The sequence below is a fragment of the Odocoileus virginianus genome, chromosome 11 (assembly GCF_023699985.2).
Source record: "Odocoileus virginianus isolate 20LAN1187 ecotype Illinois chromosome 11, Ovbor_1.2, whole genome shotgun sequence".
Lineage (NCBI taxonomy): Eukaryota > Metazoa > Chordata > Mammalia > Artiodactyla > Cervidae > Odocoileus > Odocoileus virginianus.
Genome location: NC_069684.1, coordinates 61291461 through 61363549, shown reverse-complemented (window position 1 = coordinate 61363549; position 72089 = coordinate 61291461).

Here is a 72089-nt window from a genome sequence, read left to right as displayed (position 1 = left end):
TTCTCTGAGTATGGAAAATCTGTGGGCACAATAACTAGGAATTAGTAAAGAGATAATACTGAGATAATAAAGCAGAATTCTGTCACCATTCTGGTAAATCAACCCACTGTTATTGATATTACTATACTTTATCTAACCATCAGTTTTAGATTTAGAACATTTCTCACCATCTCTTTTAACCCTCAAGATTCCAGGTAATTAAGAACCTCTTTCATGAGATGGATGTAAACTTAATGGAAAAAAAAAAATCAACTAATGGCAGAAGACCTAAAACCCAACCTATTTATCTTCAATAATAAGACACTCTTCACAGGGAAGACCATAGTGCCTGATGAATTTTTAACTTTACATGACTTACTTTCTTTCCTGCATGTTAAGCTATTCCTGCTGTTGGCCAGCAGATTTAGGTATCAGATGTTGATGCTTAAAATTCATCCACGTGTACAATGTTAGTTCATGTAATTCTTTAAAAAGTATACATTTATTGTTTCTGTTGCTATCATGCTGTGATGGACAATCTCTAAAACCGCTCACAATGACCCTGCCTCCTGCTATTCACGAACTTGTGTGATTGTCTCTTCATGATTGTGGACTGAAGCTGGCTTCTTTTTTTTTTGTTGTTGATCCATCGGCTGACTGTATTGACAAGATACTGATTGGTTACATGTTGAAGAAAACATACAATACAAAATACAGAAAAAGTTGGTTCCATTCCCTCCCACTACCCCCCCTTACCCACCCATCCCCAAATACTCATCATCGTGATTTGGTCAGAACAGGGCTCAGAGCAGCTTCTTACTTCTAATCAAGAGACTATGGAGAAAGTAATGAAATGTCACTCTTGAATTAAATTTTAAAAGACTACTGCTTTCCTTTTGCTTCCCCCACCTCTCAGCCTGTCTCTTTGTCTTTTTTGCCCTCTCTCTCTCCGCTTACTCTGGGGGAAGCAAACTGCCCTGTTGTGGGTAGCTTTATGGAGTTACACAAAGACAAGGGTGGCAAAGAGCTGAATCTTGTCAAAAAGCTAGAACTGACCTGAGGTCTCTCAACCATCACTTCAGTGAAACTGGAAACTTCCTGGGTCAAGTCTTTCGATGACCAGCCTGGTGTGAGCCCCCAAGACAGAGACACTCAGCTGTCACTGACCCACAGAAGCTGTGAGAAAATAAATGCATCTGGTGTTAAACCACTGACTTTTGAGGTAATTTCATACAGCAATAGATAACAAGTGTTCTGGCATTCTTCAGAAACAGTATATGAAAACCTGCACTCTTGAAACATCCCACCCTCGCCTTCTCCCAGAGTCCACAAGTCTGTTCTATACAACTGAGTCTCTTTTTCTGTTTTGCATATAGGGTTATCATTACCATCTTTCTAAAGTCCATATATATGTGTTAGTATACTGTAATGGTCTTTATCTTTCTGGCTTACTTCGCTCTGTATAATGGGCTCCAGTTTCATCCATCTCATTAGAACTGATTCAAATGAATTCTTTTTAATGGCTGAGTAATATATCTAGGGTGAAACAGATCACCAGCCCAGGTTGGGTACATGAGACAAGTGCTTGGGCCTGGTGCACTGGGAAGACCCAAAGGGATCGGGTGGAGAGGGAGGTGGGAGGGGGGACTGGGATGGGGAATACATGTAAATCCATGGCTAATTCATTTCAATGTATGACAAAAACTACTGTAATGATGTAAAGTAATTAGCCTCCAACTAATAAAAATAAATGGAAAAAAAAAAAAAAAAGAAAACCTGCAAAGTAGACCACCTGGTCATGAGAAAAAAAGTAAAACATAAAACAAATAAAAGCATCTGTGACAAAACCAAATTAAAAATGAATGCTAATTTGAAAATTATAAAGCAGGCATACGTAACAACAGTTTCAGATCACTTAACTATCATGGCGTTAAGTGAAGCAAGTGTTGAAGTCAACAGAGCTAGTAGGTCTCACTGAAGCCTGGTTATTATCTATCTTCCTAGTTCAACATCTATGAAATCTCAGAGAACTCCAAAGCAGAAATAGTTGTATTAAAAACATCTCAGTTAGAGGTGCTTCCCTGGTGACTCAAAGGTAAAGAATCCGCCTGCCAATGCACAAAACACAGGTTCGATCCCTGTAATCAGATCAGAGGAGATCCCATATGCTGCTGAGCAACTAAACCAATGCAGCAGAACCACTGAGCCTAGGCTCTAGAGCCTGGGGTCTGCAACAGCAAAGCCCATTTGCCGCAGCTACTGAAGCCTGGGTGTCCTAGAGCTCCACAACAGAAGCCGCCACAATGAGAAGCTGGTGCACCGCAACTTGAGAGTAGCTTCCACTCTCTACTACCAGAGAAAAGTTTATGCATCAACAAAGACCCAGCACAGCCAAAAGTAGAGAAACAAAATTATTTTAAAAAAATCTCAGGATTCAATTTATAATATGAAATTTCTTTTTAAAAAAAAGAGTATTTTCATTGACCAACTAAATTAAAAAATGTCATAAAAAAGGTAGAATCAGATATATCAGAATGTTTGCTCCAAACAGGGCAGTTTTTCATTAGCTATATCCAGTAATCTCCTTTTGCTTAATAAAACTCTCTTACAATAGGTTCTTAGAAGGAAATTAAAAAATAAAGAAACACAACCATTACACAATGTACAACATCTGTAATATGTTTCAAAATTACAGACATAGAGGGATAAACTTGAGTATTTTCTTCTATATGGAGCCTTTGAAGCCATCTTATTTGTCTTGGGTTTACCCATCACACTATCAACAGTTTGGAAGAAAAGTATGTTGATGGTCAAATATATTTGTTGAATATTTGGTGAATGAACTAACAAGCATACATACTCCCATGATTATATATTTGGCTCACCATTAAATTTTTTCAGACTTATTTTTGTTTTGTATTATGTTGATTTTTAGGTGACAGCAAAATAAAAGTTGATATGAGCAAACAAATATGTCTGGTTGGAAATAATATAATATCTAATCTTTAATTGTAAAGAAATTATTACTATGTCTATTTTTTATTTTTGCATTTGCCCTTTCTGAAACACCTTTCCAAGGACCTACTTGCAAGGCTTTCCACACAATATATGGTGAATGCTTGTAAACCAGTCCACTCTAAGATACTTCATCAAAAAGCTAATTGCATTTTTGCCACCATATTGCTGTTGCTAAACTGAGTCTCAAGAAAAAAAATGAGTGTAGCTTCTAGTGAAAGAAACGTTCTGTAATTATCTGATAAACATGAACAAAATAGATTTTCAATTCTATTTTTTCATCTCTAAATTATGTTTTAGTTCCTAATCTAATTTAGCATTCTATTTCAGTAGAAATTTTCAAGATAACATTTCAACTCTCTACTTCACTTAGTCTATCAAGTCCCAACCTCATCCGTGTAAAGAAGACCAGACCTATTCAAGCACATCAAAATTGGATAGGGCAGAATAATCTTTTTTTCTACATGACAGCACCACTCAGTAGGGACCTAGTAATTCTAGTCATGCAGTTCATCCTCTTGTAATATGAAGTTAAAACTCAAATTCAGACAATGCTTTGAAACAGCTAATCTAGGTGTAGTTGTAGAAACAGCTCCAAAATTAGCCTACCAAGAATATTGTGACCATATTTCTTATTCAAATTCTGTTATTCCTTTCTTCCATTTTATGGAATATAACTATTTCATTTGAGAAATACCTGAATGCAGATTTAATGTTTACACATGCACTGCCTTGAATGATATATTGACACCTCTTAAAGATACTTTTTCAGTGTTCTAAAAACTGCATATTTGAAACTGTGATTGAATATTATTCAACTATTTGAGTTTCTAATTGTGGCATATTTAGTTTGCATATTTTGCATTTGCTAATTTCTTTTTGGGGAATTTTCTCTACTCTATTGTGTACAATACTGGTAGGAAAATAACTGGTTTATGGGGTTCATTTTTCCTCCCTCCAGGATACACAGTACAGGCGAGCTGAACTGACCAATATTTGCTTGACTAAGCAGTCTGTCTCCTAGGACTTCATAACTTGTGAAAGTAACATAAGGACATAAATGAGAAATGTAGGTCATTCATCACAGTAGAATGAAATGACCAGATTGTGTCATTGCAAAGTTACCCATTCTGCTTCTTGTTTCTTACACATCAGGAAAGTCCTTTCTAATACTAAAATGAAAACTCCAAATTGTTAGTTCCTTGATAGATTGCTAATAATGATCACTTTCAAAAATAATAACTACTGAATTTAACCAAGAAACATAATTGATCTGGAATGTGGTAGTGATTAGTATATTTTATTACAATAAATTTCACGTTTTTCCTCAATGTGACATAAATTTGAATTGCGTGTCACATCTTGATAAGATGATGACACCTGCAAGAGGACCCCTAAAGTTTTGAGAATTTTAGTGACATAATTTTAAAATATATGATTAGGAGAAGAGTTAATATGATGGTGAATTAAGGGGAATGATTGTATATGATGTGAAAAAGGCTTAAAATAATATAGAGTAGAATAAATATTTAAAATGTAACTACTTGAAGTGAACTGAAAGTCAGTCGTGTCCAACTCTTTGCGATACCATGGACTGTTGTAGCTCACCAGGTTCCTCCACTCATGGGATTCTCCAGGCAAGAATACTGGAGTGGGTTGCCATTTCCTTCTCCAGGGGATCTTCCCAACCCAGGAATCAAACCCGGGTCTCCTGCATTGTAGGGAGATGCTTTATTGTCTGAGCTACCAGACATATATATACATATATATATATATATATATATATATATATATATTGACATATATATTACAAAATAGGCTTGATAATATAAGTACACATGAAAAATAAAGAGAAGGATGCTTGTAACTGGAATAACAAAAATACGAGGATAGGGAGCTCAAAAATTAGCTAAATGTATTAATATTTATAAAATAAACATTAATGAGGAATTTCCATCACCTTTCTTCTTTTTACTCATAATTTTTGCTCCTTGACTTTATTAGAAATGTGTATGTGTATAGTGTATATATACACAATTCATTTAAAATTATTTAAATGAAGATTTATGTCTTATTTACAATAAGTGAACAGAACTATTTACAACATATTTGCATTTGCTCGTATTCATGAGATATACTTTTCAAAAATCTTAATTTTGCAAAGCCTAGTTTTGTTTCAATCACATCTAATGTGGTTGTTCATGATAGTTTCCCTTTTTCACTCTACAGACAAAATACTTAAATAAGCTCTATTCACAATTTAAAATATGACTGCTGCTATACACATTATGGGTCAATTTTGTTTGGTATCTATATTTTAAAATGTGCTTAAACCTCAAATATTATTTCCTTATATGAGGTTCTACTCTATAGTTGTAAGCAATAAGAATAATTTAAAAGATTAATTACCTGAGAAAATTATTGTGTCAAATGATGTTTTCAACTCATTGTTCCAAATGCAAAGGATGTTAGACTGAGTTGTTTTTTTAACAAGCTTTAAGAATATTTGTTAAGGAGCAAGCTTTTAATAGCGTGATTTGCAAATCATTTGTATCTCTCATCACTCCATATGATTAGTCAATGCTGCAGAAAATGTGGTCTTGCTTCAATTTATTATTCAACTTAAAGTAATTATTTAGATTTATATCTAGAATGTTTTAAATGTCACAACCCCTTTCCTGCTTAAAAAGTTAATATAAAAACTAGAATTTCCCTAGCAGTGGGAAATATATGTTTTGCAAATAGGATTGAAATGGAGAATAGTGTTCAAACTGTTCCATTATATCAAAGTAGGCTTACTCAGCAGTAAACTTATTCCACAAAAATCGATTGTGTGATAGAAGCTGGTTATGAATTAGAAAAAAAAAGAAGGAAAACAAGTGTTTCTTCATACCAATAACTAATGGTTTATTTTAAAAACATTTCTAAGCAGTTTGAAGGATCAGAGTGGTGTAAAAACACACAAAAGAAACCACAGAACTGTCTTTGAGATCTGACAGACTCTATAGCACCCACACACAAAAAAAGTTTTTATGTTGTTCACCGTACCAAATAAATAAAAAGGAAACAATGTCTTTTTCACTGAAATAACTTTCTAGAGAATTAAGTATATCAAACACCAGTTATATTTGAACTAAAGAAAAGCATCATTTTTTATTCTGTGCTCCTCAATATATAGGTATCTATTTAGGCTTCTACAGATTAAGGTACATTTAAAAGTCTTTATTATTGTGGCTTATGTGCAGCTAAATATTTTTAAATACAATATGATCACATATGAAAGCTCTTTATATATTTTGCATATTAACTCATCAGAAATATAGCTTGCAAGTAAGTTTTTTCATTTCGTATGTTTTGTTTTCATTCTGTTGATGATTTCCTTTCTAGTATAGAAGAGTTTTAGCTTAATGTAGCTTCATCTGTGTACTTTTGCTTTTGATGATTTCATTGTTTTTTTGCTTTTGTGGTCTGTGCTTTTTTTGTGTCATATCCAAAAAAGTCACTGCCAAGATCCATTTCATGGAGCTTTTCCCCTATGTTTTCTAGGAGTTCTAGGGTTTCAGACCTTGTATTTAAGTGTTTAAATATTTTGAGTTGATTAGTATGCATAAAGTAAAGATGTAAAATAAGGGTCTAATTTCATTTTAGTTGTGGCTCAAGTTTTCCCAACACCATCTACTGTAGAGATTATCCTTTCCCTATTGTATATTATTGGTGCCTTCATTAAAAAATAGTTGATTCTAAGCGTATGAGTTCATTTTTAGCCTCTCTGTTTTGTTTCATTGATTTATATGTCTCTTTTTATGATGGTTCCATACTTTATTTTACTGTGGCCTTGTAACATAATTTGTTCCATAATTTGTGATAACTCTACCTTTATTCTTGCTCGATTACTTTAGATATTAAGGATCTTTTGTGATTCCACACAAATTTTAGAATAGTTTTTTATTTTCTAATTTTGTGAACATCCTGTCTGTAATTTTGATAGAAATTGTAGATGCAGATCACTTTGTATATATGAGTATTTCAACAATGTTAATTCCACACCTCATAGCATATATAGAACATAGTGTGGAATTTATAATAGAAGTAAGAATAAAACTAAAACCATCAAACTATTAGAAGAAAATTTAGGAAAAACATTTACAGTCTCAGGGTAAGCAAAGATTGTATAGAGAACACAAGAAATAGTTATCATAAAAAATAATAATTTGGACATCATTTTGAAAACAAACATCAGCTATTTCAAAGAAAATACAAACAAGCTAGCTGAAATATTTAGTGTAAATATGTGTATGTGTGTGTGTGTGTGTGTGTGTGTAATATATAATATATATTACTGACATATTTAGATATATACCTATTTCATATATGTGTGTGAGACAAAGCATCTGTCTATATAGATTATAAAACAATTCTTGTACCTCAGTAAAAAGCAGGCAAACAATCCAATGGAAAAAAAATGGTAAAAGGCTTAAATAAACCATTCATTAAAGAAGTTAACAAGCATGGCTAATAAACATTTGAAATGATTGTTAATGTCATTAGTCATCATGGAAATACAAATTAAATTCACAATGAGATGCCATTTTACACCAAATAGAATAGTTAATTTTTTAAAGACAACACAGAATACTGACAGTAGACAATTTCTGCAAATTCATTTAAGAGGTTATGGGATCTCATGATGGCAATCAGACAATAACAAAATAATTAAAATCATTGTCAATGTTGGGAACATCCTCACTGAACAAGGGAGGGAAAAGTTGTTGACCTAAAAATAACTATTGAGACAAGAGGCCTCCATAAAAGTAAACATGGGCTTCCCTGGTGACTGGTTGGTAAAGAATGCCACTGCCAATGCAGGAGACATGGGTTCAATCCCTGGTCCAGGAAGATCCCACGTGCCTCAGAGCAACTAAGCCCATTCACCGCAACTGCTGAGCCCATGTGCCTCAGTTACAGAGTCTGCACCCTAGAGCCTGTGCTCCATGTTCGAAGCCCTTGCAGTGAGAATCCCATGCACCACGACTATTAATAGAGAGTAGCCCTGTTGGCCGCAACTAGAGAAAAGCCTGTGCAGGAACGAAGCCCCAGTGCAGCCAAAAAATAAATAAAATACAATTTTTAAAAGTCAAAATAAAGGTAAAATCTTTATATCAGCACTGTATTCTTGTTGACAGAGCTGCATCCTGTGCCGCTGCTGCTGCTAAGTCGCTTCAGTCGTGTCCGACTCTGTGCGACCCCACAGACGGCAGCCCACCAGGCTCCCCCGTCCCTGGGATTCTCCAGGCAAGAACACTGGAGTGGGTTGCCATTTCCTTCTCCAATGCAGGAAAGTGCAAAGTGAAAGTGAAGTCCTGCATCCTGTAGAGGTATGGAATAAAAATTCCAGTAACAGCTATATTGCATACAAGAATTGAATACTTAACAAATGGGTGTCAGATGCTAGGAAGCAACAGTCCTCCTCTTAGTGTGGGATTTTATAAATAAGCAAGGAAGGAAGACTACAATGAATTGCATATTAGTTAGAGTTGGAGACATAGTGTGAACTCATGTTTATCTCGACACAGACACAAATGTTTACATAGAGAAATATTTATAGATCTGTGAGTAAACAAAGGGTTGGTACAAAGGCATATACTCCTGTGCTCTATTAGCTGAGAAGTTCTAGAAGCACTGCCATCCAAATGAGTACATTCAGCACCCAGATTCCAGTTTTCAATACCATTTTGCCAATAAAAAGAATCAAATCTCCTTGGAGAAATAGCAGATTCCAGGACTGGAGCAAAAAATACACAGGATTAATAGGAAGCAACATGTAGCATCAGAAAGCGGTGAAGTATTTAAAAAATGACACCAACAAAGACCTTGCAATAGTTTTCAGGACCGAACACAAGAGAACCCAATGGCAAAAGTTGGAATGATTTGAACAAAAAACAAATAAAGTGGCACTGATTCATATTCCAATTTTAAAATTACTATCTATGGATCCATACTGATACACACTTTTTTAAAATAAATACATGTCAGAGAACAGACAAATTGCACATTCAGTAGAATTCCAAATAATTTGGGTAGATTCTCTTTCCTCAAGAAATGGAGCATAACTCCCACTCTTTAAGTGCCAGCTGAACAGAGTTATTTCCTTCCAAAATTTACAGTATGGTAAAGGAAACATGGCAACTTTAAAAACCTGCTAAACACTGTCTCAGCCAGGTGATCAATATGAACATCAACAATGATAAATTAGGCTGCTAATAAGTACCTTGGATAAGATATGATGAGAAAACCATTTTACCTCTGTGAGCTTATTCCCCTCCAAACTCAATACCAGTGTAATCATGAAAAAATATTCTATAAATTCCAAATGAGGGGCATTAACAAGTAATTGATTAGTAATACTCAAAACTGTCCAGGTCATCAAAAATAAGGAACCTGTGAGAAATTGTCAGTCAGGAGATGCCCAAGGAAACATTTAACTTGGTGTAATGTGGTACCCTAAGATGGGATACTAAGAGGAAAAAAAAAAAAAGGTAAAAACTAATGGGAAATTTTTAGTAACAATATATAGTATTTTCTTCAATAAACCAGTAAAGAGGAAAAATACAGCCAAGAGGATAAACAACAAAAGTAAGGATTTCCAGGTGGCTCAGTGGTAAAGAATATACCTGCCAATGTAGGAGATCTATGTTCAATCCCTGGGTCAGGAAGATCCCCTGGAGTAGGAAATGGCAATGCACTCCAGTATTCTTGCCTGGGAACTTCTGTGGACAGAGAAGCCTGGTGGGCTACAGTCCATGGGGTCACAGAGTTGGACACCAACTTACTGAGCTAACAGCAGCGGCAGCATGACAAAGAGAAAGAGGCAATCAGTTTCCAGATATCCAGAGAAAAATCATTTTCTGGTGTCCTTGAGGGAAAATTACTTACTCTATTAAGCCATTTGCTTTCCTGTGGTTGTTGGAACTTTCATGTGATGGCTCCTCCTGGAGGTTTTCTAACCAATATACTTAACTATGGCAACTTATTAATTTTTATTGTTTGAAGAGGACTGATGTTCTTTCACTTGCTAGGAGTACATACAAAAATAAATATTGTTTAACTGTTAATAAAGAAAGTCCTATGAGCTATTTTACACTGAAGATCAAGAACAATCTATCTTTGATCAAGGATACATCATAGGCATGTAGGTAATGATAGTTTGAGAGTAAAGGTAACATGTACTATTAATAAGAATGATAGGGATGATTATACATCTTAATTTCTGACAATACTTTAGATAGATTAAAATGTACAACAGTGAAATCAGTTACAAGTACAGATAGCAGTTTTGAGAGAGGCAAGCTATGACTTCACCAGAGGTAAGAATGCAGCTCCATGACAGTTAAGGAAAGTCCTTTAAAACATGAGGTTGCAAGGCTGTTTGGTAGTTCAAGCTTGTTTATGTTTTAGTATTTCATACATTCCTCTTTACCATATTCTTGGGCATAAGCAATATGGTCAGGTTCCTGAGTAAGGGGCAATGCCTTATGTCATTTACCTAACTTTTCTGGAAAAAGAAATGCATTTCTTTAATGCTAAATAAGTAAATTTGAATGGTCCAGCCATTTTTATAGTTGTTTAAGGTACTGTGAGTGTTGTGACTTTTTAAATAGGCATTGTTTCTACTTATAGGGAAAATAAATGTGTATTCATTGATGCATTCTCATACTCCATAGTGAGAGACAGTAATATTGAATTCATTTAGAGATGCTCAAAGCTTCACTTAGGATGTAGTTTCCATCTATGTGCAACTTTTACAGCTTGTCCAGTATCATGTAGGTTACAGGTGAGTCATGAATTTCTATTTTAGAAACCCAGCAGTGTTCAATTCTGTTTGAAAAGGTTGCTTTATGAAATATGTTAGACTCACTTGAGTTTATTGGTTCCAATACACTGTCACCTAGCTTTGCCATATTATTTCCTCTTTGATCTGACACTTTAGTTTCCAACTATTTTTCAGACTTAGGAGCCAGAGAACATTCATAGAACATGGCCTAAATTTTCATGTACATTAAAAAATATGGATAGGAAGTTGGTAAAGCTATTTGAGTTTATTTGAAGGTGTTTTTGGTTTCTGTATTCCATGGGGTTGATTTCAAAATCTCAGTGGAGTCAAACATTTAGAAGCATTGTTGTTTCTGAGAAATTTCATGATAATTTCCTAAAAGTTATGTTAATATAAAGAAACCCTCTTATGATTCTTTTAGTGGTTGATCTTGACTTATTTTTAATTATTTGTTATCTGTTCTTAGACTCCTTCTTAACCTAACAGATAATGGCAAAGATAATACAAAAATTGCTTACATAGAAACTTTGAGTCCATTTCTAGACTGATCAGAAAAATAAACGTACAGAATTTCAGCAGACAGAATAGTCTCACCCAAAGATGTCCACATCTTAAACTCCAGAACCTACACATGTGTTACCTTTCAAATCAAAAGAAATTTTGCAAACATAATTAAAATAAGGACTTTGACACAGGAAGGTAACTGTGGATCATCTAGGTGGTTTTGGTAAAATCCACAAGGTTACTTGTAAGAGGGAGGCAAAAGGTTCACAAGCACAGAGAAGTCATGATGAAAACAAATGGAGTGATGCATGCTGAAGACTTAGGAAGTAATTATGGACCAAGGAATGCAAGTGAACCTAGTTGCTAGAAAAGGTAAAGAAAAGAATTCTCTTTGAGTCTCTGAAAGGAAACAGATCCTGCTGACAGCTTGACTGTAGCTCACTGAGACTGATTTTGTATTCCTCAGCTCCCAAACTGTATGATACTGAATGTGTGCAAATAAATCACTTCTAAACCACCAAGACTGGGGTCATTGTTACTGCAGCAACTGGAAACTAATACAAGAATTAGGTCTTCTGTTTTGATCTGCATGTTTCCCCAAGGGAAATGCAAATTTTGGTTTTAGGTTTGTGATAAGTATCACTGAGTTTCAGTAAATTTTTGAAACATGTTTGCATATATTTATTACTTTTCTTATTTAAATACTTTTCCTATTTGAGATAGCAATAAATTCAACTATCTGGTACAGATCTTGTCAATGTTCAGTTGCTAAGTCATGTCTGATTCTTTGTGACCCCCATGGACTGCAGCCTGCCAGACCCCTCTATTCTCTACTATCTTCCAGAATTTGCTCAAATTCATGTGCCCTGAGTCAGTGATGCCATCCAATCATCTCATCTTCTGCCACCCCATCCTTTTGCCTTTAATCTTTCCTAGCATCAGGGTCTTTTCCAATGAGTCACCTCTTTGCATTGGGTGCCCAAGTATTGGAGTTTCAGCTTCAGCATCGGTTCTTCCAATGAATATTCAAGGTTGATTTCCTTTAGGATGGACTGGTTTGATCTCCTTGAAGTCCAAGGGACTCTCAAGAGTCTTCTCCAGTACCACAATTCAAAAACATCACTTCTTTGGTACTCAGCCTTTGTTATGGTCCAACTCTCACACCTTCATATGACTACTGGAAAAACCATAGCTTTGACTGTATGTACCTTTGTCGGCAAAGTGATGTCTCTGCTCTTTAAAACACTATCTAGGTTTCCATAGCTTTCCTTCCAAGGAGCAAGCAAGTGTCTTTCAATTTCATGGCTGCAGTCACCATCTGCAGTGATTTTGGAGCCTAAGAAAATAAAATCTGTCACTGCTTCCACTTTTTCTCTTTTATTTGCTATGAAGTGATGGGACTGATCTTAGTTTTCATATGTTGAATTTCAAGCCAGCTTTTTCACTCTTTTCTTTCACCCTTATCAAGAGACTCTTTAGTTCCTCTTCACTTCCTGCCATTAGAGTGGTATCATCGGCTTATCTTAGGTTGTTGATATTTCTCCCAGCAATCTTCATTCCAGCTTGTGATTCATCCAGCCCAGCATCTCTTGTAGTCAAAAACAAAAAAAGACCTTAACACAATTCTGAATTCTGAAGCAAGAATTTCTTTTTTCTTTTTTTTTGCTTTTAGACAATCTTTAAATATAAGATTCAACTTTGTTTCAGATAACAGTTTAAATTCAGTTTCTACTGATCTTCATTTTGGACTAGTAATTCTAATCAATGTGCCAGGATGTGGTTTTTCTTTATTTTAAGGTAAACCTCAAGATGTATTTAGCTTAGTTGGCTTATTTTTCTTTTTTTAGGAGAAAAATCAAAAGAAATATAATCTTTGTAAGTAGATGTGTAGATTGGAAACTTAAATATGGAGAAAATACATAAAGCTGGAGAATTATGTGCAGTAGTCCTTCCACATCATTGTGTTCCACATTTGCAGATTCAATCAACAGTGGATTAAAAAAAAAAAGAGAGAGAGAGAGAGTTTTAAATTAAAACTTCCTGTAGGCTTGCTCAATAGGTTTTGGGGAAAAAAGAAAAAGGATATAGCAATAACTTCAGTGAGTGCATTATAAAGAGTAAAAGAAGATGCTCTTGTTCATGTACATTACTTTTTTTATGACTTTAAGAACAGAAATACTAAGTATGAAAGAAGCAGGATGTGTTTCCCTAGCTTTAATGTCAATTTCACTTAGATTAATATGTGAGAAAAATTGAGGCTGGAACCTTAGGGGGAAGAAGAAGTAACATTGAGGTGTTCAAAAGCATAGGAAGTGAAGATCAAAAAGTATTTTACTGGAGGCTCATATTTAATAAAATGTGAAAGAAAAATGCAGTAGAAAGGAACTGTAATAAAAGGGAATATATTCTTGCAAGCTTATCCTCAATAATATCTACTTTTTTAAGGTTCAGGTTAATGCAATTCAACCTGAAAAAGAATCTTTGTGGGTATCCCAGGTGCCATTTTAAAGCATTACAGAGATTTAAAAAAAAAAAAAAAAAATCAAGGCACTTTACAGACTGTCTCTGAAAGTTCTCTGCTGTGTTACCAGTTGAGGCTTTATTAGCTACCCCTGAGTCATTCCATCCCCTAGATTCCAGAAGGCTGTCTTGACTCAAGGCTGACTTAAGTCAGAAGGAATTAAGAAGACCTAGGTTCCTACCCTAGGTGAAATACTAAGTCATCCTTGCATATGTTCAAGATGTCTCATGTCTCTGTATCCTGATTTTGGTACTTGGTCTTGGGCTTTTTTTTGTTATTAGTCATTTAATTGTGTGAGAGAAACCTCATTTAAATTATTACTCTTAAAATTTACCCAGAAACACTTTCTAACCTTAACTGTGTTCCTGACTATCTCTTAGAATACACTGAATTCAGAACTAATGACACATGACTTAAGTCCTCCCATCTAGTAGACAAATGTCTATGCTGTTAAGTCTGAATCTATCTGTCTGGATGCCTTAGCACCGTCTATTGTGTTTTATCAAATAACACCCTACATGTCTGCACTGACACCCATGGTTCTCTTCCAGAACCTTCCTGATACTATCTATATAGAGGAAAAATCTCTCATCACACAGCCTTGAAAGCACGATTTATTCTTAGGCAAGAGGAGGCAAGAGGATATCTGTGCCTGCTTCAATTTTCTATTTCCCATGTCTGCTCCTTTCTTGTTCTGATTTGTAATTATGGCCAAACTCCCAAGGGCACTTCTTAGAGTTATTGACCCAAGGGGGCTAATTATGTTTCAAGTACATATGTTAAAGAGGTGAAAATACTATGATGGTGCCAAGAATGTGAATGATGAACAAAATGTTTAAAGTAATATATCAAGTATTACAAGAGAGATAAAATTTTTTATAGGCATTCAAAGGTAGAAGAATTTATGTCTAATTAAGGGAAGGTAGGATGACAAAAGTTCTGAGCTAGAAATTTTATAACCAGGTCATATAAAACTCTATGAAGTTGATTCTGTGGTTTTATTTGGGTTATATTATAGTCTGTGAAGCCAGAGTAGGTGATTCTAAATCCTCTCTCCTGTGTGATCTTTACCAAGTGACTTGATACCACTTTGCTTTATTATCTACAAAATAGAGTATTGATGAATCAAAGTAGTTACCATATTCATAAAAATTAAATACTACCTAAGTATTAGTAATTATGACTATCATCATCATATCACCAATTTTATCGCCATCATTTTATTAAACAAAACAGTAAAATAAGACTCCTAGAGACAGGAGGTTTTGTTTGTTTAAAAGATAAGTTGTGTTTAGAAAGAGATGCAGAAGATTAAACAAACGGTAGGATATAGTGTATTAAATTAATTTTTAGTAGAAATGATAAAGTTGATATTAAATTACTTGAGCCTCATTAATATATTAGTTTTTTAAAAAATCTATTTATTAGGAGTGAAGAGACACATATGTTTGAGGAGAATGCACACAGTTCAAGTGTCCAGCTGAATTTTGCTGTAATTAGGTTTGAAATTTCTTTAGAGGAGTCATCCTTTAAATATCGAGTTTTGTGGAAGAAGTCAAATGCTTTCAATTCATTAAGCTTTTACTCTAATTAAATTGTGATAAACATAATTAATAAATTTATCCTATGAGTGAACAAAGAGGTAAGAAGCATAAAATTTTAACAATTAAAGATTTAGAGAACTTTGAATATTATGATGAGAAAAAAGGAATTCATGTAAAAAATATCATTTATATTCTTGATCCATAAACTGTCATTTACAAAGCTTGCATCAACTTAAGCCACTATGGGACTCCAACAGTTGTCAGCTTTCTTTTGATGTCTCAGGTAATAACAGGTAAGTGACATTTTAGACTGTCTTAGTGACATATTATGGAGAAAGCAATGGCAACCCACTCCAGTACTCTTGCCTGGAAACTCCCATGGACAGAGGAGCCTGGTAGGCTGCAGTCTATGGGGTCGCTAAGAATTGGACATGACTGAGCAACTTCACTTTCACTTTTCACTTTCATGCCTTAGAGAAGGAAATGGCAATTCACTCAAGTGTTCTTGCCTGGAGAATCCCAGGGACGGGGGAGCCTGGTGGGCCTCCGTTTATGGGGTCACACAGAGTTGGACAAGACTGAAGCGACTTAGCAGCAATAGCAGCAGTGACATATTATAGTAAAAGTGTTAAGTATCCAATTCTGCCACAAAAAGTCATAGAGGCTGTTTCTTATCTGCTGTAAAGATTTTTGTGTCTATTTTCTCTTTTTTCCCAAATTTTACTTGAAGGCTTTATTGTGAGACAAATGCAACATATTCTGACTGCAGAATTAACCACCTTCTAGTCAGAAAGGTAACAAATCCTTCAGAGTCTTCAAGGAAGATCAAATCTAATGGACAGTCTGAAGATTATACCCTCCACTCACCCAAGTGCACAGGATGAAAATTATCTTTAATCAACAGCAAAATATGTATGGCGCTATTCAATCCAATGACAAATCATTTTTAGTGTGATTTATGATAAGTAAAAGTCCCTCTAGTCAAGATTTAGATAAGAATATTGCCTTATCAAACTCCAGGACAAGGGCTTCTGAATATGTTTTGATAGTTTGTAGTTAATTTGCTGCACAAAAGTTTGCACACCTATCATTGTAAGTATTGGGGTATTTTAACATCATTTCCAGACATTGTAGCATAGCTTCATGTGGAAAAAGATAGATAAAGAAGAAACTAGAACTAGAGTAAGAAGGAGAATATTATAATTATTTAGGTTAGAGATAGTAAGAGCTCCAAATCTGGGAGTGTTGGGCAAAGTACAGGTATAGAACTCACTTGTAGGTGAAGACTTACCTGGTGGGGGAAGTCTTCATCTCAGAGGATCCTGCTTTGTGGACCCGGCTGACTAGAAATAGGAGACAAAGCAAATTAATCAGCAAAGGCAATTTGGAAAATTATTGAGCTTGGCATGAATCTGATAAATGAGTCTAGCCCATGAAGCTCTCTGGTGTTACTTGCTTATAACATAACACACACCACAAAAATATTTTTATCAAAGTGTATCACTTTATTTTCTCACAGTATGGTAATAGTCCTAAAATATTTGGTCCATATTACTTGTTGATTTTGATCCAATTTCATTGTTGGTTCATTTATTTCTGGCTCCTATACGAGTGGTGAAAGGAAATGCTCTCTTCTTAGATCCAGGCATAGATGTCTTTCAAGTGGTCCATTCTCATTACTGTAGACTGATCCACATTGCCCTTGGTTAAACTTTTAATAATAAGGGCATAGGAATACTTTTGATAATTCAACTCAATCTCAAAGTGCACCTACTTTAAAATACTCAACCTCAGACATACTATTAAAAGAGCATATTCTATAAGAAAGGGTTATTTTTTTAGATACAGCTAGAACCTTCAGACAAAACAGCAAACCAAGGAAAGCTAAGTATTTATTGAATAATTACCATTTTTCAGGTATTCAGCTAGATATATTAATATCTCATTTAGTCATCACAACAGGAATTGATATCCATCTTAAAGATATGAAAGTAAAGTTAGGAGATAGGATATATATAGTTCAATCTTACATTTCTAAAAATCACTTTTTTTTTAAGTTTAGTTAATTCTGAGAAAGTAAGTACACCAGCTGAACTATGTTTATTTTAGAAAACAAAATATTCAGGTTAGTAATGTTATACGCAGTTTTCCCTAGTGGCTCAGTGATAAAGAACCCTCCTGCCAATGCAGGAGATAGGTGTAGATTCAAACCCTGGGTCAGGAAGACCATCTGGAGAAGGAAACAGCCACCCACTCCAGTATTCTTGCCTGGAGAATTCCATGGATAGAAGGAGCCCAGCAGGCTACAGTCCATGGGTTGGCAAAAGAGTCAGATATGACTCAGCAAGAAACAACAGGAACAATGTTATACATAAGGATGGAGAAACCAGAAGAGTATTGGCACCAAGTTGACTCAGAAATGAGCATAAACAGAATTTCCTAGATAAGTGACTTTTTATAATTTAATAAGAAAATATATATATATATATATATATACTTTTTCTATTCTAATAGAATTAATACAAGGTCTCAGACATGCAAAAAGATGAGACAAATATCATGTAGTAGATTTTATTATACATGTATGAATCCAATTTATGAAAAATGTCTATTAAATTTCAAGCTATACTGCAACATGTCTTTAAAGTATTCTTTTGCTGACAAATACATTAACTTTTATTATAGTTGAAAGCCATTTGGGGAATTTTGAAATAGTGAATGAATTTAAGGGAAAGTAAACTTTTAAGGAATGGAATTTCAAGTTTTCTATTTTCTTTAAAAATTTTAGCTTATTAAACATGATACATGGGAATGAAAGAATAGTAAAAGAGACCACAGAGTGGATTATATCTGTAATGTTAACATTTTCTTTGGGGGATTCAAGCTTTTTTTGTGTGTTAAGTCTGTAAAGTCTCTTTTGAGGACATGAAAAAGAGCACAATGCCAAACTCCTTTCTTAAAAACTACTTAGAAGATTGCCAGTGGTTATTTTCCTAATTTGGATTGTTTGGTTCATAAAATCTAGATCTATAGAGAACTGAAATATTGCAAAATTGACTTTTTAACATTATTGAGATTTAATTGATATAACATAAAATACATCCATTGTAAATAAATAATTCATCACAATCCAGTATTATTCTCATTATCTCTTAATGGTTCCCTATATCTTGCAGTATTTGAATCAAGACCTGTGCCCATAAACACTCCTGTCATCTCACTGAGATGGAAATTCCACTCAAGTCCTTAAGGTATGAGACAGCATTCCCTTTTGTTATTATTAGAAATACTATTATAGTCAAAGAGGCTTCTGCAATAAATTAAGCTAATTGCTACTCAATTAGCAACAGACAGGGTTATAAAATCTGAACCAGAAGCTAACAGAAGTAGAATATAGTAGTCCTATAATATCCCCAGGAGTTTTGGTTCCAAGTGTCCCAACTTCACCTCCCCAGATACCAAAATATTATACAAAGTAGTGTAGTATACACATATAATTTACACACAATGTCTTATATTCTTAACTTTAAATAATCTCTAGATTACTGATAATTCCTAATATAATGCAAATAATGTAAATACTATGTAAATAGTTGTAAACACGATTGCAAGCATATGTAAATAGTTGCCTGCTCACAGCAAATTTAAATTTTACTTTTTGGAACTCTCTGGAATTTTTAAAAAATATTTTCAAAAAATTCAACATCCATTTATGATAAAAACCCTCCAGAAAGCAGGCATAGAAGGAACATACCTCAACATAATAAAAGCTATATATGACAAACCTACAGCAAACATTATCTTCAATGGTGAAAAATTGAAAGCATTTCCCCTAAAGTCAGGAACAATACAAGGGTGCCCACTCTCACCACTACTATTCAACATAGTTTTGGAAGTTTTGGCCACAGCAATCAGAGCAGAAAAAGAAATAAAAGGAATCCAGATTGGAAAAGAAGAAGTAAAACTCTCACTGTTTGCAGATGACATGATCCTCTACATAGAAAACCCTAAAGACTCCACCAGAAAAAAAAAAAAAAAAAGACTCCACCAGAAAATTACTAGAGCTAATCAAGGAATATAGTAAAGTTTCAGGATATAAAATTAACACACAGAAATCCCTTGCATGTCTACACACTAACAGTGAGAAAACAGAAATAGAAATTAAGGAAACAATACCATTCACAATTGCAAAGAAAAGAATAAAATACTTAGGAATATATTTACCTAAAGAAACAAAAGACCTATATATATAAAACTATAAAACACTGGTGAAAGAAATCAAAGAGGACACAAATAGATGGAGAAATAGACCATGTTCGTGGATTGGAAGAATCAATATAGTGAAAGTGGGTATACTACCCAAATCAATCTATAGATTCAATGCAATCCTTATTAAGCTACCAACGGTATTTTTCACAGAACTAGAACAAATAATTTCACAATTTGTATGGAAATACAAAAAAAAAAAAAAATCTCAAATAGCCAAAGCAAACTTGAGAAAAAAAAAAATGGAACTGGAGGGATCAACCTGCCAGACTTCAGGCTCTACTACAAAGCCACAGTCATCAAGACAGTATGGTACTGGCACAAAGACAGAAATATAGATCAGTGGAACAAAATAGAAAGCCCAGAGATAAATCCATGCAAATATGGACACCTTAACTTTGACAAAGGAGGCAAGAATATGCAATGGAGAAAAGACAATCTCTTTAACAAGTGGTGCTGGGAAAACTGATCAACCACTTGTAAAAGTATGAAACTAGAACACTTTCTAACATCATACACAAAAATAAACTCAAAATGAATTAAAGATCTAAACGTAAGACCAGAAACTATAAAACTCCTAGAGGAAAATATAGGCAAAACACTCCCTGACATAAATCACAGCAGGATCCTCTATGAAACATCTCTCAGAATATTGGAAATAAAAGCAAAAATAAACAAATGTGACCTAATTAAACTTAAAAGCTTTTGTGCGACAAAGGAAACTATAAGCAAGGTGAAAAGACAGCCTTCAGAATGGGAGAAAATAATAGCAATGAAGCAAATGACAAAGAATTAATCTCAAAAATATACAAGCAAGTCCTGCAGCTCAATTCCAGAAAAATAAATGACCCAATCAAAAAAAATGCGCCAAAGAACTAAACAGACATCTCTCCAAAGAAGACATACAGATGGCTAACAAGCACATGAAAAGATGCTCAACATCACTCATTATCAGAGAAATGCAAATCAAAACAACAATGAGGTACCATATCAGGCCAGTCAGAATGGCTGCTATCCAAAAGTCTACAAATAATAAATGATGGCAAAGGCGTGGAGAAAAGGGAACCCTCTTACACTTAGTGGGAATGCAAACAAGTACAGTTACTATGGAGAACAGTGTGGAGATTCCTTAAAAAACTGGAAATAGAACTGCCATATGACCCAGGAATCCCACTACTGGGAATACACACCAAGGAAACCAGAAATGAAAGAGACATCTATGCCCCAATGTTCATCGCAGCACTGTTTATAATAGCCAGAACATGGAAGCAACCTAGACGTCCATCAGCAGATGAATGGATAAGAAAGCTGTGGTACATAAACACAATGGAATATTACTCAGCCATTAGAAAGAATATATCTGAATTAGTTCTAATGAGGTGTATAAAACTGGACCCTATTATACAGAGTGAAGTAAGCCAGGAAATAAAACACAGTACAGTATACTAAAGCTCTATATGGAATTTAGAAAGAGGGCAACGATAACCCTTTATGTGAGACAGCAAAAGAGACACAGATGTATAGAACAGTCTTTTGGACTCTGTGGGAGAGGGCAAGGGCGGGAAGCTTTGGGAGAATGGCATTGAAACATGCATATTGTCATATGTGAAACGAATAGCCAGTCCAGGTCTGATGCATGAGACAGGGTGCTTGGGACTGATGCACTAGGATGACCCAAGAGGATGGGATGGGGAGGGAGTTGGTAGGGGGGTTCAGGATGGGGAACACATATAAACCCATGGCAGATTCATGTCAATATATGGCAAAAACCACTACAACGTTGTAAAGTAATTAGCCTCCAATTAAAATAAATAAATGTATATTAAAAATAAATATTTCCAATCATCCATTGGTTGAATTAGCACATGCAGAACCCATGAATATGGATAGCCATCTGTAATATGAGCTATAAAATAGAAAATTTTAACCTGTTGCCACCCTTTATATCAATTAATATTTCAAATATACCATCTCCTACTTAAAATGAGTCCCCTGAAGTCACAGATAATTCCTTTTAAAAATAACTCCTTCTGTGTCATTTAGGTAACTTAAAATTTCAAAAGTTACACAATAACTCTCCTCTTTCTATTGCTAAAATTTTATACATAAGCACTTCATTCATTTTTCATGGATGAAGTTTGGGTTATTTATTTAGTACCTATATCTACAATGTACTCTGTATATTTACAGTTTCTTATTTTTATTTTCCCAAATGGCCCTTAATTCTGACATCTCAGTGATAAATGGAACATGATTTTTCACTTGGTCCAAAATCTATCCTGTCTTTTGTGAGTAAAATATTCAACATTTCTGAACATGTAGTGCTTGTTCCCCTAAAACAATAAGAAGGAGTTACTGCATTTCCTTTAAATGCATAGGCTTACTACAAATACTTTTGGAGTCAAAAGCAAGAAAGAAGGAAAAATATCTTTTTTACTATAACAGAAGTCTACCACCAAGAAGCTCATGTACATAAAATTTCCAGTGATTTCTTCAAAGCATATTGTAACTCTTAAGGCATAAATGTCTGTATGTAGGTCAGATATGCTGTACCATCCTTGTACAGCATGTTCTTTGTCTACGTGTTTCATCCAATTTAGACAATGCACAGTGAAATCTATTGCTGCATATATTTAAGATTGTACCTCCCTTGCTCATTATAGAGACAGTTCTACTACTGATGCGGAAAGAAACTCCCTTGCAGTAAGATTTCCACAACAGTTACCAGGGTGAAAATTGGTCAAATTTTACAATTGATCCTGTTCTACATTTTGCAAAGTTTGCATCTCCTGCTTTTCTCTCTTTAATTCTCTAATTCAGAATCATTCAACAGAGTTTCTTGCCATTGTGCTGCTTCTCAACTCTGTGCCTTCAGTTTCCCACAGCAAAGAAATGTGTCTTAAGCTTTCTGTTCCTGTATTAATATTCTGCATCCTCAGCTTTTGAGTTTCTCTGGTTATATTAACCTTTCATTATATCAAAGGTGGCTCACAGTTCCCACATACCCATGGTACTTAAAAAAAAAAAAAAAAAAACAACTCTACAGCAGAATTGGACTTTTTCAAGCAAAAAATGACAATCCCTCAGCTCTAAGGTTCTGGAGCAGAAAATGGCAGCCCACTCCAGTATTCTTGCCTAGAAAATTCTATGGACAGAGGAATCTGGCCGGCTACAGTCCGTGGGGTCTCAAGGAGTGGGACATGACTGAGTACTCACGCACATAGCTCTAATGTATGGAATGGCGGATGTGTCTGTGTGTATGAGGGTATGTGTGTGTTAGTCACTCAGTCGTGTCCTACGCTTTGTGACCTCACAGACTGTAGCTGCCAGGCTCCTCTGTCCCTGGGATTTCCCAGGCAAGAATACTGGAATGGGTTGTCCTTTGCTTCTTCAATTGGAATAGGGATGAAAATGGTTAATAAGCTGCCTGCAACACCCCTCATGTTCATTGTAGACAGTACATAAATACATACAAAGTCCCATACATTTAAAAATAAGAAATGTTGAAACTTGGGATTAAATTGTTGCACAGATTTTCCTACTGACTGAAATGAAGTATTTTCTTTTATCACATGCTTTACTCTAAATAAAGTTTGGCTAGCTTATCTACAATTTTAAATTTAGAAAATATGCTTCTCTAAATGAACAAGCTGTGTTTTCTCTCTGTTATTATATTCAAATATCCTTGGCAAAAACTCAGACTTTGCTGTAAGTATATTAGATAAAAGTTGGTTAAGAATGAACAAATCCCATCTAAAATATGAATCTAATTTTTTTATGAATCTAAATTATTAAATTTGTTCTATGATAGCCACAGCATTTCAAATCTGAGAGTATACATGACACAAGGAAACCTCTGTCTGTATTTTTTATGCAAAGACGAATGCTTCCCTAGACCTGATGGAAGTCCTCTGGTGAGTTAGTCTGTACACTAGGTGAACACCTTTGCTTGTTTCAGGCTGCATCATTTACAGAGGAAAAACTACTGGAAAGTCTAACTTCTTTTTTAAACTAAAGATGAGACAAAATTAAGTACATTAAAAAAGGAAAAGATTTGTTAAATTATGTTTATAAACCAAAGCAAGAAAAACAGAACAAAATACCTATAAGAAATTCTTAGAAATTTCCCCATCATATATTCACATTTGCATTCATCGGATGCAAACAGATGACTCATTGGAAAAGTCCCTGATGCTGGGAAAGATTGAAAGCAGAAGGAAAAGAGGGCATTAGAGGATGATGGCTGGATGGCATCACCGATAAGATGAGCTTCGGCAAATTCTGGGAGATGGTGACAGATAGGAAGACCTGGTGTGCTGCTGTCAATGGGGTTGCAAAGAGTTGGGCACAACGGGGAGACTGAAAAACAACAACAACATTTACATTAACTTAATCAATGTAATAAAAAGAAAGATAATTTGGAACTGCTTTTAAGTTTTGTCGATACTATTTCCTTAGCCTATTTCTTCAAAAAATGTCTCTTTAAGAATTCTCAGATTATATATGTCAAAGGAGAGTTACATAGTGGAGAGTTACTTTAGTGGAGAGTTACTTTAGTTCTGTGACTATGTGTAGAACTTTTTTATTTTTTTCCAGTTCATCATTATGCATGGTATAAATAAATATATTTTCAAGATTTTTTCTAAGTAAAAAGAACATTTTTTTCACATGGAATTTTACCTATAAATCCAATATATGAATATGACAACTTAAATAGTATTTTTGCCATTCACTATTTTATAACATTTGCTTATTTACAACGTTATCAGAGAGAATGGGGAAGACTTTCTGTCTGATAAATGTAACATTTAAAGCTCTGCCAAATAACTCAAAATCGAAAACTATTAATTCATATGGTGTTTAAACACTGTTTGATTCTTTAACATTGACCTTCTTAGAGATTGTAATGAAATCTGACCTTTTCCAGTCCTGTGGCCACTGCTGAGTTTTCCAAATTTGCTCGCATATTGAGTGCAGCACTTTAGTAGCATCATCTTTTAGGTTTTGAAATAGCTCAGCTGGGATTCCATCACCCCCACCAGCTTTGTTTGTAGTAATGCTTCCTAAGGCCCACTTGACTTCACACTCAGAATATCTGACTCTAGGTGAGTGACCACACTATCATGGTTATCTGGGTTAGTAAGACCTTTTTGTATAGTTCTTTTGTGTATTCTTACCTCCTCATCTTAATCTCTTAAAAATATAAACTATATTTTTCAAATGTTCAAATAACAAAGATTAAATGAATCAGCTACATATCCATACTTAACATATCACAACATTTTAAATATTATATACAAAAAGAAAAGAAAAGCTTAAAATTTATCTTCAACCATTCTCATGTATAATCTGAGCTAAATTATACACCTATTTAGCTCTCTGTCATTACGCCAAAGAAATACACTGACAATATCCAGACTACCTAGCAGACAATTTTCATGACAAACTGATTCATTGACATGTGGTAATGAAATATTATGGTATGTTTTATTTTTTCACAAATAATTTTTGTGTTTTAATTATTTTGTTGTCTACAAATACTCAAGTATTATCTTAAAATAGAGAAATATACAAATGATTTGTGAATAAGATTTCCTTTCTATCTAAAATGCTATGATTCTCAAAAATATATTGTATATGATATACAAAACCTTGAGCCATAAAAGATTATAATCATATCAGTATTTGGGCAAAGATGGCACATATTGTCCTTTGGAACTCTGAGATTTCATGATACTTTACACCACAGATATTCTTATTTAGTGAATATCATTGAATCTCTTTTAACCTGAAAACTTCATGGCCGTTGACAAACCACATTAATTTTGTTTTTCCATGAAAACAAAATCCAGGGCTCTACATTGTGTTTAAATACACATTTTCTTTATTTATATTCCATACTTCTCTGGTAGTGGTTTAGTTGCTAAGTCATGCCCGACTCTTGCGACCCCATGGACTGTATCCTGCCAGGCTCCTCTGTCAGTGGGATTCTCCAGGCAAGAACACTGGAGTGGGTTGCCATTTCTTTCTCCAGGGGACCTTCCTGACCCAGGTATCGAGCCCTGGTCCCCTGCACTGCAGGCAGATTCTTTACCAACAGAGCTATGAGGGAAGCCCCATACTTCTCTAGATGTTATTTTAAATAGGGTTACATTGTATGATTCTCACAAATATCTCAGAAAAACAATCTTGTCTATAATTTAGAGACCTGAAAATAGCCTTGAAAGAGACTTCTGTAGCAGAAACTAGATGAGGCACCCCATTGGATTAGCACTTATTCAGTCATTCTTTCTGCCCATTCAGCTGATTTCCTATAGATGTTTTCCCCCTTCTCATTCTTGCTTAACTGCTAGTTAAGCTGTGCTATGTTTCCAAGACAACACTACCTATCACTCCTTTCCTTTGAGGGCATTCTGCATTCCAGAAAGAAGTTCACTGAACAATAACCTCAAAGAAAACCAGAACCCTTTCCAGAACCACCTGACAGTGGGTCTAATGATCTCAGTGTCCCCAGGAGGAAAGAAGAATGCACCACTACATCAGCCCCAATCCTTATTTACAGCCCTATTCTCCACCCTGAAACTATAAGACCCCTTCCTATTTCCCAGGAAGTAGGGCATAGTCTTGAGGGCATTAGCCTGCTATGGCCCCCTTGGACAGGCAAAGTGATAAAGCTTCTCTTGTCTACTCCTCCAAAGCTCCATCTCCAGGTTTCTATTTGGCACTGGTGAGCTGAAGTCAGGTGTTCAGCAAGAAGATTAAAGAGTTTTCCAAGGTTACCTTTATGGCAAACATTAAGTATCAGGATTTAAAACCAGTTAGGGTTCCTTACAGGGTCAGACTTTATTTTCGGGGGCTCAAAAATCACTGTAGATGGTGCTTGCAGCCATGAAATTAAAAGACACCTACTCCTTGGAAGGAAAGTTATGACCAACCTAGGTAGCATATTAAAAAGCAGAGACATTACTTTGCCAACAAAAGTCCGTCTGGTCAAGGCTATGGTTTTTCCAGTGGTCATGTATGGATGTGAGAGTTGGACTGTGAGGAAAGCTGAGCACCGAAAAATTTATGCTTTTGAACTGTGGTGTTGGAGAAGACTCTTGAGAGTCCCTTGGACTGCAAGGAGATCCAACCAGTCCATCCTGAAGGAGATAAGTCCTGGGTGTTCACTGGAAGTACTGACGTTGAAGCTGAAACTCCAATACTTTGGCCACCTCATGTGAAGAGTTGACTCATTGGAGAAGACCCTGATGCTGGGAGGGATTGGGGGCAGGAGGAGAAGGGGACGACAGAGGATGAGATGGCTGGATGGCATCACTGACTCGATGGACATGAGCTTGAGTAAACTCCAGGAGTTGGTGACGTACAGGGAGGCCTGGCGTGCTCCAGTCCATGGGGTCGCAAAGAGTCAGACACGACTGAGTGGCTGAACTGACTGAGTGACAGGGCCTTACATTGTGCTGCATTACCTTTGATTTAAAAATAATTCTAGTCCCCTTTATTTTTCACTCAAGTATGTTTTAGTTGCTCAGTTGTGTCTGACTCTTTGTGACCATACGCACTGTAGCCCTCCAGACTCCTCTGTCCATGGAGTGGGTTTCCATTCCCTTCTCTAGGGGATCTTCCCAACCCAAGGAACAAACTCACATCTCCTGCATTGCAGGAGAAGTCTTTACAATCTGAGCCATTGATTTAAAAATAATTCTAGTCACCTTTATTTTTCACTGAAGTGGAGGCTTTGAATGTAGAGTACCTGCTTAATGTTTGTGACAAACTATCACTTTATCAGCCACATCAATCACTGAAAAACAAAGTAGTGTAAAAGAAAACACAGACACACAGCGCTTTCAATCACAGCAAGGCTTACTGTTATCTAATGTTAACTGCTCCCTCCATATTTTCATTTTGAAAATTGCAGTATTTATAAGACTCTTTGTCTTTGGCTCTTTTATTTCAGGAGATCTGGGGAGATACAAACTATTTATTTTCATCCATTTACAGTAGATGATTTATTTTAAGGATCATTTCTGGGAAGATGATTGTAATTCTAATTAAATAGCTTGTCAGGAAATCATTTGCCTTAACAGATCTTTTGCCATCATAATATCAGCCAGATGTAAAACTGACATGCTAAAATATTTGTCCTGCATTTTTGCCACTGCCACATTTTTGTCTCTCTTTGTTTAATCTCCATCAGGTTTGTAATTTCAAGAAAGGACAAGTATAAAACAGAAATCCCTTTATCTAGAAAAATAATGGCAATATATTTGAATTATCAAAAACCTAAAAAAAAAACAAGTAATGATATTTAAAGAAGTTTACAAGTTAAACGAAAATCTGATGAAAAGGCTAAGATTTTTATAGGTGATTATCAACAGTTTTACAGTAAATGTTTTTAATTAAAGGAATCTCTAATTTATTCCACATAGCCTTTATTATTATCCAAATAGGTAGCTTAGAGAATGCTTGATTCTTATCTACTAAAGAGATTGTCTTATTCTCCTAATAGTTTCTTTGTTTAATTGTAAAATTTGAAGGAACCAATGAATATGGTGCATGCGTGCTCATTTGTGTCTGACTCTTTGCAACCCCATGAACTGCAGGCTGACAATCTCCTCTGTTCATGGGATTTCCCAGGCAAGAATGGTGAAGTGGGTGGCCATTTCCTTCTCTAGGGGATCTTCCTGGGCCAGGGATGGAACCTGTTTCTCATGCATTGGCAGGCAGATTCTTTACCACTGAACCATCGAAGAAGCCCAGTGAATATGATGGAGGTGCAATATAAAATATTCTTGTTTTGTCCCTTAATCACAAATCACTCATAAGTAAAACAAAACAAAGGAATGAACTAATATGCACAATAGAAATACAAATTATAATATTGCTTAATCTGAACTGGAAATCATAGCTAATAGTTTTCCTGTAGATAAACCCTCTGAATGCATATTCAATGTCAAAGTGTCCTAAATTACCAAATTACTTCACAGAATGGAGCCAGTTTCTCACACAAAAGAGCAAAGTAGAATGTGTATTTACTGCAAGTAGCATGATTCCTGCTCCCAGTGAATTTTAGGTTTTGCTTTGTTGCAAAAGAATTCAGAGACAAAGCAATCATAAGAAGTGGATTCTTTAGAGAGAAACACATTCTACAGGCAGAGAGTGTGGCCCATCTCAGAAGGCAACAAAACTTCAAAATATGGTGTGGTTAGTTTTTATAGGCTGAGTAATTTCATAAGCATGGGAGGATTATTCCAGTTATTTTGGGGAAGGCATAGGAATTTCTAAGAATTAGGTCACCACCTACTTTTGACCTTTCATGGCTGACCTCACAACTGTCAGGGCACTGGTTGGTGAGTCATTTAGGTGGTAATGTATTACAATGAGCATATAATGAAGCTCAATGTCTACTGGAAGTTGAATCTTCCACCATCTTGGACCTTTTTGGTTCCAATCAGTTTATGTCATGTCCTCAGGCATTGTCATTCTTTTATAGGTTGTGCCCTGCCCCTTTCCTTCCTATTTCAGTCCTAAAGAGAAAAAGAGCTGAACTGAAAACATTACAAATACATGCCCCCCTCCGGGTACCTAGCAGAGTATCTCCTTTATCATAAAATTTCTTTTAAATCAAAGGAAAATTCAGCACTTGAGTTGTAGCACTATGCTCGACAGATATCTAAGTGCACTTTTTGTAATGCCAAATTCCAACTGCTTTGACTTTCTCTTCCCTGTTCTATCACCAGTGACAATTGTTATCAAGTTTTGTGTCCATTACTTTGTTTATAAAACTTGTTTGGAAATCATCAATTCAATCACTTATGTATTTATTTGCTTTAATCAGTTACCTTTGAAGATTCAATAGTTTTAAAATAGTTTTAAAAGTGAAATTAAAAAAAATAACAAGAAGAAAAAGCTATTAAGTTTAGGGGAGGATAACTAGGCTAAGGAGCTGCTGTTAGAACCATATAAACTTGCCTTCAAAAACAACATGCACACATTTATTCTTTCTTTCTTTGAATCTCTATTTATTAAATGCCTGCTAGGTGTTATATCCAATGATATGTGCTGTGACTTTTTTAGAATGTGAAGGAAGAGCTTAACTGACAGTTTCTTAAAACCTTCAATATATATAGGACATAAGATCTGGTCATTCACCTCCTAGAGAAATGAAAACATAAAAAGACATTTAAACTTCTGTTCCTAGTTGTAGCTTTATTTACAACAAAGCAAAAATTAGAAACAGTGCATATGTCTGTCAGCAGTTGCACAGATAAACAAATGGAGGTGTATCCATACAATGCAATTCTACCCAGGTGACAAATGGAATATTTGATGTGAATTGCTGTGAATGATACACAAATTAAAAGATTACTACAAGGTCATTAAAAACATAAATGTGGAAAAATCAAAAGTATAAAAATTCAGAATTTGTAACATGAAATAAAAAAAAAAGTAATAGGTGTCTATTGCTGCTGCTAAGTCGCTTCAGTCGTGTCCAACTCTGTGAGACCCCATAGATGGCAGCCCACCAGGCTCTACTGTCCCTGGGATTTTCCATGCAAGAACACTGGAATGGGTTGCCATTTCCTTCTCCAATGCATGCATGCATGCTAAGTTGCTTCAGTCATGTCTGATTTTGTTCGACCCCATGGACAGCAGCCCACCAGGCTCCTCTGTCCATGGGATTCTGTAGTCAAGGATACTGGAGTTAGTTGCCATTTCCTTCTCCCTAATAGGTGGCATTTCATCCCTAATAATCAATGTAGAATTAATACTCTGAGATAGCAGCTGAAGGCCTTCTTGCCTACTACCTACTGGGAACTCTGTAGAAAAACCTCCTGAAGCCTGGTTAGGCCCAGGATGACTCTACTGTTTCTTCATTGCTCTTTCAGGTATCAGCAGATTCAGAATTCCCCATATGCCATATTCAGACACAGGGATTTTTTTTTTTCAAAGATTATAGACTCTTACATATAGGATGGATGGACAACAAGCTCTAGTGTGTAGCACAGGGATAAACCCTCTAGTGTGTAGCACAGGGATTCAATGTTCTGGGATAAACCATAATGAAAAGAATATAAAAAATAATGTCAATATGTGTATAAATGAATCACTTTACTATACTGCAGAAATTAACACAACATAGTAAATTAACTGCAATTCAATAATTCCACAGTTTGTTGTGATCCACAATGTCATAGGCTTAAGCATAGTCAATGATGCAAAAGTAGATCCTTTTTCTAGAACTCTCTTGCTTTCTCCATGATCCAACAAATGCTGGCAACTTGATCTCTGGTTCCTTTGCCTTTCCCAGACCCAGCTTGTACACCAGGAAGTAACTCCCATACTGCTGAAGTCTAGCTTGAAGGATTTTGATCCTTACCTTGCTATCCTGTGAAATGAGTGCAATAGAATGGTAGTTTAAGCATTCATTGTCAAGGCCATTCTTTGGGTTTGTAATGAAAACTGACCTTTCCCAGTCCTATGGCCACTGCTGAGTTTTCCAAATTTGTTGATATAGTGACTGAAGCACTTTAACATCATCATCTTAGGACTTGAAATAGCTCAGCTGGAAATCTATCATCTCTACTAGTTTTGTTCTTAATAAAGCTGCCTGAGGCCCACTTAACTTCACACTCCAGGGTGTCTGGCTCTAGGTGAGTGACCATACCATCATGATTACCTGGGTCATTAATATCTTGTTTAACATTTGAGTTTGGTCACTCAGTCGTGTGAGACTGTTTGCAACCCCATGGACTGCAGCATGCCAGGCTTCCCAGTTGGTGATGGACAGGGAAGCCTGGTGTGCTGCAGTCTATGGAGTCACAAAGAGTCAGACATAACTGAGTGACTGAACTGAACTGAACATCTTTTTGGTATAGTTCTTCAGTGTGTTCTTGCCACCTCTTCTTAATCACTTCTGCTTCTGTTAGATCCTTACTGTTTCTGCCCTTCATGGTGCTCATCTTTGCATGAAATGTTCCCTTGATACCTCCAGTTTTCTTGAAGAGATCTCTAGTCTTACCATTCTATTGTTTTCCTCTATTTCTTTGCATTGTTCATTTTCTCTGTATATATTTTTTTAAATTTTATTTCTTCTTTCATATTTCAGCTTCTATGTTCCTAACTTGGCATGTCTTATTCATAATCCACCAAAAGGAGGGAGGGAAATAAATGATTCATTTAATGTTAGCCAAAATGTAACACCATTGGGGGCAACTTCCAAATTTTAGTTGCATGTTTAGTTCACCTGCGTCACTACCCATAGTACCAGCTTTTATTTTTTACCAGTAAATGCCTCTTGGTCCACACCTATAGTAGGTTGAATGCTAAAAAGTAATATATATTGGAATATGACCTTGCATTCACAAATGAGACAATTATTTGTGAATGTTTACAATGTTCCAGATACTCTTTTAGGCAATTGGCATATATCAGTGAACAAAAATTTCTTTAAAAACTAAAACTAATTTTTTTAGTTTAAATCTTTTGTTGTGCAATGTGATTTGATAAATTCAAATTGAATTAAATGAAACTAGAAATTCTTTCCCCTGCCAAACTAGCAGCATTCTAAGTGCTCAACAGCCACATGTGGTCAATAGCTACCATATTAGAAGGTACAGATTACAGCCTACTTTCATCATCAGAGAAACTTCTCTTGTATTGGATGGTGGTTGTCTAAGTGATGCGTTTCCAGCTTTTTGTATACTTAACTATATATAGTTGTCTTTAACTAGGATTAATGTCTACTCTACCACTTAGTAAAAGTATCAGGGTTTTCACAACTAAACAAATTTAGACCGAAAAACACACTGAACAAATTTTACTCAGTAGGAAGATGGTTATGAGTCTCATAAAAGATTATATATTGCAAGTGTTTTTTCAACATGTTACTATTAAACTCTTTTTTAAAAAACTCAATCTTTTGAAAACCATCATTTCCTCTCATTAACTCTCAAATGTGGATGACTAAAATTCAGGATAAAATCACCTATTATCTGGGGGTTCATGTATATAATGGACTGAATGCCAGAGTGGCTGTTTTCAGAATCTATTTCATTAAGAAGCAAAATGTCAGACTAAATTACATAGTCTACAGCATGTAAACCAAGGCCATCAAACTAAGGACACCACAACAGACCATGCCAGACAACTTCATTCCAATCTTCCTTTTTAATAGTACTTGAAAACTTCCAATAAATGTTCTATTTTATAATTATATAATGATATGGTGGTAATATTTTTCAATGACCTTTCAAAATAAAAATTTAAATATATCTTAAATGCATGAAGCATTCTGCCCAAAACCTTTATTAAAATATCTGTTTTTTCCTCAAGAAAAAATTGTTTAAATTATTACAAGGATGGTTAAGCAAAAAGCATTTGTAGAAATTTTGTTAGGATGACTATTCTGCTTTGTTTGCATTTATTCTATAAAGATAGAAGATATTTAGTTTGGTTTAAAATTCATTACAATATAGTGAATTTCCATACCCCAAACCAGGGTGGGGGCTTCCCTGGTGTCTCAGCAGTAAAGAATCCACCTGCCAATTCAGGAGACTTGGGTTTGTTCCCTTGTTTAGGAAAATCTTCTGGAGTAGGAAATGGCAACCTACTCCAGTATTCTTGCCTGGAAAATCCCATGGACACAGGAGCCTGGCAGGCTACAGTCCGTGGGATCATAAAAGAGTTGGACATAACATAGAGACCAAACAACAACAAAACCAGAGTGAGATAATATTGACAGCTGGCTGCCTTCTTGAGCACTTTGGGAAACTCATGGGAAAATTGAAAGTGGTTCGTTCTTGTAGGTGAGACAGAAATTTTCAGAACAAGATATGGAAACTTCATGGTGAGCATCCAAATCTATTGAGTTGTAGAGCATGAGGACAAAGTGACTGCAATGGAAGCACGGTGCCTGTGTGCATGCTTGGTTGTTACATCCTGGCCTACTCTTTTATGACCCCCATGGACTGTGCCCTGCCAAACTCCTCTGTCCATGGGATTTTCCAGGCAAAAATACTGTAGTTTTGTTGTCAATTCCTCCTCTAGGGGATCTCCCGACCCAGGGATTGAATCCAAGTCTCCTGCATCTCCTGCATTGGCAGGAGAATTCTTTACCACTGAACTACCTGGGAAGATGCTAATGGAAGCATAATGCTTCTTAAAAAATTATCCTTGCCTTGTGGGAGGCAATGATATCACTTGCCTCCCACACACCTGCCCTTCAGCCCTTCTAGAAGGCACAAACTGGGTCTGTGGATCAATTTTTCTCTTCATACATTTTGAGAAAGAATTTATGATTGTGATTGCAATAAGAAAAACAATCTGAAAAACCAGATGAAGCAGAAATCAACAAGAATAATTATAATAATTATTTTCACTACATTATGTAATAGTCAGAAAAAGTGACCATGAATTACAAACTAAAATTTAACAAAAGTTAACAAAGCTCAGATCGTGGTTTTGATCACATTATGATAATTTGTAAAGAAATACCAGAGAAAAATTGCAAATATTCATTATGCCTGAAAATATAAATTTTGTAAGCCTTTAGGATGAAGAGAAAATAGTAAAGGTAATTAAGAAAGGTTTAGGATATTCCTTGGTGTCCAGTAGTTAGGATTCCACATTTCTGCTGGTAGGGGCATGGGTTCAATTCTTGGTTGGGGAACTAAGATCCAGTATGCCACGTGGTGTGGCCAAAACAAATAAACAGATAGTTAGATAAAAAGGGCAATGAGGTTTGAAAATTGAAACAACAGCAATAACAACAAATACAATGTTCACATGTATAGCACAATATAAAACACTGATTGATATCTGTATCGTGTGACTAGAAGGAGGTTTCTAAGAACACTGGGAATTTTAAGCATATTTATCAAAGCGTCAGTTTTCTATTGACCCATAGCAAACTGCTGAAAGATACCTTAGTGACTTGAAATAATACAAGTTTATTATTTTACATATCTCCAGATCACAATTGAACACACAGATCTTGTATCTATATGAGATGGTGGAAATTCATTAAACTTACTGTAACCTTTCATGTTGTATGTAAATTAGATCATTAGGCTATATACCTTAAATGTATACTGTGTTCTATAACAATTACACAACAATAAAACTCTAAGAAAATATTTCTAAATAATTAAAAGATAAATAGCTATTGTGAATACCATCTGCTATAAGGAAAATGCTGTTGGCAATATTAAATACATATTTGGATATAGAATTATGTGTACATAATTACCACATGTCATTAGGTACCAGCACATTTCTGATACCCTGAGCAGTGCAATAAGACAAGGAAATAAATTAAATGGAAATTAATTAGTTAATAAAATAAATTAATTAAATTTCAGTAATAAGGAAATTAAATCAATAACATTTATTAGAGTCAGATATGTATTCTACTAGACAGAACAAACAACACATTTCTTTAGTTTAAGATTTTAATTTTATTTTTCATCATTATAATTTTGCTCTTAAAAACTGAAGAACTTTGAAGAAGGTAGGAGTGGAAATAACTTTGTAATTAAGTTCAGTTCAGTCGCTCAATCATGTCTGACTCCTTGCGACCCCATGAATCGCACCACACCAGGCTTCACTGTCCATCACCAACTCCTGGAGTTTACTCAAACTCATGCCCATCGAGTCGGTGATGCCATCCAGCCATCTCATCCTCTGTCATCCCCTTCTCCTCCTGCCCCCAATCCCTCCCAGCATCAGGGTCTTTTCCAATGAGTCAACTCTTTGCATGAGGTGGCCAAAGTATTGGAGCTTCAGCTTTAGCATCAGTCCTTCCAATGAACACCCAGGACTGATCTCCTTTAGGATGGACTGGTTGGGTCTCCTTGCAGTCCAAGGGACTCTCAAGAGTCTTCTCCAATGCCACAGTTCAAAAGCATCAATTTTTTGGTGCTCAGCTTTCTTCACAGCCCAACTCTCACATGCATACATGACCACTGGAAAAACCATAGCCTTGACCAGATGGACCTTTGTTGGCAAAGTAATGTCTCTGGTTTTTAATATGCTATCTAGGTTGGTCATAACTTTCCTTCCAAGGAGTAAGCGTCTTTTAATCTCATGGTTGCAGTCACCATTTGCAGTGAGTTTGGAGCCCCAAAAAATAAAGTCTGACACTGTTTCCAATGTCAGTATCCCCATCATTTCCCAAGAGGTGATGGGACCAGATGCCATGATCTTAATTTTCTGAATGTTAAGCTTTAAGCCAACTTTTTCACTCTCCTCTTTCACTTTCATCAAAAGGCTTTTTAGTTCCTCTTCACTCTCTGCCATAAGGGTGGTGTCATCTGCATATCTGAAGTTACTGATATTTCTCCCAGCAATCTTGATTCCAGCTTATGCCTCTTCCAGCCCAGCGTTTCTCATGATGTACTCTGCATATAAGTTAAATAAACAGTGACAATATACAGGCTTGACATACTCCTTTTCCTATTTGGAACCAGTCTGCTGTTCCATGTCCAGTTCTAACTGTTGCTTCCTGACCTGCATACAGGTTTCTCAAGAGGCAGGTCAGGTGGTCTGGTATTCCCATTTCTTTCAGAATTTTCCACAGTTTATTGTGATCCACACAGTTGAAGGTTTTGGTGTAGTCAATAAAGCAGAAATAGATGTTTGTCTGGAACTCTCTTGCTTTTTCAATGATCCACCAGATGTTGCCAATTTGATCTTTGGTTCCTCTGCCTTTTCTAAAACCAGCTTGAGCATCTGGAAGTTCTCGATTTATGTATTGCTGAAGCCTGGCTTGGAGAATTTTGAGCATTACTTTACTAGTGTGTGAGATGAGTGCAATTGTATGGTAGTTTGAGCATTTTTGGGGATTGCCTTTCTTAGGGATTGGAATGAAAACAGACCTTTTACAGTCCTGTGGCCACTGCTGAGTTTTCCAAATTTGCTGGCATATTGAGTGCAGAACTTTCACAGCATCCTCTTTCAGGATTTGAAATAGCTCAACTAGAATTGTATCACCTCCACTAGCTTTGTTCATAGTGATGTTTTCTAAGGCCCGCTTGACTTCACATTCCAGGATGTCTGGCTCTAGGTGAGTGATCACACCATCGTGATTATCTGGGTCGTGAAGATCTTTTTTGTACAGTTCTTCTGTGTATTCTTGCCACCTCTTCTTAATATCTTCTGCTTCTGTTAGGTCCATACCAATTCTGTCCTTTATCTAACCCATCTTTGCCTGAAATGTTCCCTTGATATCTCTAATTTTCTTAAAGAGATCTCTGGTCTTTCGCATTCTGTTGTTTTCCTCTATTTCTTTGCATTGATCACTGGGGAAGGCTTTCTTATCTCTCCTTACTATTCTTTGGAACTCTGCATTCAAATTGGAATATCTTTCCTTTTCTCCTTTGCTTTTCACTTCTCTTCTTTTCACAGCTATTTGTAAGGCTTCCTCAGACAACCATTTTGCCTTTTTGCATTTCTTTTCCTTGGGGATGGTCTTGATCCCTGTCTCCTGTACAATGTCACAAACCTCCATCCGTAGTTCATCAGGCTCTCTGTCTCTCAGATCTAGCCCCTTAAATCTATTTCTCACTTCCACTGTATAGTCATAAGGGATTTGATTTAGGTCATACCTGAATGGTCTCGTGGTTTTCCCTACTTTCTTCAGTTTAAGTCTGGAATTTGCAATAAGAAGTTCATGATCTGAGCCATAGTTAGCTCCTGGTCTTGTTTTTGCTGACTGTATAGAGCTTCTCCATCTTGGCTGCAAAAAATATAATCAATCTGATTTCGGTGTTGACCATCTGGTGATGTCCACGTGTACAGTCTTCTCTTGTGTTGTTGGAAGAGGGTGTTTGCTATGACCAGTGCATTCTCTTGGCAAAACTCTATTAGCTTTTGCCCTGCTTCATTCTGTACTCCAAGGCCAAATTTGCCTGTTAGTCCAGGTGTTTCTTGACTTCCTGTGCTTTGCTGGAGCAGTCATGAAGAGATTCCCCCACGTCCAAGGTAAGGGAAACCCAAGTAAGACGGTAGGTGCTGTGAGAGGGCATCAGAGGGCAGACACACTAAAACCATAATCACAAAAAACTAGCCAATCTGATCACAGGACCACAGTCTTGTCTAACTCAACGAAACTAACATGCTATGTGGGGCCACCCAAGATGGTGGAGAGGTCTGACAGAATGTGGTCCACTGGAGAAGGGAATGGCAAACCACTTCAATATTCTTGCCTTGAGAACCCCATGAACAGTATGAGAAGGTAAAATGATAGGATGCTGAAAGAGGAACTCCCTAGGTCGGTAGGTGCCCAATATGCTACTGGAGATCAGTGGAGAAATAACTCCAGAAAGAATGAAGGGATGGAGCGAAAGCAAAAACGATACCCAGTTGTGGATGTCACTGGTGATAGAAGCAAGGTCTGGTGTTGTAAAGAGCAATATTGCATAGGAACCTGGAATGTTAGGTCCTTGCATCAAGGCAAATTGGAAGTGGTCGAACAGGAGACGGTAAGAGTGAATGTCAACATTCTAAGAATCAGCAAACTAAAATGGACTGGAATGTGTGAATTTAACTCAGATGACCATTATATCTACTACTGTGGGCAGGAATCCCTTAGAAGAAATGGAGTAGCTATCATGGTCAACAAAAGAGTCTGAAATGCAGTACTTGGATGCAATCTCAAAAATGACAGAATGATCTCTGTTCATTTCCAAGGTAAACCATTCAATATCAGAATAATTCAAGTCTATGCCTCAACCAGTAATGCCAAAGCAGGTGAAGTTGAATGATTCTATGAAGACCTACAAGACCTTCTAGAACTAACATCCAAAAAACATGTCCTTTTCATCACAGGGGATTGGAATGCAAAAGTAGGAAGTCAAGAAATATCTAGAGTAACAGGCAAATTTGGTCTTGGAGTACAGAATGAAGCAGGGCAAAGACTAATAGTTTTTCCAAAAGAATGCACAGGTCATGGCAAACACCATCTTCCAACAACACAAGAGAAGATGCTATACATGGACATCACCAGATGGTCAATACTGAAATCAGATTGATAAATTCTTTGCAGCCAAAGATGGGGAAGCTCTATACAGTCAGGAAAGCAAGACCAGGAGCTGACTGTGGCTCAGATCATGAACTCATTGCCAATTTAGACTTAAATTGAAGAACGTAAGGGAAAACACTAGACCGTTCAGGTATGACCTAAATCAAATTACTTATGAGTATACAGTGGAAGTGACAAATAGATTCAAGGGATTATGTCTGATAGACAGAGTGCCTGAGAAACTATGGACAGAGGTTTGTGACATTGTATAGGAGGCAGTGATCAAGACCATCCCCAAGAAAAATAAATACATAAAGTAAAATGGTTGTCTGAGGAGGTATTACAAATAGCTATGAAAAGAGGAGAAGCAAAAGGCAAAGGAGAAAAGGAAAGATACACCCATTTGAATGCAGAGTTCCAAAGAATAGCAAGGAGAGATAAGAAAGACTTCCTCAGTGATCAGTGCAAAGAAATAGAGGAAAACAATAAAATGGGAAAGACTAGCGATCTCATCAAGAAAATTAGAAATAGCAAAGGAACATTTCATGCAAAGATGGGCACAATAAAGGACAGAAATTTTATAGATCTAACAGATGCCCGAAGATATTAAGAAGAGGTAGCCAGAATACACAAAAGAACTGTACAAAAAATATCTTCATGACCCAGATATTCATGAGGGTGTGATCACTGACCTAGAGCCAGACATCCTGGAATGTCTGGGCCTAAGGAACCATTACTATGAACAAAGCTAGTGGAGGTGATACAATTCCAGTTGAGCTATTTCAAATCCTAAAAGATGATGCTGTGAAAGTGTTGCACTCAATATGCCAGCACATTTGGAAAACTCAGCAGTGGGCCACAGGACTGGAAAAGGTCAGTTTTTGTTCCAATCCCAAAGAAAGGCAATGCCAAGGAATGCTCAAACTGCTACACAATTGCACTCATCTCACACACTAGCAAATAGTGCTCAAAATTCTCCAAGCCAGGTCTCAACAGTACATGAACTGTGAACTTCCAAAGATTCAAGCTGGATTTAGAAAAGACAGAGGAACCAGAGATCCAATTGCCAACATCCATTAGATCATTGAAAAAGTGAGAGTTCCAGAAAAACATCTACTTCTGCTTTATCAACTATGCCAAAGCCTTTGATTGTGTAGATCATAACAAACTGTGGAAAATTCTTCAAGAGACCAGACCACCTGACCTGCCTCGTGAGAACTCTGTACACAGGTCAGGAAGCAACAGGTAGAACTAGAAAGGGAACAACAGACTGGTTCCAAATCGGGAAAGGAATATGTCAAGGCTGTTTATTGTCACCCTGCTTATTTAACTTATATGCAGAATATATCATGAATAATGCTGGACTGGCAAAGCACAAGTTGGGATCAGTATTGCTAAGGGAAATATCAATAACTTCAGATACACAAGTGACACCACCCTTATGAAAAAAAGGGAAGAACTAAAGAGACTTAATGAAAGTAAAAGAGGAGACTGAAAAAGGTCTCTTAAAACTCAACATTCAGAAAACTAAGATCATGGCCTCTGGTTCCATTACTTCATGGCAAATAGATGGGGAAACAGTGGGAACAGTGACAGACTTTATTTTGGGGGTCTCAAAAATCACTGCAGATGTTGACTGCAGGAATGAAATTAAAAGACACTTGCTACTTGAAAGAAAAGTTATGACCAATCTAGATAGCATATTAAAAAGCAGAGACATTACTTTGCATAGCATAGGTCCATCTAGTCAAAGCTTTGATTTTTCCAGTAATCATGTATGGATGTGAGAATTGGCCTATAAGGAAAGCTGAGTGCCAAAGAATTGATGCTTTTAAACTGTGGTGTTGGAAAAGACTCTTAAGAGTCCCTTGGACTGCAAGGAGATCCACCCAGTCAATCCTGAAGGAGATCAGTCCTGAGTGTCATTGGAAGGACTGATGCTGAAGCTGACACTCCAATAGTTTGGCCACCTCATGCAAACAGTTGACTCATTGAAAAAGACCCTGATGCTCAGAAAGATTGAGGGCAGGAGGAGAAGGGGATGACAGAGGATGAGATTGTTGGATGGCATCACCAACTCAATGGACATGAGTTTGAGTAAATTCTGGGAGTTGGTGATGGACAGGAAAGCCTGGTGTCCTGAGATTCATGGGGTCGCAAAGAGTTGGACACAACTGAGTGACTGAACTGAACTGAACTGAACTGAAGATTTGCTGAAGGGATACAATGAAAATCTAAAGGACACTAGTTTGGTGGTTTGATAAGGGTTTATTTCAAAAAGTGAAACAAGAATTTTATGCCTGATAAAGAGAAAACATATAGGAGGATAAATCTCCCTGAGCTATATCTAAGTAGGTATGCATGCATGCATGCTCAAGTTGTTCAGTCATGTCTGACTCTTGCAAACCCATAGACTGTTGCCCACCAGGCTCCTCTGTCCGTGGGATTTCCCAGGCAAGAATCCTGGAGTGGGTTGCCATTTCCTCATTCAAGAGATCTTCCCAACCCAGGTATTGAATCCACATCTCTTATGTCTCCTGCACTAGCAATTGGGTTCTTTACCAGTGAGCCACCTAGGAAGCCTCCATATCTAAGCATATATTTCCTAATTACAGAAAATCAAAGATCAAGAAAAAAAGTATACTAAAAGAATCCAGGAGTCTGGCAGAGTGGTGGAGGGGAGAAACACCTTACCTAGAGAGGAATAAAGGTAAAAATTACTTATGAGCTTTTCTTCAGGAACTGTGCCAGGAAGAACAGAGAGGAGTAAAATATTTAAAGTGTTGAGGAAAAACCCCACCATACATGACACCAAATTCATTGGGGAAAAGGAAATAAATTAATGACATAGAGGTTCTGATGTCTCTGCAGCATATTAAAAACTAGAGACATCACTTTGCTGACAAAGGTCCAGGTAATCAAAGCTATGTTTTTTCCATTAGTTATGTATGCATCTGAGAGTTGGACCATAAAGAAGGCTGAGCACCAAAAAATTGATGCTTTTGAACTGCGGTGTTGGGGAAGACTCTTGAGAGTCCCTTGGACAGCAAAGAGACAAGGAGATCGGCTTTGCCTAGGATAACCAATCCTAAAGGAAATCAACCCTGAATATTCATTGGAAGGTCTGATGCTGAAGATGAATTTCCAATACTTTGGCCACCTGATACGAAGAACTGACTCATTGGAAAAGACTCTGATGCTGGGAAAGATTGAGGGCAGGAGGAGAAGGGAGTGACAGTGGATGAGACTGTTGGATGGCATCATCAACTCAATGGACATGAGTTTGAGAAAACTCCCAGGAAATAGTGAAGGAGAGCAAAGCCTTTTGTGTTGCTGTCCATGGGGTTGCAAAGAGTTGGACATGGCTTAACAATTAAACAACAAGAAAAGGTTCTGACAATTTTGACTAAAAGGTTTAGTGGAAATAATATAGTAAAAAACTGAAAGAAATGGGAGGTTGTGTTTGGAATGTGTTGGTGAAAACTTAATAATCTAAACTCAATAATATTCTAAAGAAATAGAAGTTTCAATCAAGAATTTTAAGTCTATATCACATGAAAACAGTTGCAGACCTACAGAAGTTGTTATGGGAAAAATCAAGCATATGTTTGATGGAAGTAAATTGCCACAGATATGACTTTTTATATATGTCTTGGAACTTACTAACATGAAGCTCCCTTTGGCCATTTTAAATGTTATCTCCAAGGAATAAATGAACTACATTTAAGATATGCATACATTCTTTATATAACATTACAGAAATAATCAATGTGATATGGTAATTTCATATTCCTACCAGATATAGTTTTCAAAAGAGCTCTATTTTGTATGCCATACTTGTAATCTTTTATATTAAAATCTGCTTTGGCTAGGTGATTAGATGTGATCTGAGATGTTGTATCAGAGCCAATGAACGCTACCATAATTTTAAAGAAGAATTCAAGTTATGATATTATAGCCCATGTAAAACACATTTTTATTCTTTTCATTTAAACATAATCCCTGAAAAATTGTATAATTACTGAAACAATTGGAACTTATCATTCAAAAGATATACCTCATATGATATAAAAAACATGCTATGAACCTTTTTTTGTTAATTATCTTAACAATTTGTACTGAAGTACTTACCCAATCTTTAAAGGATGTAGAATTTCTTTGTAGGTTTAATTACTTTATTCAACTTTCTTCAGTCAAATTTAGCTTCCCTGGCTTCTTCTCCTTCACTTTATATATTATTATATGAGAACACAGTCCTGCTATTTTTTCGTGTACACACCTTTCCTCCATATATAAGTAATCTCTCTTATGTTTCATATTTCAACTATATGCTGGCAAATTCTTTGTGTCTTTTTTCACTCAGTCTTAAAGCTTTTCACAGCAAAGGAAGCTGTAAACAAAATGAAACAACAGCCTACAGGATGGGAGAAAATATTTGCAAATGAGGCAACCAACAAAGAATTAATCTCCAAAGTATACCAACAGCTAATACAACTCAGTACCAGAAAAATGAACAACCCAATCAAAAAATGGGCAGAAGATCCAAATAGACATTCCTCCAAAGAAGACCTAGAGATGGCCAAAGGCACGTGAAAAGCTGTTCAGCATCACTAATTATTGCAGAAATGTAAATAAAAACTACAATGAGTTATTATCTCATATTAGTCAGAATGGCCATCATCAAAACATCTATTAATACAAACAACAAGTGCTGGAGAGAGTGTGGAGAAAAGGGAACCCTCCTACACTGTTGGTGGAAATATGAACTGGTACAACTTCTATGGAAAACAGTATGGAGCTTCCTTAAAAGTAGATTGACCATATGACCCTGGAAACCCATTCTTGGGCATATACTCAGAAAGAACAATAACTGAAAAAGATTCATGCACTCCAAGGTTCATAGCACACTGTTTACAGTACCCAAGACATGGAAGCAACCTAAATGTCCATTGATTGATGAATGGATAGAAGAGCTAATAGTACCGCTCACATAATGGTAGTGTTACATGTGTGATTGATTACTCAGCCATAGAAAGAAGGAAATAATGCCATTTGCAGCAGTATGGATGGACTAGGGATTATCACACTGAGTGAAGTAATCCAGTCAGTCAAAGACAAATATCATATCACTTATTTGTGGAGTCTATAAGAAAATATAAGACTATCTCCAAAATGGAAAGAGACTCACAGACATAGGAAACAAACTTATAGCTTCCAAAGGAAAAAGGGGCGTGGAGGGAAACAAAGATAAATTAGGAGTTTGAGATTAATTTATACACAGACATATATATAGTAACCAACAAAGACCTACTGTAAAGCGCAGGGAACGATACTCAATATTTTGTGATAATCGATATAGGAAAAGAATCTGAATCTGAATAAATAGCTATATATATATATTCAATATCTGTAAATTGAATCATTCTGCTCTACACTTGAAACTAGCATGATGTTTTAAATCAACTATACTTCAGTTTTAAACAATTGCCTCCATTCAACCTTTACAATGAAGTTTTAGGAAGGCTTTATGATCCTTGATTCAGTAGTCTCTACTTAATTCATGTTCACAATTTTAAAATATTTTAAACTTGTTTTCTTTCAACATACATTTTTATACAATTTCACATGGAAAATGGATAATTTTTTTTCAAGTTAGCCTCTGAATTAACTATGAAATGAAGGGAAGATTTTTTTATTTCTTCATTTATTTTTTATTAGTTGCAGGCTAATTACTTTACAATATTGTAGTAGGTTTTCTAAATTCTTTCTCATACAAATACCTTAACTGATCAATTTAACCATTGCTATTACTGGATTACTAACAAAGTGTAAATAGACTCTTACTTGGTCTTTGGAACGAAACAAAGTGTCAGACATGTGACTTGCACACTCTCCACTAGGACAATTTTGTTTCTAAGGAGCAGGAGATTCCCACAATCCATGCATTTTCTCTTAAAATGAGTGCGGGTATTAATTGATGAAATAGTAACAGTTATCACTGTTCCAACATGGCTTGAACACAGATAACACTGGAAGATGTTCATTATCCTCACAGAGGGCAGTCATTGAATTAGTCTAATTGTTAGTACATGTTCTAAGCTAGAAGGAAAAGTACATAAGCAGGACAGAGTTATTTTTAAGGACTTCTCTCTCCCCTGTTATTTAAAGAGTGGATTGCTTCATATTGAATCCAACAGCACACACTGTTAACGGCCTGTATTCTTTTCTTTAATTTAGTAACACAACCTACATCTTTGTGCTAAGCAATGCAGTAAGTTAAAATGAAACAAAACAAAATAATGGGGAAAGTAAGTTAATTTATTCCTCTTTTCAAGTGTGTTATAGGTTGGTAATGACATTTGAGCTGCCTTTTGGTGGAATTTCTAAGAAAGCCCTTGAAGTGGGGTTTCCTGGGCAGGCCCCTTTAATCCCTCCCTTTCCTCTTTGATAACAGAGCTAATGGAAGAAATGTTGCAGGAGAGATAAAGAAGAGCTGGATCGATGAAACTCCTAACATCTTGGACTGCCTAATTTCAGGCTTTTTTTCCCCCTTGAAACAGCACATTTGAAAACAGATTTTTCACTGCATTTTGGATGTCCTTACGTGAAACTGAATGGAATCCTACATGAAACTGTCTAAAGAAGCCAATTTCAGAAATAAGTAAGAATTTTTAAAGGCCCATTCATTGGAAAAATATTCCAAATTGAAAGTTATGTGAACAATCAGAGAATCATAAAACATAAAGCAAATAAGATTGTCAACCTAAAAAATCCCAAATCTTATAAAATATCATATTTAGTAAGATAGATCACACCATGACTGTTCAAAAAAATTTTTTTGAAGATATATATGTATTTTTAAATGCCAATTATTATATGAAGCTAGAGAGGGATAATAGCAGAACATTGAAAGCAGTAAAATATAAAAGGAAACTAAACAATTTTTTTGTGCTAGTGGTGAAGAACCTGCCTGCCAATGCAGGAGACATAAGAGATCCAGGTTCAATCCTTAGTTTGGGCAGATTCCTTGGAGGAGGACATGAAAACCCACTCTAGCATTCTTGCCTGGAGAATCCAATGGACAGAGGAGGACAGTGGGCTACAGTCCAGGGGGTTGCTGAGTTGGACATGACTGAAATGACTTAGCATCAAAACAATTTTTGAGAAAAATACCAATAGGATCTGCTTTTTTGGGTCATGATGATAATAGTTTCCATATCAAGGCATGTCCAGCCTCCATAGCTGCCAGGATTCAAGGCTGGAGGTGTCATGCCCTTTGGTTTCCAGAGACAAACCTGGGCCCAATGGTGGTCAATAAGAACAATCATGTCTACTCTATTGTATATAAAATTTTTTATAAACTAAGGAGCAGAGGCAAAGAAGAATAGAACTTCTGCTAATCTAGACAAGTGGTGTTTGGAACTGTACACTTTAGAATATTTCTGCAGAATGTAATTGGACAAAAAAGAAAGCCAAATATATAGATTGATTTTTCACCAATAACTGCAATTAAGTGACCTGCCAAGAGACAGAAGAGAAAAAAGAAATAAAAAAAAAATCTCTCCTATTCTCACAAGCTCTGATATGATAAAGTATTTAAAATATTATGCAGATTTATTATATTATTTTTATAAGTACAGCATTCAGTGTCTCATTAACTCAGCAAAGTAGCATCTTCTATTAATGAAGTCTAGATTAGGGACTTTTTTTTATATGAACCAATTAGTTTTCATTTCTTACATTGACAATTTCACTGAAATTGTATCGGGCATTTTGAAAATTTTGTGATTACCAATGTATATATATACAATATTATTGTGTACACTCTACATATATAATTTTTACTGTCAGTTACATCTCAATAAACTTGGAAAAATATGCCACTCTATTGGTAAATATTATTTATCACAGTGAACTATTATTATACTTTACCATGATAAAAACAAAGAAATATCTGAATTTTGTTCAAATTATGATTACAAATATGAAGTATATGATTTTTTAAATATTACATTGCATTTATTAAAGAATGTCTACAGTGCCTTATAATTTGTGATAATGAAGAGTTTTATTTTGTCTGAGATCAGTCCTTGAACATGTTAGAAACAATATTTTATCAGTCAAAAGTTTATTTGAATAAACCTTTTTAGCTACTTTGCTTTGTCACTGAGGGAAATGTAATTTTTTATTCTCTTCTTTTGCCATAACAGTAGTATAGACTGTTTAGAATATACAATGTTGTTAAGTGTATATGAAATATGTAGCTCTTATGTAGCTCTTTTTGTTGTTGTTGTTTTATTTAAATTTTCTATTTAAATTATTTATTTATTTTACTTTACAACCTTGTACTGGTTTTCCATACATTGACTTGAACCTGCCATGGGTGTACATGTGTCCCCATTCTGACCCTCCCTCCCAACTGCCTCCCCATTCCATCCCTCTGGGTCAACCCAGTTCATCAGCCCTGAGCATCCTGTCTCATGCATTGAACCTGGACTGGCAATTTGTTTCACATATGATAATTTACATATTTCAATACCATTCTCCCATATCATCCCACCCTCGCCCTCTCCCACAGAGTCCAAAAGACTGTTCAATACATCTGTGTCTCTCTTGCTGTCTCACATACAGGGTTATCATTACCATCTTTCTAAATTCCATATATATGCATTAGTATACTGTATTGGTGTTTTTCTTTCTGGCTTACTTCACTCTGTATAATAGGCTTCAGTTTCATCCACCTCATTAGTACTGATTCAAATGTATTCTTTTTAATGGCTGAGTAATATTCCATTGTGTATATGTACCACAGCTTTCTTATCCATTCATCTACTGATGGGCATCTAGGTTGCTTCCATGCCCTGGCTATTATAAACAGTGCTGTGTTGAACATTGGGGTACATGTGTCTCAGTAATTCAATATCCATTTATGATAAAAACTCTCCAGAAAGCAGGAATAGAAGGAACATACCTCAACATAATAAAAGCTATATTTGACAAACCCTCAGCAAACATTATCCTCAATGGTGAAAAATTGAAAGCATTTCCCCTAAAGTCAGGAACAAGACAAGGGTGCCCACTCTCACCACTACTATTCAAGATAGTTTTGGAAGTGTTGGCTACAGCAATCAGAGCAGAAAAAGAAATAAAAGGAATCCAGATAGTAGAAGAAGAAGTAAAACTCTCACTGTTTGCAGATAACATGATCCTCTACATAGAAAACCCTAAAGACTCCACCAGAAAATTACTAGAGCTAACAAGGAATGTAGTAAAGTTGCAGGATATAAAATTAACACACAGAAATCCCTTGCATTCTTGTACACTAATAATGAGAAAAGAGAAAGAGAAACTAAGGAAACAATTCCATTCGCCATTGCGACAAAAAGAATAAAATATTTAGGAATAAATCTACCTAAAGTATATGATATTTTAATGGAATAGTAAGCTCAATAATGCATAAAGAATATTTCTACATACTCTTCATCTGTTATGAAGCATTCATATATTTCTCAATTTTCTCCTTTTAAATAAATCACGTTTGTTGTTAAACATTTGTATAAATAGATACATACAATTGTAATTATCCTGTATTATTATTTATAGATCATTGTTATTAATAATTATTCACAGATACCTTAAAGACAGAGTGCTGATATATATATATATATATATATATATATATATATATACATATAATTTATATCTATTGCTGCTACTGCTGCTAAGTCACTCCAGTCGTGTCCAACTCTGTGGGACCCCACAGATGGCAGCCCACCAGGCTCCTCTGTCCCTGGGATTCTCCAGGCAAGAATACTGGAGTGGGTTGCCATGTCTTTCTCCAATGCATGCATGCATGCTAAGTTGCTTCAGTCGTGTCCAACTCTGTGTGACCCCATGGATAGCAGCCCACCAGGCTCTTCTGTCCATGAGATTCTCGGCAAGAATACTGGAGTGGGTTGCCATTTCCTTCTCTGAATATATATCTAATATTTATATCTTGTAGATATATCTAGTATATATATTTAATATATTTAATCTCTTTCTTCTCATCCTACTTCACTACTCAACTTGGGTACTCCTCTGTCTTTACTCCAGGAGCCACATTCCAGCTAGAGCAATACTTGACTCATGACATAAGGGGAAAAAAATACAGCTATTTTTAAAGCTTCTATTAACACATTATTTGCTAAAGAAAGTTGTATGACCAAGTCTGTTGCCAATATTTCAAGTAAATATAATCATTCACAATAGAAGAACAGAAAGAGTTTTGGAACATTAATGCAATCCAACTTACTTTGTGGATACAGTTTAAAATCCTCAGCTAAATGTTAAAGATATTATTCAAATTGCCTGGCTTATTTATCCATGCCTTTTCCTAGTCATATATCTATATAAAGCTACATTACAACTTAATTTTCTATTCCAGTGACTAAAGCACTAGCATCAGACTTTTGAGTGCAGTCGTTAATACCTTAATAAACCTTAAGGGTAATGCATATTCGATTATGTGAGATTACAGTTTGCCTCTGTATAAGTCTGCTAAGGCTGTCATACATAATAGCATATACCAAGTGGCTTAAACAACACATATTTTATTTTTTCACAGCTCAGGTCGCAGGAAGTCAGAGATCAGGGTGCCAGCACTGTCAGTTTCTGATGAGCTCTCTCTGGCTGGTTAGTGCTGGCTCTCTCCTAGTAAGCATGGGGAGAGAACAAACTGTCTAGTATTGCTTCCTATATAAGCACTAATCCTATTAGACCACAGCCCCTCTTGCAGGACCCTAATTACCTCCCAGAAGCCTTCAAATACCATCACATTGAAGGTTAGACTTCAACATATGAATCTGAAGAGGAACACAAATACTCACCCAAGAGTGTCCAACTGGCCGGTTCTGTGGCTCCTTTTCTTTTTTGTTGCTTGCTGTTTAGATCTTGTTGTGTTAAGAAAATCCTATTTCAGCTTGACGCTTTTGAAGTATGGATTTATTCTGAAGTCTTTATCATCATAGTCTTCATTTTGATGTATCTAGTCTGTGCATTGTCCCCCAGGAGCCAGACTTGTCCCCAGTTCTTATTACCAGAACTCAACACTATTGTCAATGCTCTGGATTTCACCTCATCTGTGAAAGGAAGTGTGCTCTCACCTTTAAAATACTCTCTAGGGAGAGTAGCCTAGATTACACAGGTGTGCCCAGTGTAATCAGAAGGCTCAAAAGTAGAGGAGGAAGGCAGAAGAGAAAGTCAGAGGAAGCTTTACCTGTGGAGGAAAGTAATGGGCAGATGCAATGTTGCTGCCTTTGAAGATGAAGAGGGTCATGATGCCTGGAAGGTGGGGGGACTCTAAAGGCTGGAAACAATAAGAAAATGGATTCTTCCCTCCAGAGTCCAGAAAGGAACTTGACCCTGCTGACACCTTAACTGTAGCTCACTGAAGCCTGTGCTGGGTTCCTATCCTATGCTAGTGTGAGATAATATATACATATTGTTTAAGCCACGGGGGTAGTTGGTTATACTAGTTATAAAAATGCTTATGTCCATTTCAGAAGGAAAAAAGTGATTTCACATCCAGTTTTGGAGACTTAGAGTGATATTTCTAAACTTGTGAATAACAGAATATACTAATAAATCATAATGAATCCTATCATACCTACAGTGATAATAAACAGAAATTAATTCCAAGTATATGTGAGCAATTGCATTTGGGAAATTATAACCAAAAATATATGTACTAAATAAAAATATACAAGCTAAATTTCTTGCCAATATCTTAGAAATTACTACGATTTGACTAAAACTGAATATTATTTGCTGAGGCTGGGGAATGGAATGTCAAGTTAGATATTATAGACAAGACAGTGATCAAATTATATCTAATTAGTGGAATTAATGAATTTGGTCATTATTTACATGAAAGATATAGTAAATAAAAACATTTTCACACTTTTATGAAACCATGAGAAATTATAATTTTAAAGTGCAATTAATTTAATCCTTGAAAAGATTAAATAGAAAGTAACACAGAAATTCTATAAAATTATAGAATTATTTTACTTGTTATAAAGAAAAAACAAAACGAATGCAAGCAAAGATTAGCATGAAGTGCAACTGGTATGGATTAAAAAATCATAAAGATAAATTCCTAATACAGATATCATGGGACAATTTCAACATTGCACTCATTCTTTATTTAAAAATAGTAGATTATAATAGCTGTAAACATTTTAAGAGAGAAACTATGTAACAAATCAACAACAAATATTACCCAGTGTTAAGGAGAAAGATTTAGTCATATTTATTCCATCTACCTTTAAAAATTGTTTTCTAACCTACATTAAAATAAGGCTCAGATATCAAAGTTATTTCACACATATAAACTTAATATGCATATCTGATAAATATATGTATTGTTTTATAAAATCAAAATCTATATTTACAAATAGAAAGATAATGACTCTCGTATCAGGTAAAGATTTCAAAGGGGCTGTCCAGGTGGCACTAGTGGTAAAGAACTTACCCACCAATGCCAGATACATAATGAGACAAGAGTTCTATCCTTGGATTGGAAAGTTCTCCTGGAAAAGGGCTTGACAACCTACTTCAGTATTCTTGCCTGGAGAATCCCATGAACATAGGAGCCTGGTGGACTACAGTCCACAGAGTCTGTGACAAAGAGTCTGACAGGACTGAAGCAACTTAGCACACATGCACGCAATATCAAAATGCAATTTCTGTGTCTACCAAATTCCTATTTTTAGTTTTAAATTTCAATGAGAATTCAAATTAGTGCAATACACAATTTTTGATGTTATTTCTCTTATGTCTCTTTAGAGCTAATGCATACCATTTTTATATTTTATTAATTAATAAAGTTACCTTGTGTGCATGCTAAGTCTCATCAGTCGTGTCTGACTCTTTATGACCCTATGGACTACATGTAGCCTGCCAGGCTCCTCTGTCCTTGGGGATTTTCCAGGCAAGAACACTGGAGTGGGTTGCCATGCCCTCCTCCACAGGATCTTCCCCATCAAGTGATGGAACCCTAGTCTCTCACATCTCCTGCATTGGCTGGTGGGTTTTTTATAGCACTAGTGCCAACAGGGAAGCCCCAAGTTATCTTCCAGAATGTCTTAAATGTTTTAATGCTCCATTTGTTTGATTAGGCTCAAATGCTATTAGGTGCTCTATGGTTACAGCATGTCAATGACAAAAAGTCTAGTTGTTGGACGCTTACTGAAGTTAAGATTGATCCATGGCTCATATGGTGATGTTCTCGTTCCTCTGTTAGAAAGATCTCCTAAAGTATTTCTGTATTGGTTTTATACACTGATGCCTCTTCCCTGAATCACAGATTCCACTATAGGATTATTCCTTTCACAGCTGTTCACTAAAACTCCATTTATAAAGAGAAAATTTTCTCATCAATAATCCAATTGCCTTGAAATAGAGTTCATACAACAAATATTGAATAAACTATTAATTCTTTTATTTTGTTTGACAATATTCAGGGCAAGGATTTTTTGCCTCAGATATTTTCAATAGTGTCCAATCTTACCTTTTTATTGGTGGGGGTGGGGGGGGGAGTGGTGAAGGTATAGTGGATTGCTTTATTGATTTCATTAATTTATCTTTATCCTACCAGAAAAATGTAAACATATGCCATTGGCTAAATGATATTCAGTGTCTCAAAGAGTACAACATACATTTCGCTCTCAGTTTCAGACTTGATTCTGTGATTTGGCCAATGAATGTATGAAAATTTTACTGTCCAAGGTGAAAGTGAAAGTTGCTCAGTTGTGTCCAACTCTTTGCCACCCCGTGGACTATACAGTCCATGGAATTCTCCAGGGCAGAATACTGGCACGGGTAGCCTTTCCCTTCTCCAGGGGATCTTCCCAACCCAGGGATCGAACCCAAGGCTCCCGCATTGCAGGAGGATTCTTTACCAGCTGAGCCACGAGGGAAGCCCTACTGTCCAAACAGAACCTTTATCAAAACAGAACTTTTACCATCATATGAATTAGCTGAGTCTCTTGTGTTGCTTACTTCTAATGAGCTTACATAGGGGCTACACCTTCAACCTTAGCTGTAAAATGTGAAGAGCTGGAGTTGGACATGTGAGTTGGACATTTCCCTCCAGCCAGTCCACAAGCACACAGTCAGTCAGATGCATGCTGTGTTTAGTCTTGTCCCACTCTTTGCAAGCCCATGGACTGTAGCCCATCAGGCTGCTCTGTTGATGGGATTTCCCAGGCAAGAATACTGAAGTGGGTTGCCATGCCCTCTTTCCAGGGCATCTTCCTGGCTCTGGGGTCAAACCCACGTGTCCTGCGTCACTTGCATTGCAGGCAGATTCTTTATTGCTGAGCCACTTGGGAAGCGCTTCAGTCAGCCACATCAACTGCTAATTTGGATGTGTGACCTACTCATTATACTGTTAGTTTATAGACTCACCACTGTAGTGGGATTACTTATGTCTGTCCTTGTGACAGCACCTGTCTGAGGTATGACTTTAAGAAGCCAGCTTCACAGGCAACACATTTTTGGTTTTCCAAGTTTGCACTCTTTACATAAGTATGAGACACATTACTGGGTATTTGCTGTTTATTTATTAATATATTTGGTCTGATTTATCCTTAGCTCTTATGAAATTCCTCATACATAAGAATGTAACTGGATTCTGAGTATAATGATGAAATCCAACAGTGTTTGTTCATTACTGAGAGTTTGATGTGCCAGTGTATTATGTGTTGATCAATAACAAGAAATTCATATTACATCATTTCAGATTAGAGTCTTCAGGACAATTTATTGGCATTTTGCCAATTGTAAAATGTAATAAATTAAACTATGAAGTATGCTACAATGCTCATAGTCATTCTCTCTTTGCCATTGGCCTCTCAAAGATGAAAGCATGGCTATGATGCCAGTGCTCAGAAGTTCACAGGATGAGAGAGTGATAGTAGGGGAGTGAAAGAAAGCAACAGAGCATCTATTATTTTGACTGCCTTTTATTATTACTAAGAACTTAACTCTGGGATGGACTCTGCCAGAATGAAAAATAGTAAATTACTACTCAAAATTTTTAATATTATGTTAATGGACTTGTTGCTAATGTTGGCAATTGAACATCTTTAATTATGTAAAACATTGCCATTAACACTTTTTAAGATAATTTTTCATCTCTAAAATATTAGTTACTAGATTAAATATGCTTTCATTCCCTTAACTACGGTCTTGAAGAGAACTGTTTCTTTTCCTAATAGAAATTTAAATTGATTTCAAAAGAGAATGGTTATATTGAGTATAGAACAGATTTAATGACTTAGCAATTTTGTGTATGGATTACAGTTCTTTTGCCACAGAATACAGATCATAATATAATCATATCCTTCTGTCTTAAAACAGTCAATCACCATCAAGATTTTACACAATTTACAACAAATGTAGCATTTGTAATAATTTAATTTTTGGGTCATGTTATGTACATTTTAAATAAGACAGGAGGAATTAATATAAGTGCAAAGAATAATTTTGACATGAGACAATAATATTTCCAACCATCCATGAAACTACTGGAAGTAAGTTAAAAATATTTTGCTTGAAATATGAATATTTTTAATGGGTGAAGATATAAATATTATAAATCTGGTGAAACAATTTGGAAGTGATTGCTTTATTTCTGGATGGACAATAAAATATATTATGGAGAGGCAAGATGGGAGAAGAAAACAAAACAGTACATAAAATAAGATAGAAAATAATTTTATTTCATTTTTTGTTTGTTTGTTTGCTTGTTTTTGTACAAGTAGGAATAGGCAGAATCCAACTGGATCAAAATCTCAGACATTTATCACAGGTAAGCTTAACAGACTTATGGACTTAACAGAGTCCCTTGGACTGCAAGGAGATCAAACCAGTCCATCCTAAAGGAAATCAGTCCTGAATATTCATTGGAAGGACTGGTGCTGAAGTTGGAGCCCCAATACTTTGGCCAACTGATGTGAGGAACTGACTCATTGGAAAAGACCCTGATGCTGGGAAAGATTTAAGGTGGGATGAGAAGGGGATGATAGAGGAGGAGATGGTTGGATGGCATCACCAACTTGATGGACATGAATTTGAGCAAGCTCCAGGAGTTAGTGATGGATAGGGAAGCCGGGTGCTACAGTCCATGGTGTTGCAAATAGTCAGACACAACTTAGTGACTGAATTGATTGGAACTGAAGCTTAACAGAATATATTTCAGCAAAAGGTATTAATATCAATAATGAGAAGTTAACTCATGTAATTGGAATTACAAATCATCTAGAGGGAGCACAAGAGTAAATTTCATAATATTTCTAATGAACTTGCCTTCATATTGACAAGAGGAATCTCTGAAATAGAAGATATTAAACAATGAAAAGTCTAATTGTCTCCAAGAGTTATACAATGTAAGAATACATACAGTTGGAATTTGTGAAATCTTCCCATCTGAAGAAAAGCTGAACTAAGCTGGGAAATCAATAATCTCAGATAAGCAGATGACATCACCCTTATGGCAGAAAATGAAGAAGAACTAAAGAGCCTCTTGATGAAAGTGAAAGAGGAGAGTGAAAATGTTGGCCTAAAGCTCAACATTCAGAAAACTAAGATCATAGCATCCGGTCCCATCACTTCATGGCAAATAGATGGGGAAACAGTGGAAACAGTGTAAGACTTTACTTTTGGGGTCTCCAAAATCACTGCAGATGGTGACTGCAGCCATGAAATTTAAAGTCTCTCCTTGGAAGGAAAGTTATGACCAACCTAGACAGCATATTAAAAAGCAGAGACATTACTTTGCCAACAAAGGTCCATCTAGCCAAGGCTATGGTTTTTCCAGTGGTCATGCATGCATGTGAGAGTTGGACTATAAAGAAAGCTGAGGGCAGAAGAATTGATGCTTTTGAACTGTGGTGTTGGAGAAGACTCTCTAGAGTCCTTTGGACTGCAAGGAGATCCAACCAGTCCATCCTAAAAGAGATCAGTCCTGGTTGTTCATTGGAAGGACTGATGTTGAAGCTGCAACTCCAATACTTTGGTCACCTGATGTGAAGAGCTGACTCATTGGAAAAGACCCTGATGTTCGGAAAGATTGAGGGAGGAGGAGAAGGGGACAACAGAGGATGGCAGTTAGATGGCATCACTGACTCAATGGACATGAGTTTGGGTAGACTCCGGGAGTTGGTGACAGACAGGGAGGCCTGGTGTGCTGTGGTTCATGGGGTCACAAAGAGTTGGACACAACTTAGCGACTGAACTGAAGTGAACTGAAAGCTGGGAAATGAATTTTTATACCTTTTTCACTCTCATTTTCAATATTTGCATGTTTTTGGAGTGACTTATGGGGGTAAATCTATTTTGTACAAACAGAATTAATAATAGGAAAAGCACTTTTGTGCACTGACTGTGAGGATTTAACATAGAACTCTATTGATTTACTCTGAGCTTATGTAATTATGACAACTATGCAGCATGTGGTTAATTATTTTATGAAAATAAGATGATGCCCCATATTATATGTTTAACTTGCTACGATATATTTTATTATATCGCATTTAAGGAGAAAACAGTGTAGAAAGAGAGTTTAAATTATGGATTTTTAAGGTTATGTTAAGCATTGCAATGTGGTACTAACCTTTTACACAGATGGAATTAAGTCTCAGTCTGCCATTTCAGCACCTGCCCTTCAGGGTGTTTATAGCTGATATTTTAAGCAGACAGTAAATGCAGAAAGGAAATTTCATACAGCATACCCAACAAATACATATAAAAATTCAACTCTATAACTAAAATCCCATTACATATCTATTTAATCTTATTTTGAAGGAAATGCTATTTTTTTTTCTTTCTAGAGCAATAAAATGCTACATTTGAAATCAATCTGTGCATAACTCACTGACATGGATTAAAACTCTAGCTTGTGTGGCATTTTTAGCAGACTGTACAAAATGGAAATGTCACCTTTTCTTTTGGGTGAAAGTCTTTTGACTTTGCCTAGAATAAAATACAGTTTAACATTAGCTTTAAAAGAGAAAAATTCTCTGTTAACCTCAAAGTTCACCAAAATGTTAAATCTGCAAAACTATTACTAAATAACAGAATGTCTCAAAAGGTATCACTGGCCAGAGACAATAATTCTATTTCTTCTTTTTTTTTTTTCTTATACTTTATTGGAGGAGTAATCCAAATAGACCAAAGTAATTTTTCTAGAACTATGTTTGGAAATCTTCATAAAATACACTATGTATCTACTCACCAATTTCCTTTAGAGTGCCATTTTGAAAGTTAAAGATACATGATTTGTGAGTATACCAAGTCTACTGATGAACTAAAGTAAACCAGAAGATAAATGTTACAGATCCTGATTTCTCCACACTTGCTTTATGAATTCTTATATGCTAATGAGATGATTTCTCATGGCTTTGAAACCTTGAACTGATTTTACTGATACACAAGTTGTAAGAATATTTTATTACATGACATATGACATATATCATAAGTGAGATAAAAATATTTTTAGTGAATTCAATCATTAATCTAAATGGTAAGAGTTTATTTTTAAAAACTAGAAATTAAGTGTCATGGTTAGGGGAACTTTTTGTCACTTTAAAAATAAACATCAAGAATATGATTTATTAAGATTGCTCAATAAAGTTATTATTTTAGGTCAAGGCGAAATATTCTCTTGGATCTAGGACTTAAACCAAATAGCTGACATAAAAATTTCATAAGAGGAGAGGAATGATATGTATTTTTATACCAATAATTCTCAAAATTTTAAGGGGAAAAATGGTCCAATTTTGATAGTTTAAAATACTGCCTTCTTTCTGTGGGCAATTAGAAACGAATACTCAGATTATCTATATCAGTGTGATGAGAATTAAAGGAATCATTATTTTAAAAAGATTTTATACTTTTATTCTTCATTCAAATATTAAAAAAAAATAGGAATACCACATAGTCTTAACTTGAGGATATTTTATGTGTGACAAGGTTTAAAACATTTTCTTTTGTCTAAAATAATCACCTTAAATGTTAGCTTTCACATTTATGCTTAGTTAAAAAAAAATACTCCTTTCTAGGCCTTTACATTGTTTGAATAATTCTGACCTTAATAGTTACAAACTTTAAGACAGCTTTGAGAGACATGAGACAAGTATACCTGGAAGACAGGTAAGGCAAAATCCAGGACTGAATACCCGTCTACTCAATGTTAATCATTCTACTTATAATTTTAATAACACATGAAAATGAATGTCCCAAAATAGAATACACAACAGTGCACACACCAAAAAAGGAGAAAAAGCATGCAGTAAACTGAGTTAATAAGAAAAGCTTTATTTTGTGACAGTTATTATTATACTATTATTTGGCATATTTGAATACATGTATAAAATACAAAGGGGCTTCCCAGGTGGTGGCTCAGTGGGTAAAGAATCCAACTGCCAATGCAAAAATGCAAGAAATGCAGGTTCAATCCCCGGGTCTGGAAGATCCCCTGGAGAAGGAAATGGCAAACCATTCCAGTATTCTTGCCTGGGAAATCCCAGGGACAGAGGAGCCTGGTGGGCTACAGTCCCTGGGGACACAAAGAATTGGACACGACTGAGTGACTAAACACACATACATATAAAATATAAATTTTATATTCAAGCCAAAATACCTTAGCAGAAACATTAAAGAAGTTAAATTGTAAAGTCTAGGAAAAACCAAAAGTAAAAAATAATGTTATATACATACATACAAAATAATTGTTATAAGATTGTGAAAGGTCTCTGTGACAGCTTCTAAAATAACTCCCAATTATCTTTGCTGACTGGATGGGGGTGTGAAACCCTTTCCTCTTGAATGTGTGCTATACTTTGCACTGCTTCTAAACAGAATAATAAACAAAACTGATGAGACATCAATTTATCACAATATTGGCTTATATCACTTGCCATCTCACTTGTCCCAGTACACATCTGCTCTGATGGAAGTCAGCTGATTGATGGAAATCAGCTGATAGGTGGTAAGGGCTCCAACCAGTGAGAAACTGCGGTGCTTAGTCAAACAATATATGAGGAACTGCCAATGATCATTTGGATGATCTTGGAAATCTTCTCCAAGGTGATCCTTGTGATGCTTGCAATTGTGGCTGATAATCTTAACTTCAGTTTTGTGAGACTTAGGCCATAGGGCTAAGCTAAGTCATGTCTAAGATCCTGACTCTAGAAAGTATGAGATAAAAAATGTTTCTGTTAATAATACATGGACTTTTGAGAAAAATCTGTTTTGCAGGCATAGAAAATCAATATCATTTTTGTAAACACAAAAGGAAAAAAAAGAAAAAGCTCAGATACAAAACATTAAATTACATATATATTAAAAATTATAAAACACATGGGAAAATATACTGTTCATAACCATGTAAGATACTAATATTCTTACACAATGGATTCTTACTGTCTTAAAAATATAGCTATATGATAATGGTATTAAGAAGAGTGGGGAGGATACACACAAGAATTATATAAAAATCTTAATGACCCAGATAACCATGATGGTGAGATGATTCACCTAGAGCCAGACATCTTGGAGAGCAAAGTCAAGTGGGCCTTAGGAAGCATCACTAAGGACAAGGCTAGCAGAAGTGATGGAATTCCAGCTGATATATTTCAAGACCTAAAAGATGATGCAGTTAAAGTGCTGCACTCAATATATCAGCAAATTTGGAAAGCTCAGCAGTGGCCACAGGACTCAAAAATGTCAGTTTTCATTCCAAACCCAAAGAACTGCAATACCAAAGAATGTTCAAACTATCACACAATTGAACTTATTTCACATGCTAGCAAAGTAATGCTCAAAATTCTCCAAGCCAGGCTTTAAGAGTACATGAACCATAACCTTTCAGATGTTCAGGTTGGTTTTAGAAAAGGCACAGGAACCAGAGGTCAAATTGCCAACATCCATTGGATCATAGAAAAAGCAAGAGAATTCAAGAAGAATATATACTTCTATTTCACTGACAACCCTAAAGCCTTTGACTGTGTGGATGACAACAAACTCTGGAATATTCTTAAAGAGATGGGAATACTATAGGCCACTTTATCTGCCTCCTGAGAAACTTGTATGCCAGTCAAGAAGCAACAGTTAGAACTGGACATGGAACAACGGACTGGTTCAAAACAGGGATAGGAGTACGTCAAGGTGATATATTGTCACCCTGATTAATTAATTTATATGCAGAGTACATCATGTGAAATGCTTGTCTGGATTGGGCACAGGCTGGAATCAATATTGCCAGGAAATTTATTAATAACCTCAGATATGCAGATACACCATCCTTATGGCAGAAAGTGAAGAGGAACAAAACAGCCTCTTTTTTTTTTTTTCCATTTATTTTTATTAGTTGGAGCAAAACAGCCTCTTGATGAAGGTGAAAGAGGAGAGTGAAAAAGCTGGCTTAAAACTCAACCTTCAAAAAACTAAGATCATGGTATCTGGTCCCATCACTTCGTGGTAAATAGATGGGGAAACAATGCAAACATGAGACTTTATTTTCTTGAGCTCCAAAATCACTGCAGATGGTGACTGCAGCCATAAAATTAAAAGATGCTTGCTCCTTGGAAGTAAAGCTATGACCAACATAAACAGCATATTAAAAAGCAGAGACATTACTTTGCGGACAAATGTCCATCTAGTCAAGGCTATGGTTTTTCCAGTAGTCATGTATGGATGTGAGTTTGGACCATAAAGAAGGCTGAGTGCCAAAGAATTGATGCTTTTGAACTGTGGTGTTGGAGAAGACTCTTGAGAGTCCCTTGGACTGCAAGGAGATGAAACCAGTTAATCCTAAAGGAGATCAGTCCTGAATATTCATTGGAAGGACTGATGCTGAAGCGAAACTCTAATACTTTGGCCATTTGATGTGAAGAAACAACTTATTAGAAAAGATCCTGATGCTGGGAAAGATTGAAGGCAGAAAGAAAAGGGGATGATAGAGGACGAGATAGTTGGATGGCATCAACGACTCAATGGACATGAGTTTCAGTAAGCTCCAGGAGATGGTGAAGGACAGGGAAGATTTGCGTGCTGCAGTCGATGGGGTCACAAAAAGACACAACTGAATGACTGAACAACAAAATAATGGTAAAAATGTAATTAATAGATGACTTATGCAAATACAAATATAACTGTCCAATAAAAATGCAAAGGAAATTATATTTTATTAATAATAAAATCAAATAACAAATTTGATAACTTTTTAATTCATTTTTCTAAAATTTTAGTTTCACAGCATCATGTTTTAGCTTCACAGCAACATTTTAGTTTCACAGAACTGTGTTTTAGTTTCACAGCGAAATGGAGAGAAATGTGCAACCATTTCCTATCACCCCATGCCCCCACACATGCATGCATGTGTTATAATGTGTTTGTGTGTTAGTCACTCAGTCATGTTCAACTCTTTGCGACCCCATGGACTATAGCTTACCAGGAATTCTCCAGGCTTGAATAGCGGGATGGGTAGCCATTTCCTTCTTCAAGGGATCTTTCCAACCAAGGGATTGAACCTGGGTCTCCTGCATTGTAGGAGGATTCTTTACCATCTGAGCTACCAGGGAAGCCCATAACAATGTCTTTAGTTATATAAAATAATAAATGAGTACCTGATTGATTTGCAAGTATTCAATTACAAAATATTTCTTTAAAGCATACCCTCTTTACAGTATCATCATAAACATTGATTAAGCTTTATCATAAATCACTTACTCAAAATATTGTTCCATTTTTATATTCATTAATGAAACAAATTCTTGATCTAGAGTATATAGAGGCAGACTTTGGAGATATAGTGGATTTTGTTCCAGACCACCACAGTAAAGCAAATATTGCAATAAAGCAGGCATATGAATTTTTGTTTCCCAGTGCATATTATAGTTTTGTTTACAGTATATGGTAATGTTAGGTAGTTAGAATAGGAAAAAGGAGTCCAAAATAGTGGTGACTAAAAGACAAAGAAAGGAAAAAGCCTGCAAAAATAGAACAAAGGAAGGTCTGAGGACCAGAGTGAGAACCTCAGATGAAGCAAACAGTCCTCCTGGCTAGCCAAGTTTACATAAGTCAGGTTGAGGGGGAGGAGAAAAAAACATGTAACAAGAGGAGCCAAAATTGAGCCACTGGCTCCTGGCTTCTCTTCTCTTCTCGTCTTTTGGGTTGGCCTGCCTTCATTCCTCGAGGATGTATTTTCCTTTGCTTACTAAATAAAATGGAACTGTAACCAAGTTGTAACACTAGTCCATCCATTGCTTCAAATTTTTGCTGCAGCAAGACAGAACCAAGGAAATTACACACTCCCCTGACAGTAGTCTATTAAGTATTAAATAGCATTGTCTAAAAAATGAACAATGTACATACCTAATTTAAAAATGCTTTATTGTTGAAAACATGTTACATATCATCTGAACCTTCAGCAAGTTGTAGTAGTAACATCAAAGGCAAAGACTACACATGTATAACTTCCCCTATTCATCAACACAACTCACAAAACTGCTACTTTTGTTATAATTGATGAACATACACTGATAAACTCATAATCACTCAAAATCTACTGTTTACATTGTTTCATTCTTGGTGTTGTAAATTGTATAGTTATGGGCAATGAGTGAGAGTTCATATTGCTAGCACAAGTTCACATACTTGCTAGCACTTCATATTGTTCTGGATTTGGGCTATTTAAATAGATGTGCAACAGTATTGTTGTTTTAACCTGTGTTTCCCTGATGACACATGATGTGAAGCATCGTTTCATATACTTACTTAGCATCTAAATATTTTCTTTGGTGAGGCATCTGTTGAGGCTTTTGGCTCATTTATTAATTGACTTGTTTGTTTTCCTTTTGTTGAGTTTTAAGGCTTTGTATATTTTGGATGAGTGAGTGATTGCTAAGTCTTCAGTCATGTCCGACTCTTTGGGACCCACCAGGCTCCTCAGTCTATGGGATTCTCTAGGTAAGAATACTGGAGTGGGGTGCCATGACTTCCTCCAGGGTATCTTCCTGACACAGGGATCAAACCTGCATCTCTTATGTCTCCTGCATTAGTAGATGGGTTCTTTACCCCTATTGGACTAAAGGACTATAACAGTCCTTTATCTAATGTGCCTTTTTAAAAGAGGCCTTTCTGCTGTGTTCCAGTAGGTGTCGTTATAGCAGAAGATTTTGGTTTCTCCTACCCAAACTGCCTCTGGTTTTGAGTCTGTACATTGCTCTGTCCACCATTTCTGTCAAAGGTGTTGCCTCAGTCTGCTTTACAGCTCCTTTCGCCTCCAGGGGTTTGGTATCTTCCTCCTGCCCAGGTCTCTGACTTTGTTGCCTGGGGCACTGAGACGGTGGGCCTTCCTATCACCTCTGGAATTTCCTAGCACAGGCTCTACTGCAGGGGAGGGAAAATGCAGAGGAAGAAGGGGTCAGGTGGTCGCATTTCCTGGACTCAAGCCCCAGCCACTGCGGCCTGTTGCCCCAGGTGCCTCTACTGCTGAGAGAGGTTGGAATTGTATGCACCGCCTCCCCTGCAGACTCCAGTTCTCTGGGGCTTTCAGCCCCTGGGGAATGCAGTTTTTTTCTTTCATAAAAACTCACACGAAGGGTTTTTGATTCATCTGGAAAGTCCATGAATACCGAGTATTAAAACCAAGGTTGAGACAAATGATTGACAACAGTTCAGCAAGTTCAGCAACATCCTTTTGCTTTATATTCAAGATGTGCTGCATGAAGCATAAATTAGTTTCAAACCTTTGAGTTTTTGTCCTTGTACTTTAAATAAGTAGTAATTGTAGTATTTATGTCTTGCCTTATCTGCAGAGGTGTAAGCTATGACAATTAAGGCGCACTCTGAATAAGTGCCTCAATTAACGCTTCTGTTTACTAATTTGGGGATCTTTAAAAGAGAATAGAAGAAATTGGGTTTTAAAATAAAATGTGTAAAATGTGCCATTGTACATTATTGAAAATTTTAATTTCTTATTTAAGTTCAAGAATACAGTAATAGCTAACACAGGGCTTCCCAGGTGGCACAGAGGTAAAGAATCTGCCTGCCAATGCATTGAGACGGGGTTTCAATCCCTGGGTTGGGACAATCCCCTGGTGAAGGAAATGGCAAACTGCTCCAGTATTCTTGTCTGGAAAGTTCCATGGACAGAGGAGATGGTTAGATAGCATACTGACTCAATGGACATGAATCTGAGCAAACTCTGGGGGATAGTGAAGGACAGGAACCTGGCATGCTGGAGTCCATGTGGTTGCAAAGAGTCAGACAGGACTCAGCAGTTGAACAACAATAACTAACACTGTACTAAGAATATATGATTTTATCTCAATCATTCTGAAGAAGCCATTAAGGTATCTATCATTTCACTCATGGCAATTTATTAATTTTTTTTATTTCTCTCACTATAATATGAGCTCAGTGAATCCAGGTAGCAAGCCACATTTGTATTTTTATGGTCAGTATATAATAGCATATATAATATTTATAATTAATGTTTGTTGCCTAAAAAACTTAAATGAGGTGAGAAGATTATAATGGTGATATATAACTAGGAAAGTGAAAAATACTGTTTTTATCATTTAAAGTACAGTGAAAAGTTGTGGGGCAATTATATGCTATAGTCTAGCCTGATCAATCATTTCAGACATGAGCACTAGAAACTAATTTTAATTCTCTTCCATTAGTATATACATTTGCCTAAAGCATTTTAGTAGGGAAAAAAGAAAAAAAATATGCTTCATCCAAAGGCTAAATCATTAATATTTCATTTTACAGTTTCCCAATGAGAATTTAACTTAATGTGTTTACATTCATGTATCTTCTTTTCAGCCCACCTTGTATTGAGAAGTTGAAGCTCAACCCCAGAAAACAGACTACATGGGTTTGTTTTCTCTGGGTTAACGTCAAAGTAGATTCCCAAAGTGAAATTTTCTTCTCTTCTGTAATAGCTTTTTGTATATTGAAGATGAATCATTGTGTAACTATGACAGAGAATAATCATTGTCAGAGGGAATGGCTGGCTGAGGACAGGTGCCAAGGCATTCTTTAAGCAGTACAGGAAAATGTATATTTGACATGCTCAAGAAAATGACACTAATTGACATGTTCTCTTCATTTATCCACATTTGTCTGCTGTATAATTTCATGTGTTGATAAATGATCAGCCAATGTCAACAGTGAAGAAAGAGTATTATCATATATATGAGTTGAGCCAAAGCTAATTGTGTTGAAATAAAAAACTCATATATTTTCATATCAGTATTTTCAGTAATTAAAAATGAGGAAAAAATTTGGATAAAGAAATCATTAAAACATATCTAACCCTGTTCTTTTCCCTAAAGTGAATTTGAAAACAAATAGCAACAAAACCTAGGAAAATCAGAGAAGAAAGTCCAGCCTCAGTGAAAAGACAGCAACAATTATACAAATTATTTTTAGAAAAACCTCACAAAGACAGTGAAATTTGGGCAAAGTTTTTTAGACAGTTAAAACAGACATATTTCTATAGACACTGAGGGCAAATATGTGTGCAATGCATCCTGAGAGCCCAACTATCAAGGTCTTATGTGAATCAACAGAAGCATGAACTCAGGGCAATGTAGAAGCCTCTCTATCACCTTTTCACATGGCAGAATGACAAATAAGGACCAATCTTCAGCAGCCAGTGGTGTGTTGCCTCCTCAGCACTAATTTTCAACTTGCCTCTCTTTTTGAAAAACTTTCAAGAGTTCTGAAATACAGCAATCTATCTATTTATCTATCTATCTTAATAGGTATTTGTGAAATCCAGTTGACTAAAGATCAATAAGTTCTAAATCCCCCGAACATTATTTAACATTTTGGAATTCATTTTGAGCTAAACATACCAGAGTTAGAGAGTCCATGGCAAACGTGAAATGAATATATTCTCAGGCAATGGGCTTAACTGTCCAAGCTTCAGTAAAGAAAACATACACAGATCAACAAAAGGGAAACACAAATCACTAAGTGAATAAAGGAAACAAATGAATGATTAAAGCCAAAACAAAATAGACTAAAAGTTAAGATTAATTTAAACTCCCAGAGATAACTTCGTCAGTGTTAAAAAAAACTACTTGGGTTTTGCCAAAGCAGGACAAATTTCAGCCAAAATCTATGAGCTTTCTAGAATTGATCTCTTCCTCCTTATTTACACACTTCTTTTCTAGCATCCAATTGCATATGCAGAGATCTGGGTCTGATGCAAGTTCTTCTAGAGCATACTGAGTTTTTACTTTGGGCTCCAAACTTTTTTATTTTTTTAATCATTTTTAAAGCAATCTCTTAACTCTTTCTCTTCTGATACTATATGGTTCTTGTTCTCATTTCATTCAGGTTACACTCATTCCTCATATCATCAGAAAGCACTGACTTCATCATACTATATGAATAAATAACCTACACACTTTCTTTTGACACTATTTTGTATTTTCTTCACAGAATATTTCTGTGATCAGGGTCTTTGTCTTATTCATTGAAGTATCACAGGCACTACTTATTTCCCTTCATGGGAAAAATGATTTAAGCAGAAACAATAATACATATGATTCAGTTATAATAAAAATGTATGTGACTATTAAATAATCTGATGTAATAAGATACTGACAAAAAAGACCAAGTTGTTTGATTTGTTAACCAATTCATATTTTAGAGGGCAGTAATTGAAGAGTGGTTTTCTGTATTAGTTTTGTTTAAAATATAGAATAGAAGATTATAAAATTACTGCAACAGGGTGACTGATTTTACAAAAAAGAAGCAGTTTTATTACTGGGGGAAGATTACCAAATGAAGCCATTTTTTATATCATTTATCATCAAGACATATATGAATACTGGAAAGAGTTTGAAAGAATGTAAGTCAAAAGAATGAAGTAAGATTTTTTCCCCTAATGGATTAAATACATTAACTTGATATTCTTGAATAAATTGTCAAGTTCACTTTATGCTGCCAGTCAGCTCTTGATTATTCATGTTATTATAAGAGCACACAGCTCATAAAGGAAAAGTTTAACGTGGGAGTAGTTGTGGTTGTAATTGATGCACGTAGAGTGGAGGGAAGTCAGCCCATGATGAGTAATGGGGCAGAGACAATTGATCACTCACATAGTAAAGAGTGGTTCTTTGGAGAAAATCCTCAATCCTACATCTTCATCGGTCTTCCCTGGTGGTTCAGCGTTAAAGAATCTGTCAAACAGGAGACTCAGATTCCATCCCTGGGATGGGACGATCCCCTTGAGAAGGAAATGATGATCCACTTCAGTATTCTTGCCTGGAATATTCTCTAGACAGAGGGACCTGGAAGGTGGCAGCCCATTGGGTCACAAGAGTTGGACACCACTGAGCAACTAGACAACAACATATTCATCATGGATAATCAGAAGTTTGGATAATCTCATGTCTGCATTTTAATTCATACCAAAATATTTGAAAACTTTTCTGTGCCAGGTACAATCATTGGTAAGGAAAGTATCTATGGCTTGCATTGGCATTAGAATCTAGTGAGTGAAAGATAACAATTAGCTGATTTGGTGGTGTTGATTAGCCACTAAGTCTTTTGCAACACCATGGACTGCAGCCCGTTAGGCTCCTTTGTCCATGAGATTTTCCTGGCAAGAATACTGGAGTGGGTTGCCATTTCCTTTGCCAGGGAATCTTCCTGATACAGGAATCAAACCAATGTCTCCTGTTGGCAGGTAGATTCTTTACCAGTGAGCCACCAGGGAAGCCCTTTGAGATACTAACCACTAGTGATTTTCCTGGTGGCTCAGATGGTAAAAGTGTCCACCTACAACTCGGGATACCCAGGTTTGATCCCTAAATCGGGAAGATCCCCTGGAAGGAAATGGCAAACCCAGTCCAGTACTCTTGCCTTGAAAATCCCATGGACAGAGGAGCCTGGTAGGCCACAGCCCATGGGGTCCCAAAAAGCCGGAAATGACTAAGTGACTTCACTTTCACTTGTTCAGTGTCTATACCGATATATTTTCGACTGAAATTGAGTAAAAGAGGCATTCATTTCAACAAATATTTTAAAATCTGCTTCCTACACACAATGTAAATTTTGAACACACCTAAACCAACTAATATTTAATGAGTTAATTCTGGGTGAAATTATTAGATTAATTAGATAATAAGATAAACCAGGTGCACTAGTGGTAAAGAACCTGCGTGCCAATGCAGAAGACAGAAGAGGTGAAGGTGTCATCCCTGGGTCAGGAAGATCCCCTGGAGGAGGGCAGGGCAACCCACTCCAGTATTCTTGCCTGGAAAATCCCATGGACAGAGGAGCCTGGCAGGCTACAGTCCATAGAGTTGTAAAGAGTTGGACACAACTGGCATGATTTAGCCCATGTACAAGGTAAAATATTTTCTGTTGTTGTTTTTTTCCTGAATGTTTCCTGAATGCTCATTGGAAGCACTAATGCTGAAGCTCCAATACTTTGGCTACTTGACACAAACACCAAACTTGTTGGAAAAGACCCTGAAGCTGGAAAAGATTGAAGGCAAAAGGAGAAGAGGGCAGCAGAGGATGAGATGGTTGTAAAGAATCACTGATCACATGGATATGAACTTGGGAAAATTCCAGAAGATAGTGAGGGACAAGGAAGCCTGGCATGCTCCATTCCATGGGATCATAAAGAGTCAGACAGGACTTAGCCATTGAACAACAACAAAGATAAAAGAAACAAAAAAATCAAAGTTATCTCAAGAAGAGTTAATGAATTAATTTTATAAAGAGAGAAAAAATTTCATTAAATTGTATGTGCTTTTTCCAACTTATTTATGGATGTGGTGATAGACACATTATTTTTATTCTCTCTTCTTTTAGGTAGTAATGTGGGCGTTTTGTGAAAAACTTTTTACTTATTGCTTTTCATTTTTATTTGTAAGCACAGCCAGTTTCCAAAGAGAGCTTTGAGGTCACCAACTCGTTTATATTCTGAAGTTATTCTAGATTATTTAATGTTTATTCATAATTTTAATTAAACTATATTTTACTATGCATAATAGAATTAATATATTAAAATAATTCCTGACTATTATATTAAGCAGAGCCATATTGAGAAGGCATAATTTTCTCTTAATCATACTTGAACACAGACTCAGATCACCTTTCCAAAGTTATCAGTTATATCTTTTTTGATTATAAGTTAGCATAGAAGTATATTCTAGGGTATTTTATTTTTAAAATAAATAATTATCATTGACCTCATGCTTGTTCAAGCATTCATAGGCAAGGCCAGGTTCTAACACCTGGAGAAACAAGCCTCTGAGCAGAGTCTGGGAACCCTGCACTGCTGGTTAATAGAAAACTTAATGCAAAAGAAAATGCTTCCAATCTTGACTTCAAGTGCATGTTTCACACTGCTCCTTTTAACATTGCAGTAGCAAACTCTTACTAATGATCAGTTCAGTATATTACATTAAAAATAGTTGGAGAGGCAGTGATTCCAAGTGACAGTTACACAAATGTGTATACTTGCTGCTTATTTATGCTTTGTATACTTTTCAGCATGTATGTTGCACCTCAATAAATGGTTATTTAAAAGTGTAGAATCAAAAAGAGTTTTAATTATTCCTAAGGATATGAAGATAAAACTAAGAATAATCATACAATTAAATAAAATTGGGGGGTAAGTCAAGAAAGAGGAAATATATACATTTAATTTATGTTCATAATAAAGAATTAATGGATGATATCTAACTTAGAGACTATTTCTAATAAAATATAGTTAATTTATAATGCAACCTTTCTAATTTTAAATCTATACTAAAATTACATAAGAAAAAAAATGAAATGTAAAACATTTAAAGAATGTACAGACTAGAAATTATAAAATAAATTTAATAATATGAGACAGAAATAGCATTAGACATATCTATCATAGCCACATATGGGTGTGTGGACTAACCTCACATATTTAAAGAAAAATCACTATGTGATTTGACAACAAAATGAAAGTTTAAGTTATATTAAAAAAACATATAAAATAGAGGCTTCTAGTAAGACTAAAGAGGAAATTTTATATATATATATATATATATATATATATATATATGCAAAGGTTAACAAAAGTCAATTATCAAAAATTCTAATTTTATATCAGAGATGTTTAAATGCAACTATAAATTATTAAGGGCTTCCCAGGTGGCACTAGTGTTAAAGAACCCACCTGTCAATGAAGGAGACATAAGAGAAGTAGGTAAGTTTCCTGGGTTGGGAAGATCCCTCGCAGGAGGGCAAGGAATAGCAGTATTCTTGCCTGGAGAATCCCAGTGACAAATGAGCCTGGTGGGCTACAGTCCATAGGGTTGATCTTATTAACATAATTCTTTAAAATGCTAAAGGATCAAATTCACATTGAAGATATACCAAATAATGTAGCACTAACATTTACAGTGAAAACATACAAAGAATTACAAAGAAAACAGACATCAACAAAGAGGTCATATATTGAATTAACTACTGAAAAACATTTTAAAACTGAAGCACTGTAATTCTTGGTATTATAGTATGACTCTCTTGCAATAACATATAATAACTTGTGCTTTCTCTTAGCATATATATCCTTTAATATGGCATGAACCAGACAACTGGGTCAGGAAAAGGTTTTTTTAAGGTTTAACTCCAATTCACATCAAGTATCAAATGTATCTCATGTCCAACCACCTACCATAATAACCTTACCTCTCTAAAAAAAAAAAAAAAAAAAAAAGACCCCCCAAAGTCTCTTGCTCATTTCTAAATAATAGTCAACAGAATTATCTAGAAAAAATTCTTAATTTTGGCAAAAAAAAAAGATTGCAAATTAGAAAATACTTGCAACATAAAATATATTACATAAAATCAACAATGGACTCCCTATTTCTAGTTTTGGAGTCTAAGTCATTAAAATTAAGGCAGTACTATTAACAATTTAAACAATAATTAAAATATTAATAATTTAAACAAATACCAGTCCTTGGTGGCTCAGAAGGTAAAGAATCTTGAGACCTGTGTTAAATCCCTGGGTCGGGAAGATCCCAACTCTGGGTCAGGAAAATGAAGAACAAACCTTGAAAAAAATACACCTTAGAATGGTTTTACACATATTACAAAGTAATCAGAGAAAACAAAATTCCTATCAAATTATGCAAAAAATTATATGTTTTATGAAGATAAACAAAATGTAAACTATGAGTTAAAATTATGTTCTGATATGTCACTAGTGGGCTTCCCTGTTGGCTCAGGCAGATTGCAGAATCAGTCTGCAATGTGAGAGACCTGGGTTCGATCCCTGGGTTGTGAAGATCCCCTGGAGGAGGGAAAGGCTACCCACTCCAGTATTCTTGCTTGGAGAATTCCCATGAACAGAGGTGCCTGGCAGGCTACAGTACAGAGGGTCACAAAGAGTAGGACACGACTGACCTGCTAAGCACATATCGCTAGCAGTGAAAGTTTTACCAAATTATACAGTGTTAAGATTATATTTGAGGCCTTTAAATACCTCCCAAAAGAGGTACACTGAAAAGACATTGCAACTCAAGACACAACAGGTAGCTTAGCCCATTATTATTTACTCTTCTTCATTTATGATTGAAATATTCCTAGCTTTGCAATTTGAAACAACATAGGGTTCCTAGGTGGCTCAGTGGTAAAGAATCCTCCTGCCAATGCAGGAGATGGAGGCACAGGAGACCAGGTTCGATCCCTGGGTCATCAAGACCCCCTGGAGGAGGAAATGATAACCCACTCCAGTGTCCTCATCTGGGAGCTCTCATTAAGGTCCCATAAGTGGACCTTATCTGAGCTACTGAGCTCGCATGCATGCAAGGTAAATCCATTCTTCTCACAGGTTAACCTAGCTCCATGGTTGTTATTAACACAATAAACAAATAATATTAGCAAGAGGAAGACAGGAAGGAGGGTCGGAGGGATGGCAGCTAAGTATTTATATAATTTTCTCACCTGTCTAGAACCGCGCCTTGTAAGCATGAAGTTATTTTGAGTGTCCATGTGATGTGCATTTCTCATCTCTTTAATTTGCACTATTAACTTCTAAATGCTCTTTAGGATTGAAGTTCAATCATTTTGTCAAGTATTTATTATGAACTCTGAACTATGTGAAGTTCAGTGCTTTAAAGGTAAATAGTATGTTTTCTATTAATGTGCAAAATCCTCTTGGGGTTGTTTTACATCACATGGATTGCTGTCAAGTGATTATTTTCTGTGATGTTGTTTACACTACATTAATGCAAACAAGATTATGTCTGCTATTTTAGCATCTATTTTAAATGATTGACTCATTAAACTTTCCAACAACTGATACCACTGGATCCTGACATCATTTTCCACTGT